This window comes from Callionymus lyra, chromosome 6 (assembly GCF_982586985.1).
Source record: "Callionymus lyra chromosome 6, fCalLyr1.hap1.1, whole genome shotgun sequence".
NCBI classification, from domain to species: domain Eukaryota; kingdom Metazoa; phylum Chordata; class Actinopteri; order Syngnathiformes; family Callionymidae; genus Callionymus; species Callionymus lyra.
Window position 1 is genome coordinate 27,257,300 of NC_141823.1, and position 53,111 is coordinate 27,310,410.

Sequence of the window (53,111 nt, forward strand, 5' to 3'; positions counted from 1 at the left end):
AACAACACTTTAATGAGAGTTTTCTTCAGAAAAAAATGCAGCGTTGACACCGATTTTAATAGATATGTTTTTATACTTGATCTATTTTGTTGCATTTCTGGTTTTCTGATTTTCAAATCGTTGCAATTTTTTTCATTTAACTGAAGCAATATTTGAATAAGGGGAGCATCAAGGACTCTTCAGTGACCAAGTAAACATCCGATGCTACAGAGCTGACAGTCATTAGTCAGATCAGAGCTAAGTAAGACTGATACGGTAACTCCGGGCTACAAGGAGGCATGAGCTGCTGTAGCACAGTTACAGTTAAAGGGCTGCTAAACTGTTTATTTAATTTCATCACAACTAATGGATGTAAAAAAGTTAATAGGCCAGTTATCACACTGACCTGCTTTTATGGGAACCACAAGGGCTAAATACATTTAGAATATTACCATAGTGTCATGTTTTAATGGTTTAAAAGATTACAATTTTTCAGAATCAGAGCATGTCGACCTTAGAGGCGGCCTTAGACAATCACTGTTAATGTTATCATGTGTCGTGCTACAGGGGTGGGTCCCTGGCTGACCGGGAAAACTATCGAGGGTGCCTTTGGACCCTGGAATAGGGATGTTCAGATGGACCACTGTTGAACACATGTCGCTCATGGCTTCTCACTTTGCGGGGGAGTCTGCTCTCTCTGGAAGAGCAAACTCACCCCTTTCCTGAAGCGATGGTCCCTGACACTGTAGATGATCACGTTACAGCAGCTGTTTCCGGTTAGAATCCAGAAGGCAACAAAGGAGAAGTTGCACCAGGTGTATCCCACCACGTTTCCCAGCACAAACACAGCAATGGGGGAGAAGGATGCCGTGAAGGCGAAAGTCAAGATCCCGATCGTCTTAGCGGCCTTGATGTCGGAAAATGATGGTCTGTGAGCGCAACCTCCTGCTCCTGCGTCGCTCAGACTCCCCTCTGAGAGGAGTTTTCGTTTTTGAGAATACCGCCTGATGCTTGTGAAGGACAAAATGTTAACAGCTAATGTGCCTCCCAGAAGTACAAAATCGAACGTTGGGAATAATAACAAAATGTAGGCGTCTGGCGGCAGCTGGCCTTCAAATAGTAGCGGTGTGTAGTTACACATCCGGCTGCATTCGTTGTACTCCAGAGTAAAGTTGGTGCTGAAGATTAGAGGTGAAAGTGCCAGGAGGAAGCTAGAGGTCCAGGACAGCAGGATGAGAACTAACGTTCGCCTTCTGGTCACCAGGGTGTCCTTGTGGAGGGGCCGCAGGATTGCGATACTTCGCTCCATGGTCATGAGGAAAATAGTGCTAATAGATACAAAGGTGCATCCAGCAAACACCGGTCCGATCAGCATGCACGGCTGCCACGGAGTCCCTCGTGGAGCTTCGCTGGAAGTGGGCGACAGCATGAAGGTAGGTATACCCTGATACCAGTTTGGAGGTGTGCGGTTCACCATCAACGAAATCTCGGTGAAGATAGAGAAGGGTACAACCAGGACACCGACCATCATGTCTGCTGCGGCCAGAGACACTGTAAAGATAATAACATTTATGTTACTTTTTTTCAATTGGATCCAGGTAGTAGGGGGTTGATGAGGCCTCATGAAACAGCACCTGGTGTTTCATGCTGTGTCATGATACAGTGTCTTCATTTTGAAAGGCCTTCTCTGTATTTTAATAATTCACTCTGATCTACTTACTCAATTAAACATGGCATCATTTTTAAAAATGATAGTGTTATCTAGTGGCCTTTCAAAATGAAAACTCATCATGATACAGCATCGAATGATTGATGCTGTATCATCAGTCCACTATATCCAAGATAAAGACAGACCTATAGTGTCTAAATGTAAAGGTATGTAAAGAGTTTACGTGAGCCTGAAAAGAGTCATGCAGAAAGATTTGGTAAAAGCAGAGAAATATGTGACATATGCGCAGGACAATTAGCTCTTTGACATTTCTGTCATTGATTTTCATATGTTATATAAAAAAATGAACTTCCACTCTGACATCTTGAGCATGAAGACAGAAACGAGCATAGATGGCTGTACATACAGCTGAAGAACTGAGCGTGACGTGCTTTGTGATCAAAATCGTTTGACAACCTTTCATGCATGGGTGCGAGCGTGTTATTAAAGAAAAGACTCTTCTTAGTTTTGACTTTAAAAAAGCATTTGCTTTTTCAAGCTGTTATTGCAGGTATATGATGTTTTCGCTTCAGCTGTTTCTGCATCTTATATGAGCCACTAAATCTGTGATTCTCCAAAGATGTATTTCAATTCATGTTTATTTGTTGTTTCATAAGTAAGTCAGTAAGTCATTTTTTATGTTCTAACTGTAACCATCTGGTGGGAAATAGAAGGTTTTTTTTAAAGTCATTTACACTAAGGTGATTTTATGGAAATTCTGGACTTCACATCAAAACGTACACGACATGCAAAGATAAATGCCTACTTGTTATACTTAAAAGATTACATAGCAAACACATCTGTGTTCTCAGTAGGTGTAAGCTTTCAAAAACAACAGGCAAAATCAAGTAGGACAACATCTAATTCAGTTTTTTCAATATTATTATGATATTCTAAAAGGAAAATACAGTCAGGGTTGAACAGCCAGGGATGAATTTCAGGGCTGAAGGAAGAGTGAGTAGCAGCTACAATGAAAGTAGAGTTTGCGTTCAGTTGAAGATTCTCAGGTTCTCAAGTTTATCCGAAGGACGGATCATGTGACAGATTTAGATAGTAAAGAATGACATTAAGTGTTTATGTGTGAAGTGGAGGAGGCTGACTTGTGTCAACCCCATGTGGAAAACGCTAAAAGAAGAAGAAAGTTTAACCATATCAGCTATTTAGATCTCAGGGGTGATGGGCCACATCCTGCAGGATTGTTGTAAAAACGTCTGCTACATAAATTCCTAATCTCCATTGCGCTCAAGTTCAAAGCACTCCTAAAACTTTTACTACAAGTCCCTTAATGCTCAGTTAAAGCTCTGATTACAGTTAAAGGACAGTTTTATCTCTCACCTTTGAGGTATCCCTGCGGTGTCCTGGATTGTCTGGTCTGAACAAACACCGTTAGAGTGACCACATTTCCCACCACAATGGCAAAAGCCAGGATGGCCATGAAGGCCACCGCCAACATTCGGTTGAGCAACCCGCAGCAGCAGTCGGTACAGAGCGGCGCCAGTGACCACACATGTTCTCTCTGCGCCACCGACGACAGGTTGAAGGGAAAGTCCGAGTTCACCAGCGGAAGTGCTGAGCTCTGGGAGACGTTGGTGTTGGATGGAAGCGCAGTCATGACCCGGATCTGTTTCTCTGTGATCGTTGCTGAAGCTGCTCAAGACACCATGTCAGGGGATGTGACGCCTTCCTGCCGGATAAACACATTAGAAGGTAAGAAACTTGTCTTTTTTATGTCCCTATGTTGTGCTGTTAACAAACTTATATTCACAATCATACACATTTAGTGTGAATAGAAAAATAATCTCTCTGAGACAAATAGTTTGACTCACATGTGTAAGTTTTGTCCATGAGCGGATTATACTCAGCTCTTCAAAGATCAACTTTGTTGGTTGAGGAACCATCGTGCGGCAGAAAGTGCAGGTCTAGCATCAGAATGTCTCTCAGAGCTGACATCTACATGTACGGACAGCTAGTTCAATCATTTATGCCGTCCACCGAAGCAGACAAGAACACACACATCTGAGATAAATGGACACAATTCGACCAACCAGTACCCACAACAGCTACAGTAGTGATAGAATACAAATACATTGCCAGCCTAATGTGAATATATTTACACTACAACGATGTTGCTCCGTGTTTAATGACGTCTCCAGAGAATTCTATTTGGCCTCTCTATGCATTTATGAGGCAACGTAGAATTAATTTTCTTCTAATCCATTCCAAGTGTACATTGCAACCTTGAATACAGGAAGTCATGAACAGGTATTGGCGTAAAATAAGGTTATTTTTTTTATGCGATGGAGAAAAGAGCTGGCTCATCAGTCAGAGACTCAGGGCAGAACCGCAGCTCTTCTTTCTTGAAAGGAGTCAAGTCAGACAGCTCTGCCAACTGTACAAATGTCTCTTGGCTGCCTTTTTCACAAGGTTCTTGCCTCAAGTTCAACTTAAAAGAAGCCCCAGAGCAGACCCAGGTTGGCAAGGTATGGTAGACTCTCCATTCCCCTTATTGTTAAATAATAGATTTATCCTAATCCTGATGAACGTGTTGGTCCATGTAAAAACAAAAGTGTTATTGCCTGTCTTTGTTGTTTTGAGGGTTACTCACGTTGATATGTTGCACATTAACGTCCTCCTTTTAAAAACTATTCTGTTCTGTTTTCGTGTTAACAGCATCTTCGTCATCGGACCAGCTCCCTCTGAGACATCTGCTCCAAAATCTGTTAAGAAATCCTCATCGCACCGATGACCTCTCCTGTAGTCTTAAGACAAAACTTAACTTGTAAATGTTGATAGCCCACGACGGCTGTTAAATAAATCACATAATAAGTACTAATAGACATTTATTTCAGGCAATATACTGCAGGATTCTCATTAGGACTCTTCCTGGCTTGAATAAAGATGACAAGCGGAATCTACCTTATGGCAAGACCCCGGGCACAGAAAGACGAGCAGCTGACAGCAGCGGAGACACTCACGCAACCACACCCACACACACTTGCACACGCACACACACACACTTGTACACGCACACTTACGGTCACACACACACATGGACACACAGACAAGACCAGATAAGGTTCCTCTATAATACATTTTATTTTATTATAACTATATATATATATATTTATACAGCATATATATATATATATATATATATATATATATATATATATATATACACTCACACACATAATAACACATTTATCCTCATCACCTTAACAAGCGGTGGAACACCCTGACCCAACCTTGACCAGTCTTCACCTGCCATTTTAGTTATTTTGGTGGCACATTAGCACCGTCCCGTGGTATGCAAGAGTGAGACATGTCGAAAAACAAATAAAAAGCCATTAACTTTTGTGGCTTACAAGCACATGTTCCTTTTTTTTATTGTGCGCAGCAGGAAAGTTATTGTTATTAAGTGATAGTTATTGTTAAGACCGACTCAAATCCATTTTTGAAACCACCCCTACCACAAATCGAATAAATAAATAAATATAAGTACAGTTGAGTCACTAAAACTAATAATAAAAGACTGTGAGTCAACAGTGAAGGACACTGCGGATGATAACTTACTCCTTATTATTATTCATAATGTCTCTTAGCTGTAAGTCATTCTTGATGTGATATAAACGACCTTATTTAAAAGAGCTGACACCTCATGTACATCTGGGATCTCAGTGCTCCCTGTTATATTTCCTGTAGATGAAGCAAATGGCCTGTGACAGGGTTTTTGTCCCTGAGTGACGGCTCCGGCATATTGTAGGAAGACCGGGGGTGTTGGTCAGGGTTCAATGTCCTAGTCACCCAATCCACTAAAGGGTCATAGGCAGTCATAACGGACTGGCCAGCTCACCCCCCTGAGGCCTGAGAGCACCACACATAGAAATATGACTTCCTTTTTTTCCCACTTCTTTTATGTGTAATGCAACATAATATCATGCTGATTTACTCCCTTCACTTCCAGAGTAGCAAAGTCGTAGTTCATTTCTGGTGTGCTTTTGCATAAACTCACACACACAGTTACACACATTAACAGATCTCCACTCACCCCTTCAAATTCTTTGCATTTAAATCATGTATTAATGGGGTATTAATAAAGCTGTCTGCTACCATTGAAAAGTCCTTCACATTTGATATAAGCATTATGACGTGACTAGTTTTGAAGTAGAGTAGACCATTTATCGCTATTAAGATAACCACAAGGTTTCAATGCTCCACTGCATGTTATCCAGCTGCTGTTACTCTTATGGGTTAATATGTCTGTAGTGCTTGACTTTTAAAACCTGCACAGCCAAATACAAACAGAACAGAAAAATATACTTACAGTCATTGAGAGGACACTTGTGTAGAAGTGAAGGAGAGAAGATTTAGTGTTGTTCCAGTAAATCCAGATATTCCAGTGGTGGTACAGAAGCAGCATGGCATCGGAGCATAAATGAAGCACAATGCCTCTTGATTCAACCTCTCCTCCTCCTCCTCCTCCTCCTCCTCCTCCTCCTCCTCCTCCTCCTCCTCCTCCTCCTCCTCCTCCTCCTCCTCCTCTCTCTCTCTCTCTCTCTCCCAATCCTTTTTTCTGTGCAAAACTGCTCTCCCACTGAAAGGCTTTGCCCCTCAAGCTTCAAGGTAAAGCATTTTACACCCACGTTTCTGCTCCTTTTCAGATGCGTCCCTTAGAGCACACTCCCCACTCACCCCAATGTTCTCCTTTTCATATAATGTTGTCTCACATAAAGGCATCCTTTCATTTATAATAGATGTAAACAAACCCGAGTGTCATTTATGTTGGAGCCATTCTGCTTGCCACGGTAATTCAACTTGTGTAAGAAACGGAATATCATTAAATATTTTAAGTCATTTGCAATGGCTGTTTTCTTTTTACGTGACATAATGGCGTTGGTTGATTAAATTTTGCACAATGGAATAGTAGGAGGATGGCAGCAGATGGAATAAACTCATGAGAAGTGTGTATCGGGATGAAAGGAAGCTCCTCTGAAAGCAAAATAATAGACATTGGCAATACAAGTTTCTGATTATGGTATGGACATGATGGACTTTGCACTAGTCAAAGCGCTAATGTCTCTAATCCATACAACAAGGCAGTTCTCGCTATTAAAAAGTTTATTTTTCACTATAGCTCATCTGTCACAGATCAACCCTGACCGTGTTCTTCACCCATTCCATCCTGCCCGCACTCTCCTCTTTACCTGAATGACTCATCATAGATCCAATCATATACCCACGTTTTTTTTTACTTTTAATGTTCATTAAATGTTCATGTCCGCTGTTGTCAGGCTATTAATAAAAAATATATGAATAATGAAAGAACATTTATAAAAAATATATAATGTTTAGATTGTGTTTATAACCCTCGCCCACTTCTGTAATGTGTGCACTTATTTATTTTTCTTGTACTAATGTATTATATTTCTCATTCTATGTTTTTGTTTATTGTGTTTATTGTGTTTATTTTTTGTTTATGTATTTATTTAATTATTATTATTGTTTATTTTATTTGTATTATTGTTTTTGTAAATACTTTAATCATGTGTACTGAATGTCTAAATGTAATGTGTCTAATCCTTCACCCTTTTTGTGAACACAACATTTCCCAAACTTGGGAAGAATAAACATAGATCATGTCAAACCTCTTAATGTTGAAAAGAAGCTGCTCTAGTACGAGTGAGTATATGTTAAAAGCCAAAGCTGTAATTACATCCGATAAATAATGTTACTACATTTTTTTCTTTTTATGTTCTTATTACAATTTGAATCGCACCACATATCAGAATCAAATGAGAATCAGAAACCTCTACTGCCTGTGTTGTAAACACAACACAGATGTTTTTTGGTGTTTTTTTTTACACTTATTTTTGACTTAAAAATCAAATTCCTTTTACATAAACTACACTCTCAAGGTCCACTTATCTTTAAAATGACTTATTTTCATGGATGATTAGATGATTTTCCCCAAGGCAAGTGTTCTTTGAACACCATAATTTCAAATATATAAAACAATACTGGATATGTGTATGTTTGATGAATTTTAATGAAGAATTTAGCTGCCTTCAGTCTTCAAAGCAGGAAACATAACACCCATGAAATTGAATTTGAGCCTCAGATTCTATGTTCAAAAAGCTCTGTCATGCCGTCAAGGAAAACCTTTTGAGATGTGCCCCTATGTGTCGACTTTCATGCTAACTTCCTCTCAGCTTCAATGAAGGTTTGACTTTAAAATTAAGTTATGCATCTTTTTTGTAGAGTAACCTCAAATCTCTGGTGAGTTATTTATCGATATATTCATGTTTGTCATGCATCTCCACTGAACCCTGAGATGATATGGTGTCTTATCCGTCACGACCTTATCTCACATTCGCTTTGAAGAATCAAATGCTGCTTCTGAAGTCACACAAGAATCGTGTGGAAGGATCATCCTTCAGTGACTTAAAGGTCGGGATGAATTTCAATGTATACTCTTTTTTTCCAAGTTGAGTCTTATGATATCAGTTTCAGCTGCTACATCCAGGGACAGGACATTGAGATTGTCACGACTTACAAGTTCCTGGGTGTTCACCTCAACAACCGCCTGGACTGGGTGGATAACACTGCTGCTCTTTATAAAAAGGGGCGGAGTAGAATCTACCTGCTCCGGAGGTTGAGGTCGTTTGGTGTCCGGGGGCCACTCCTGAAGTCATTCTATGACTCAGTAGTGGCCTCTGCCATCTTCAACGGTGTGGTCTGCTGGGGGAGCAGCATGACAGCAAAGGATAGGGCTAAACTGGACAGCCTTATTAAGAAGGCCGGTTACGTCCTAGGGCGCCCCCTGGATCCTGTGGAGGAAGTGACTGGAGGGAGGATGCGGAGCAAGCTGGGCTCCATGAGGAGGAACTTGTCTCACCCTCTCCAGCACACACTGAGGGCATTGAGGAGCTCCATCAGTGATAGGATGCTCCATCCCCGGTGTGTGAGGGAGAGGTACCGCAGGTCTTTCCTCCCTGCTGCCATCAGACTCCACAACAAGAACACACCAAGATAACTATTTAACTGCACCTCTTGTTATTTATGTAAATATGATTGTGTATATATTATATAGCGCAGATTTATCTTTTATTCTATTTAGATTTTCTTTCTCGTTTTTATTTCTGGGTGTTTTTATTTCTCTTGCTGCTGTTAAACCGAATTTCCCCTCGCGGGACTAATAAAGGTTTTCTGATTCTGATTCTGATTCTGATGCATTTTGGGACCTACAGGATTTTGAGATGGTTGTTGTTGCCTCAAAGTTTGTTACACCCAGTTTTATATAACGTTGAGTAATATCGAGACACTTCTTTTATCAGTGAGCATCAAGTTTGAAAAAAACTTCGAAAGAAAGAACCTTGAAACATGTATTCGCTGATTTCCGTCTTATACGGCTCCTGTCTACGTTAACTATAATTTAACTTGGTATCCTTAACTGTCTTCTTTTCTGCCTTCCATATTTTGTATTCCAATCATTTTCTCAAGAAACATGATGGACATGATGTACCACTGGGTACTAAAAGCAATGCTTTATCGACAAAATGTGGGTTTCTCGGAATCAACGCTGCAATAATGTAAAAATGTCTTGCATTAAATTGTGTGTATTTGTTAACAAAATGAGAAATTTGCTTCTGTTCGCTCAGTTTCTGGTTTTCTCTTCATGTTATGTTTAAAATGTCTCCCGGTACTTTAAATGACCACACTGTCTCTGACCCACTATACTAAAAAGGCAAATGTGTTGATTTAAGTGTGTCTTAAATATCAGTATGTGTCTGTTTGTACAAAACTGTCTTTTCATTGAAATATTTACATTAGAAAATGTGCTTAAGCCCCGCCCACTGAAAACACTTTGTTTTTCTGGAGATTAAATCTTGTTTACCAAAACCACACCCACTATGCTGTGATTGGTAAAGTGTCAAGGTTTGTTACCACCAGTTTGTTTCATCAGTCCCGGAAGTCTCCACCTCCAAAGAACACGATCACTTCTCTCATGTCTCCTGCTCCTCAAATCACGCCTGTCGTCTGTGAAGCTGACAGCAATGCATTGTTGAGAATTTTCATCTATGAAATTAAATTGATCAAAGATAAAATCTCTCTCCCTTTGTGTGGAACCTCTGCTGTTACTGAGCCTGTCTATGGTCTTCCTTCAGTGCTGTACCACTGGGTGATATTTCGGCACTGGTGAACAAGATGAAACCCTCCTTGTGCTCGTCCGACGTCCTTACATGTAGGCTCCTTATTAAAGTATTTGATGTATTCGTCCCCTGGGTTACCAATATGGTTAACTTCTCTCTTTCCACAGGGGTTTTTCCCAATGCATTTAAACATGCAATTGTAGAACCTTTGCTCAAAAAGCAAGGCTTAGACCCGACTGACCTCAGTAATTTCAGAACTATTTCTAAGGTCCCTTTCTTGTCAAAGATCTTGGAGAAGGTGGTGTTTGAGCAGCTGTCTTTGTTCCTGGATCAGAGCGACATCCATGAGAAGTTTCAGTCTGGCTTCCGTAAACATCACTCTACGGAGACAGCCTTACTGAAAGTGTCCAGTGACATCATGATGTCAGCTGACTCGGGTCAATACACTGTTCTGGTTCTCTTGGATCTGTCCTCAGCCTTAGACATAGTTGATCACCAGATCCTGCTGAGAAGACTGAGGGATGAAGTGGGACTGTCTGGGTCTGTGTTACAGTGGTTCCCGTCATACATTTCTAGGCACAGTTTCAGTGTATCTGCCAATCAAATGAGGTCTGAATCAGCAGATCTGTTGTGTGGAGTCCCTCAAGGTTCTGTTCTGGGTCGTTTATGGTTTTTGCTGTACTTGATTCCCCTCGGTAAAACAATTCAGAGATTCTCTGATGTTTCTTACAACATATTTGCTGATGACATCCAGCTCTACTGCTCTTTTGATCCAACTGAGCCCCAGAGGCTGAACAGCTTAGTCAATTGTTTGCTGGAAATCAAACAATGGCTGAGTGAAAACACTCTACAGCTAAATGTGGACAAAACTGAAACTCTGGTTATTGCTCCTGATGATAAGGTTCCATGGTTGAGTCAGTTCTTGGGTGACTTAGGTCAGTCTGTCAAACTGAGCCTGAGAAACCTGGGTGTTGTATTGGACAAAGACTCTAGTTCAACACTGTAGAAAACTGACCAGAAACTGTTTACTTCAACTGAGAAAAATCTCTAAACTTGGGAAAATGTTGTCACAACATGATCTGGAGCTCTGAGGTCTGTGGATCAGAATCTACTGATGGTTCCTGAACACGGTTCAGGACCAGAGGAGATAAATCCTTCCAGGCTGTTGCTCCTAAGCTTTGAACGATCTTCCTCTCCCTCTGTGTTTGATGGATCTACTGACTCCTTCAAGAAACATTTTATTTGTGCAGGCTTTTCCTTGATTCTCTGAGACTCAGTGTTGTCTTGACCTTTTAAGCATCTATTTTTTTGGTATTGTATTGATTGTTTAAGCGCTTTGTGACCCTGGTCTAGAAAAGCACTATACAAATATTACTTACTTACTTAATAAACAAAGCTGGGCATGATTAAAGCTGGCTGGAGGGGGAGTGAAGACAATTATTACACCATAATGGACATCACTCTTGTGAGTTCTCATTTGCCAAGTTTTCATACAGGTAAGAACTTTATAGAACCTCAAAACATCATCATAATGAGGGACTTTCTGAATCCTGGAAATGCGTAGATGCAAACCAATATAAACACTGTCACAAAAAAAAAATGTTGATGCATTGTGTGAAAATAATCTTTTCCCACTTCACTAAAATTAATAATCCTATTTTTTTTTTTTTACATAAACATGATTCTATGTTCTAGTCTATATCTGTGCGCTCAGAAGTGACACAGCTTCACCGACAGATGACGCATGTGCACGACCTTTTCAATTGGTCACTTGGGGTGGTTCCAACTACAGCAGCCGATAGTCCAATGTTTGACGAAATAGAAAAAACATTCACCGAGGAATTCTTCAGGGGGAAACACTTCAGATTGTGTTCGGAGTAAACAACAACAAAACGTGAGTCAAGCCGACAAATCATTAACAGCCAGGAAACATTCCTGCTATAAAAGGTACAGGCTTGACCTTTGATCTGTATACTTTATAGACTGTGTGAAGTATCATTCCCTGACTGTGAAGGGAAATCTGCCTCTACAACGTGTTCTCTTTTGGCATCAACATGGGGGGTGGGGAGGAGGGACTCTGATGTGGCTTATGAAATATGGATGTCTCTGTCGAAACTCATTGCTCTCCACCACTCTCCGAGAGAACACTTCTAGTTGCAGCACACCCGCCGAGCGAGCCGCTTATCAGCATGTCTCTTGATTCTGTGTGAGTGCTCTTTGGCCAAGTATCTTCTCACATGTGTCATCACAGCGTTCACATTTGCATAATACTTTCCCAATGACTATCAGACTCACATATGGGTTTGCTGAATTATTTATGAACTCACTTCAACAGGTTTGAGTGTGTATCGCTATAACTTGCTCATTAACGGTAAAACAGTCTTCACCTTTGTCCTTGTTTTCTTTTGCTGTGAATTCATGAAGTAAATACTTGAAAAAAAGGTTTGAGTGTACAGTTAAGAGGTGTGAAGCCGCTTCTAACATGTGCACAGTGCTGGTGTTAACTGGGGCGTGATTCTAGGTTTCCACGAGCAGTTGAGCCTGGGCCTCAACTTCAGCATGTTTTGTCACAATAAAAACAGGAAGGAAGTATGAAAGCGTAATTTCTTTGTGGTGCACTGTAACATATTGCATGAGAAAGTAACTTATTAAGACACAAAACTATAACCAACAATGGTATTTAATGGAATCAATCTGCTAATTTGGTTTCAATTGAATCTTAAATGAATATTGTGTATATGTATAGGTATATGTGTAATTAAAAACATTCAGTATTTGCCATGTCCGCTTTTGTTTGGTATTATAATTGTTTTAAATATTATTATTATCACCACATCGTCACAGTTCTACACACAAAGAGAGAACTTTTATGTTGCTAAATCTTAAACCCTTATTTCACTGTTGGCACAAACTGTAAAGGGGTACATTTTACATTTATTTTATTTTAATTTGAATAATATGGGCGTGGCTAAACGCAGCTGTAGCCACACCCAAATAGGTGCGGTTTAATCTGCGAACCATAATTCAGACCGACTAAACTCTTTTTCGGAGTCATGCTACCGGTACTCAGGAAGAATATGTTTCAAAGATTGTTGGAGCTGTGAATTGGTTTCAGTTTTTATTTGATTATACCATTTTTTTTTTGTTTAGCCCACGGGACATTATAATGCCGTAACCAAATGATACAGTATGAAGTTTAATTTGAAAGTCATAAAAAGAAAAAAACAAGCTTTAAATTACATCAAAGGACATTCAGCAAAAGGGAGCTAAGGAAGAGAGATGCATTTAAAGAGATTCGAAGAGATCACTATTGAAAATAAAGGACTTTAGCAATAAGAAGTTCTAATATCTAAAATTTAAAGAATGTTTTCAAACTCATTATGTCATAATAAAAAAATAAAGCAGTCATTCAGGAAGAAAGCTGACTATAAAGTTGCATGTAAAGCTTTGGTCGAAACAAGAGGAACCTAAATTAGATTCTCCTCCCAAATAAATTCCAAACTGTAACCCTCCATCTGGCTCTTCATGACAGTGTCAAAATGTTCATTCTGCTCCTCTGTGAAAAGGTTCTTCCAGTCGCCCACTTTTCCTGCAACAACAAACATTTCCACCTTAACATGGTTTATATGAATTCAGTGTTACTGAATAGTACATTTACAATTAATATTGTTTGCTGGACTCTCTCAGCACCAATATGTTTTGGAACGAGAATGAATGAACTTGACAAAAAACAATTAATTCCACATGTTTGGAACAATCTGATCTTGATCTTTTTAGTATATATTTTTTGAGTATTCTTTTGTTTGTTTAAGCGCTTTGTGACCCTGGTCTGGAAAAGCGCTCTATAAATTTAAACGACTTACTTACAATGCACAAGTAATTCAAAGGTCAAACATTTCATTACTTTTGTTTATAAACTGACAATAAAAACTACAGGCTGACCTCTTCTCATGAAGCAGCCTTTCGTATGGTCCATTATGTCATCATCAATAAGAGTGTAGTTGGTCATCTTGTTGTCCTTCATGCTGCTGAAGCGGACGTGCCTCACGCAGTTGTTCACCTCCTCGTCCAGCAGGGGTCGCTCGAGGAACGAGCTTATCTTTTTAATTGACCCGGGAAGATCCTGACAAAAAAGATTCGTATAGATATGAAGGGTCAACATGAGGTAAAGTATAGAGCATTATTCTACAGCAACTTTAAACTCAGGTTTGGTCACACAACATAATTCAGCTCTTTACTGCGGACAGGTCTTCATAGGTGATGTGAAGCAGGTTCTTCATTGTTGCCACTTGACTGGTCCATCCTTTAACGTGTTCGAACCATGATCCAAAGTGCACTGAGGAAGTATATAGCATGAGTATATCAGTTCCAATGGTTACTGAATGGTGGAATTTAGCATTTCAAATGTATTTTATTGAACTGTTGATCTTTTTGATTTTTTTTTTTTCAATAAAAGTATATCTATACATTTTTAGTAAATGTAATATTTTCCATATCTTTTTTACACATAGAGTTTGCCATTCTACTTACAATAATTACAAAAAATCTGTTCTAAATTTGATATTTTTTTTGCCTTTTAAATTAAATACAAGAATTTTAGTAATTCTACTTTGCCAAACTTCACGTCATGTGATCGTCTGCGCCTTGCATGATTGGCTGCAAGTTCGATCAAGCAGGTTGGTGGTCTTTTGGTGTATGTTACCAACCTTTAATTTAATTTAAAAGGCTTTTATTTTATTTATTTTTTTATCCTTAATTTAGAAAATTATTTTAAAATTATTGGAACTACAAAAAACAAACTCGATGTGAACAAAAAGAAAATGAAAAAAACATTTAGAAAATATATGAATTTAATTGTTTAAAAATAAAAACCACAAGGTTTTAAGCTTGGAAAAGAACATAAAAAAACAATTCATGGTTTACACGTTTGAAGTGTTGACTTCGATATTGTGATGGCACTGATATAATAATAATAATAAACATCAGAGCTAACAGAAATGACAGGGAAGACTGGAAAAGGAAAGGCAATTTTGAACAGGTGAGTTTTGAGGAGTGATTTGAAAGTTTGATACACTTCAATAAATAAAGCATCTCTTTTAAAATCATGTAATTTTGGTGACTCACATGTGCCGTCCAGAAACTTTGTCAAGAACTCTTGAAATGAGTGCATCTCAGGGAGGAACCTGGCAACCTGATGAAAGTGGTAAAAGGAAGTTGCCACGTCTTTGGGGTTTCTGCTCACGTAGATGACCTAGAGTGAGACAAGCCAAGATGAAAAACAGTCGCTTTATCGAGGCAGGAAATGTAGCAGACTTTAGCTTTGGAGCCCTGCAGGGTGGGGCCCAGGAGACGATGCGGCAAGTGAGACGTAACAACTCGAGGTTTCAAAATGGAGGATTCCAAAACTGCGGCACAGTAATGTTGCTCCAGCCACGGAGCGCGGGCCCAGTTTGGGACCGTCTGTGAATCGTGTGGGTCTCCTCTGTTTGAAATAAGAGTCACAATCTGCTGCATCCAGGTGGTGCCTATAAAGAGAGAGTTCAAAGTAAATTAATAATGAAAACAAATTTAATTTATATTGTTCAATATTCTAAATACATTTTCAACCTTCCTGTCTCTATGATTCCTTCACAGAGACACTGGAATATATAGGAGGATCTGACAAGCTAGGAAGCAGTCGCTTTAAACTTTATGATTACTGAAAATACCTTTTTATTTAGTTATTTTTCTCACTGAAACCAATCAGGTATAAAATACATTTCTATTAAACTATAACTGAAGATTCATGCGCTAATGAGCAGCAACAACCAAGATGTCTTGCAATTCCGTTCAAGCATATTTCAATAAAATCATGTTTTGCACATCCTCACCTGACTTCGGATAGGTGACGATCACAATATCTGAGTCCTCAAAAGGGAACTTCAGAGCGAGCTCCAGAGAGGTTTGGGTGTGCAGGTGTCCAGGAAAAGAGATCCCTTGAAAGGTCTCTGTGACGTCCAATCTAGCCATGTCTGAGTTAGTGAAGAAGTTTGTCTTGTGAAGCTCCGTCTCTGTACAAGAGGAGAAGCTGAATTGCAAAAGAGGAAACACCTATGAAGCTAAATGGGTCAGCAAACCGCAATATGTATATAGGAAATACCATTACTGCGATGACGCGCTGTGTCAGTAAACAGGAAAGACAAGTAATAAGAGATGTTAAGTGTTATCTGGGCTACATGCTTTCCTGTCATTTCTTTATGCATCTAAGCTGCAGTCTCTACTAAAGTGTTTGCCCTGTTTATTAAAACCAATTTATAGTAACCAAAAAAACTAAATATAATGAATACTTCTACTACTTATTGTGCAGGACAGGAGAATTAAGTGTGGATTGTTGAATATCCGATCCCTGTCCTAAGCTGCACTTATTAATGAACTCATATCAGATAAAACCATTGACTTGTCCTGCTTAACTTAAACTTGTCTGTCTATAGATGATTATGTATCTTTAAATGAATCAACACCACCTAGCCATATTAACCTAAATGCTGCTTGACACTGGTCGAGGAGGTGGGGTCGCAAATCATCCACTCATGTCTGTCAACCTCTACTAGACCACAATTTGATTTAAACTCTTTTGAAAGTATCGTTCTTAGCATATTTAATACAACCTTGAGATCAGGTAAGTGAGTAGGTAAGTCATTTATATTTATAGAGCGTTTTTCTAGACCAGGGTCACAAAGCGCTTAAACAATCAAACGAAAACTCAATAAAATATATACTAAAATGATCAAGATAACACAGAGAACAACACAGGAGTCTCAGAAAATCAGGGGAAAAGCCTGCACAAATAAAAATGTCTTAAGATGTTTCTTGAAGGAGTCAGTAGATCCATCAAGCGCAAAGAGAGAGGAAGATCGTTCTTAAGCTTAGGAGCAACAGTCTGGAAGGATTTCTCTCCTCTGGTCCTGAACCGTGTGCGAGGAACCATCAGTAGATTCTGATCCACAGACCTCAGAACCCGAGCTGGGGTGTAAGGCTGGATCAGATAATTGATGTAAGGAGGAGCCTGACCATGAATAGATCTGAAACTAAGAACCAGAATTTAAATTAATAAAATAATTTATCCTGAAAAAAACTTGCAGCCAGTGAAGAGTTTTAAGGATCGGAGAAATGTGAGTTCTTCTACTAGAGCGAGTCAGAATTCCTGCGTCAGAGTTCTGTATCAACTTCAGGCGAGACAGCTCCTTCTTGTTAAGATATTTAAACAGACTATTACAATAGTCCAGGCGTGAAGACACAAACACATGGTTTACAAGCTCCAGATCATGTTGTGACAACATTTTCCTAAATTTAGAGATTTTTCTCAGTTGAAGGAAACAGTTTCTGGTCAGTTTTCTGCAGTGTTGAACTAGAGACATGTCTTTGTTAAATACAACACCCAGGTTTCTCAGGCTCAGTTTGACAGACTGACCTAAGTCACCCAAGAACTGACTCAACCCTTGAACCTTATCATCAGGAGCAATTACCAGAGTTTCAGGTTTAATAACCAGAAGGTCAGTCACTTCTTTTTGCTGTACTCTATCCGTCTGTCATCCTGAATTCTTGTCTCAGTTCCCTGAGTTTTTGACCAGCCTTCTGCTTAAATCTGATATAGCGATAATCAGGATCAAACTCAGAAAAAACTTTTTGCAAGGTTTGTAAACACAGATCTCGGTTTTGACTGACCATCAATGAATAACTTTTGATTTTATCTTGATCGAGCACTACAGGGCAGGAGCACTCTTAACCCTTTTGTTACCTCAGGGTCAAGGTGACTCATAGACCCCAAAACAAATGTGTTTGTGGTATCCCCTTGAATTGCCTCTCTGTCAAGATGAACGACCTTCGCCACTGCATATGTATTTCTAGAAGCCAGTTGTCTGTCTGAATATGTCATAGTCAAATTTAAGGAATCAATTCTTTCAGTTCTCAGTACAATTCCTAGTTTCAGTGTATCAGACTCACAATTCACACGCTTAACATAATTGCACCATTAACTCAAAAGACTGTCAACAGAAGTTCTCCTCCCTGTTATACTCAGGGAAACATAAGTTAAAACAGGATTCTCGACAAATTAAATTATCGTTAAATTATTTTATGCCTGGTAAGATACAGGGCAGCATTCAGACAGCCAGAGCCAGCCATTACTCATCAATTATAGAAGAAAAAAAAAATAACCGCAGACTCTTATTCAGCACTGTAGCCAGGCTCAGCAGCAGTGATTTCATGAACTTCTTTAACTAATAAAAATATTGTTTTAATATGTATTATGACTTTGTTTTTACAGAACCTCATACATAAATACATGTCCTCAGTGTATTGTTCACTTCTAGTAAGAATTTTCTGGAAATGATTTTTGTGACATCTCCATTTTGGGGTCCAGCCAAAGTTCACATCTGCTCTGTGAAAAAATATTCAGTCAGACACTCCCTGGACATGATAGATGTGATTTACAATGTGTGTTAGAAATATTCCATTTTTCTTCCATTGGTCATCCACAGAGGGAAGAACAGTTTATTATCGACGGACATAGACACTTTCTGTAGGTTCATAGTAGTGTTGTTTCAAAGCATATCTTTTCTTGTTTAAATATATTTATTGAGAACGTCGGGATGTTATAAAAGCTTTAGTGAAGCAGTCAAAGGTGCAGCAATAAAGATGAACAACAGGCTGTCGAAGCTACTATGTTGTTTATGGGTGACGACAGAGGAGGGGCTGGGACTAGAGATGAATATGACTCTTAGAATTGTGACTGAGGACTGTTCTTAGTTACCAAAGACTGAAGATTCAAAATGTTGAGCTGCTGGCTTCTTCTCCTGTCGTGTTTGTCGGTCACAGTGGCCGAGGACCAGTTCTTGACCCGGGCAAGGAATCTGATGTCGAGGACGCCCCTCATTGACGGGTCAGTGTTACTGCGGGCTGATGACTTTTTTTCTGATCTACTTAAAATATCTGTATTTCCAGTCACAACGACCTTCCATGGCAGCTTCGAAAACAATTCAACAACCAGCTCAACAAAGTGGACCTTAACACACTTTCAACAACACACACCAACATACCAAAGATCAAGGAGGGACGTCTGGGAGCTCAGGTTTGTTCCAATTTATTTTATGAATGTTACTGCCTCAGTAATAATGGAAAAAATAGTTTAGGAAATCCATTATTTACTATTTATTTCTAAAGAAATGTGTAGCATTCAGGTTTCTTTTAGCTGGTGTGGTGCAACTGAGCACATTTGTTGGTCTTCCTTCGCTCCTTATGATAAAAAATGAACCCCAAATAGACTTTTAACTAAAATATAACCATTTCCTGACACTGTTTCTTACTTGATAAACACGCTCGACTCCAGATGACACACTCCAATCTCATATTCTCACTTCCCCTCAGTCATCTCACTGTAGGTTTTGGCTAATTTTGCGTAATGATATTGTTTTTTCCTTTTTAATCATGTTTTAATTGCACAGATTGACCAGGAGTCACTGTACTAGTCTGGTAGTGTTACTACAAAGCTGCTACTGTCAAGACACTTTAATGAGCGCACAGCTGCGTTCAGATGCTGTTGGAATTCTTCTAGATAAGATAAAACTTTAAACAGTTGACAATAATATTTAAACACACAAAATCATTGTGTCTCTATCATCTGGAGACACAAGGAGAAGGATGTGACTTTCTACTGAAAAACACACATTAGTAAAACAAGTAAACACTTAAGCAATCTAAATTAACTATATTTAAACTAGATTAAGAAACAATCTTCAGAAGGACGTGGTTGTTTTAAGAAGCTAATGGCTACACACATGCATTCTCTGCTGTTGTTTCACTAAATATTGTTTCTTTATGTCCACCTTCAGTTCTGGTCGGCCTACGTTCCGTGTGAAACTCAGTACAAAGATGCTGTCAGACAAACACTGGAGCAGATCGATGTGGTCCACAGAATGTGTCAGAAATACCCCGAAGCCTTCATGTTTGCCTCCAGCAGTGAGGGTGAGTGAATGACTTTATGTTTGAATACAGATTATCTTGATGAGATGAGAGAAAGCTTCACTGTGTTCACAAACATCTTCACATGAATTACACACATCCAGATTCATGGATAAATAAATATATATTAATATGTATTTATATTTAACACACTCTTTAAATCCTAAATATTAGGTCAAAATGTTTTACTAGAAAAAACTGCAATCATCAAAAAAAAAGTTATCTTATTTATTCCATTATTATTACCTAATAGACTCAATAATATTGTGTTTCCATTTAGTCAAAAATTGGTAATTTATTTTGTTTTCTATTTATTTTGTATTCTTTTTAGAATATTTTAAATTCTGATTCTCAATTTGTATTTTTCTCACAATATTAAAAGCACTATAGTCACTTCTACTTTATTAGAAAATATTTTTTTATTAAACAATAATTATTTTAGCATAGTAAATATCTTGTAATATACGTTTCAGTGTTGTTTTAATTTGTCTTTTACGTTGCGTCTCTTCTCAATTCTCAACATTGTAACTTGTTGAAGACAACTTTTCTGCATAATTTTCACTGAAGTGGGGGGTGAGGGGGATTTAGCTTCTGTTTCTTTTGTGCAGACATCCAAACGGCCTTCTCTCAAAACAAGACCGCCTCACTGATCGGGGTGGAGGGGGGTCACTCCATCGACAGCAGTCTGGGGACCCTGAGAGTCATGTACCAGCTCGGGGTTCGCTACCTGACACTGACACACTCCTGCAACACACCGTGGTAAATCATGAGACTCTAATGTTGTCAAATAAACTCACAGCATAGATCGAAGACTTTATTGTAGCTGGGGAAGCTTTCTTTGTGTTTTTCTCAGTAGAAGTCACACACAATCTCAAATGACACTCGATATTTTGAACATTGTGGTGAATAAATGAAGAAAACTCATACATACTAAGAGAGTATTGATGTTGTTCAAAGTGGAACAGTGAAGCATACAAGACTGTCACTATAGTAAGAGAGTAAGAGAGTAAGTGAGTGAGTGAGTGAGTGAGTGAGTGAGTGAGTGAGTGAGTGAGTGAGTGAGTGAGTGAGTGAGTGAGTGAGTGAGTTAGTGAGTGAGTGTTATTTGTATAACAAAAATATACTTTGAGATATTTCTCAGTTAGCACTGAAACATTACCTTAAATCTTAACATCATCAGTATAAATCATTTTCTTTGACAGGGCTGATAACTGGCGTGTCGATACTGGATCAGAGCCGTCGCAACACGACGGACTATCACCTTTTGGCAAGGTCAGTCAACAAGAGGAAAGTCTCTCACTGTTGATACATTTTATTATTGAGACATGAGGAAAGAATTGTCTCTTTTTTTTTAGCTGAATCATTGAGCATTTGCAGGAATGATGCATCATAAAAACGAGGGACTGACTTCATAAAACCTTCATCAAACATTCACACCAAGACGGAAGTGCTGATGGTGCAAAAACAGACATTGAGAGAACATAGTAAACCAAACAAATGAGACACTGGAAATATTCTGTTGGATTGTGTTGCACTTTTCTTATTTCTGCATGAACACAAGGAGCAAATGTACATTCTAGTATTTAAATATCAACACTGTCTTCATTATTAACGGCTTTTAAAAATTCCTGAACTAAAAAAATTGACTGAGAAATAGCAAACTATACATAAGCTTGAATAGTTTCATCATGTGTCTGAATGAGTACAAAAGCTCAAGGGCACGTGGAAAGTTCAAGGTCAGGAGTCTAATTCAGGCTTTAATTTCTGCTTCAAACACATTTGTGCGACTTTTCAATCTTCTCTGATCTACTCATGGCAGCAACTGATCGCCGAAATGAACCGTCTGGGGATGCTGATCGACATCGCCCATGTGACCGTCAAAGTCATGAACCAGGTTCTGGACCTGTCAGCAGCTCCGGTCATCTTCAGCCACTCCTCCGCCTACGGTGTTTGCCCGCACAAGAGGAACGTTCCCGATGACGTCCTCCGGAGAGTGGTGGGTGTTTGTGCTTTGAATGAAGCTGTAAAGGTTAAAGAGAGAGCTCCTGGTCAAACATAACTCAGATGAAGACTCTGATAAAAAGGTGTTTTATGACACCACAGGGTACAAAGTTCTATCATGTCAGCTGGAAATTACCCAAAATAAAACTATAAAATATAATTAAAGGGAAACTACTGATTGCTAACAACCATATTGGACCAATTTAAAAGACAACAGAGGTCAAAGTCAACATTGTATATGTTTTAAACATTTACAATGAAGGTAGTTTAAACTAGAGTTAAAGTAAATCTATTCTGTATTTACTGCTACCACATAAACCATTTACATAACATATACTGTATGTTTGCAAAATGAACGTGCAAAAGTGTTGCAGTTACATCAGATTATATAGTAAAATATTTTATAATAATTTCACCATTACAAAACACAAAATAAAAAAAGGAAAGTTTTTAGTCTATTGTGATAGCAAAACAAGTATTTCTGTATTCTATTTAGTGAGTTTTATTGTCTCTCTAGAAAGAAAAGGCGGGGATAGTGATGATCAACTTCTACAACGATTATGTGACCTGCAGCAAAAGCGCCAAACTCTCAGATGTGGCTGGTAAGCTTCAATCAAAAGTCAAACGTTTGATCTTTCTTTATACTTTCTTGAGTGTTTTCCTCCTAAAGATCACTTTGACTACATTAAGAAAGTGGGCGGGGCTGAAATCATCGGCTTTGGAGGAGACTATGACGGCGTAACCAGGTGCTTTTTCTCTCTAAATACGAAAAAATGGGCCAACATGCTAATTTATGTTGGCTTTTTTATCTGAAGGTTTCTTTTAAAATGCAGTCGCTACAGCTGTTGCTAATGTGTTGATGAGTTGACCAAATCCAAATGAAGGCCATGACGAGTTTCTTGGGTTCCTCAGACTACCTGAGGGTCTGGAAGATGTCTCCAAAGTTCCAAACCTAGTGGCGGAGCTGCTCAGAAGGAACTGGACTGATGCAGAGGTGGAAGCTGCTCTGGGGAAGAATCTGCTGCGTGTGTTGAAGAAGGCGGAGGATGTAAGTCAACATGTGTGTTTCGGTGACATCACGACAAACAAACACACTCGTGTCCCTGTCAGGTCCGTGATGGTGCCAAAACCAAGAGTCCAGATGATGTTCCGATCCCATACGAGGAGGTGGTGAACCCCTGCAGGACCAGCTATGGTTACCCCAATGATGCTGCTGTTCCTGTAGTCAGCAGACTGAGCCTCCTGCTCACTCTCGCTGCATGTCTTCATCTGTTTTGAAGCTCCCTATCAGTTTTAAACAAATATAACCATCTGTAAAGTCGTTAAACATCAATTAATAATGGTCCAATGCATTTGTAAGGTTATTAAAAATACTCTTAAACAGCTCATTTGTGTTTAAATGAAGGATCATGTCACACATAAGAGATTCACTTGTGAGAAGTTACGCATGGTGTGATGACTCCATATCACGACATCTACTGGATCAATGAACATGTGGGTGGAAGGTAGAAATGACTGTTGATCTTAAAGCTCTCACAATATCACATGTGTACCGTGCTCAAGACTGTTTGACCATCATTTTTAAACACGTGAAACATGCAGCAGAAAACAATAGATGATAAAGAACCTCACAGTGATCACAAGCTTGTGATGGGATGAAGAAAATAGAAGACACAGTAACTGAATTGTTACATTGTCTTGAGGAAACGAAGAGTTAATCCAAGGACGTGCTATTCCGAGAAGACAGTCGGTAAAACCAGGTGAAGGATTTTCTCCTGGGAATATTTAATAATGAAAGAATAACAAAATGTCTAAAAAAAACAAGATTTTAAAATGAATTAACAACAAACATGAGTTTAAGTCGTCTGCTTGTAAACATATCAGAAGAATCATCAGAGCAAATGCATGTGATCCTTAAAATGTTAGAAGTTGCACCACGTCTACATTAGATTTGATAGACTTTCCTAATCATGACCTGAAAAGAATGTCCCCGGACTGGAGGGACGGAAGGAGGTAACACACCTGCCGGTCCTTTTATCAGCTCGAGATCACAAACATTCCTGCTGCATACCGTGTTGATAAGACACTTTGTGTCCATGGTGGAATTTGGTGTTGATGAAATGTGCCAGCATGTGAGTTAAGGGATTCTAAAAAAAAAAAAAAAAAAGAAAAAAAAAGCATAATTTTAAGAAGAATTAAGCAAAGTTTTTTTTTATTCATCAGACTGATACTTCAGGTCTGTAATATATCAGGTTGGAATACATAGATGGAACTCTTGACTTCTCGTATTTTAGAGTTTTACAATATATAATAAACAAGAGATGTTTTGCATTCTATTAAATATCATATAACATTTGTGTACGATCGAGGTATTTTTTCAAATATCGATGTGTTAAAATATCGAATCGAATATTTCAATCAGAAGTAAAACCATGTTGACCTTCAAAATAATTTCTGTATGTACTATAAAGAATTTTTGATGACACAATACTTATTTCTACAGTCGAATATGCCATGATAAAACAATATATAAAGTTTTTTATGCTGACCCACGTCCAAAATGAATGAGTCATTCCGGTGATGCTGCACAGGTTCCAGTATCCTTCACTCATTCTGCTCGGTTACACCTGCCGTCTTCCTCATTAAATCTTCTTGTGTCCGGGTGAGAAGGAGAGAAAAAAAATTAAGGATTTTTATGAGCTTTGTTCTGATTGTTCACTGGAGTTCATAAGGTGACTGGTCTTTGTAGACCAGATGAAGATAATCCTTTGAGTTGTCCTAATACCTATCATGGGGCAAATATTCAGAAGTAAATTGTGTATTTAAATGTATGTATACCTGATGGTAGAACTGTAACGATGGCTGTGAGAGTCAAGATTGATCTTCACAACATTTATATTATCTGGGAGCATCATCTCCCTTCAGGAAGTTCTCACAGAGCACCGAGCACAGAGTCACGTTCAAATACATTGTCCTGCTTTGGCCTTGGAGCAGTTGTATAACTGGGTAGCAGATGAGACTAGCGGACAGTCCGACTTTGCACCCGTGGCTCCTCTCCTGTTCAGTGTCCTGTGTTTACTCTAGTCAAGAATTCAACTTTAAGAAGATCTGAGGATGGAGCCTTGGCTGTGGATGATGTGTGTGCTTACAACTCAGGTAGAACCTCTTTTTTTTCAATTCTGTCTTGTGTGGAAAGGAACTGGAAATATTGCTGTTGATTTTCTGTTCACTGATCCTAGTAAATGTGTAAATGTTGACTATATCTGACAAACAAACACGCGCACAGTTGTTATGAACTGTGAACTAAAAAATCTCAAGGATGACCATATGTTAACGCAGAAGTTTTAAACTCCAACATGTGAATTTCAATCAAAGTAAATAGATATGTTGTTGCTGCAAAGGAAACATTCTCTTTGTGTATTTTCTTTGTGCAGATGTGTGACATTACAGGTGAACGCTTAATTTCAAAACCAACAAATCCACCGGAGTTTGTGACAGTGGTCACACGGCATTACATCGAACCATGGAAAAACTACCCCTACTTTATAGTCCGAGTGTTCGAAGAAACAGAGAATCGATTGATCACCCAGGTAAAACTTTCACTCACAGCAGGTGGAACAAAATGTTTATTTGTCTCATCTTTGTTGTAAAGAAAATTGTTTACAAATGCATCCTCTAAATCATCACAACCCTGTGTCTGCCTGTGTTTTTTCAAGGTGAAATCTGAGAAATTTGTCCAAGGTCAGGGGTTCTACAGATTGGGGGGACCAGGAGTTGACCAGGAGCCAAAGGGTCTGTTCGCGATTAACGAGATAAACGGAGAGATCTGGACCCAAGTGCCCGTGGACAGAGAGAAACACCAGTTGTTCACTGTGAGTCTGATAAATGGATATCTGATATATTCTGGGTAGTAATATCACTAGATAACTAGATCAACTTCTGTAATGTATTATACTAGACATTCCTGTCACGTCAATGTAAGTATCTTGTGAGAGAGAGTGATGAGATGCAACACAACCAAACATCCTCCATATTTTTAAGCAATTGTCAACACTGCATAATATAATAGTCTTTCAATGACAGCGGTGTGGTGGATGTGGGGGCTGCAGGGAGGGTTGTCATAGGTATTTTTCATTTGTTTGGTTTTCAGCAACAATAGAGGATTAATAAGGTTTGATGGTAATGTTTTATTAATGTATTTTTCACTTAATAGTCTTTTCTAAGGTTAAAAAAGCTTATGTAATGTGTTTGCAGCTGAAGGTGTGGGCAGTGTCATCAGATGAAGAAATCCTGGAGTACCCAGTCCCACTTAAGTTCCGTGTGATGGACTGGAATGAACACAAACCAATCTTCACCCAGAAAGTGTTCTATGGTTCAGTTCCAGAGCTCTCAGACGAAGGTAGCTGTTAATTAAAATAAATAAATAACTTAAAATCGGTTCTTAGTTCATTCTTACACCATTAGCACTGTAAAAATGTTCTTACACAACCTTGATATAAATACTACATGCAGTTGCATCTTCTTTTTAAATTAATTCAACATTTTAGACAACAAATGTGATACATTTTTTTGAAAGAAAAGTGGATGAATCCTTCAAGTGTTGAACAGATGTTTAACTATGAAATGACTATGAATCGACAGAAACCCCTGTGATGAGGGTATCGGCCACGGATCAAGACGTCCCAATGGTTTCCCCGAAGGATTACTTGATGTACGGCATAACTGGTGTAGAGACCATCCCTCCAAGCGTCCCGATTGAAAGAGGGTTTTACATCATTTCACAAGATGGAACTATTATCACCTGGGCACCGGTACCACTTCGAGAGGTAGGCACAGATCTCTAGACCGGACATTCTTGAGTCTTGACATTACTTAAAGGTTCTCTAGACCGTTAACATGTTGATCTTTTGTTCTCTGTCTTAGGTGGTGAAAGCGTACAGAATAGGTCTCCTGGTTGCTGATAATCATGGCACAGAATACACAGATGAAGCTGTGGCCATAATTAATGTAACTGACATCAACAATCACGTCCCAGAGTTCAGCCCAACATCTGTGAGAATTAATTTATTTGAGAAATTATCTTAAAAATATATATTGTTTCTTTTCATTTTCATTTGTTTCAGTACCACATGTCTGCGGATGAGAACACACTTGGAGAAATTGGCAGAGTGAACGTGACCGACCGAGATGAACCTGGAACAGGAAACTGGGAGGCTAAGTACTCTGTCTCTGATGATCCTCACGGGTATTTCAGCATCAGAACAGATGCTGAGACAAACCAGGGAATCCTGAGTGTCGTTAAAGTACGAAGAACTAACTTGATTATCTTTCCAAGATCCATTGAACTTTAATAACTCAACTAAACTCAACTGTACAAGATGACTATATATATATTTATACACACAACATTGGATTACGATAACAGCAATAGTAAATATAAGAATGCAATACATGACACAATAAACAAAGAATCGTTTCATAATAATAATAGAACATCTGAGAGTTCTTTTGCATTAAAAACATCTCTGTTTTTCAGCCTTTGGACCTTGAGACTGTGAAGGAACACAACTTGACTCTCCATGTGGAGAACATCAACCCTTTTATCAAGAAGGCTCCTGAAGTTCCAGTGAGCACTGCCAGTGTCACTATCACTGTGGTCAGAGAGAATAGAGCTCCATACTTCACTGAGGATCCCATTCAGATCACAGTTCCACAAAATGTACTTCCTGGCACCCAACTGAAGAGCGACATCGCTGTTGACCCTGAGAATTTGGCAATGTGGTACATACCTTAATGTTTAGAGTTTAAAGAGTGAGTCGGTGTCCTGAGAGACTGAATTCTAAAACCTTAATTGTGTCTTCATAACGGCAGCTTTGAGATTACTGAGGACCCTGAGGACTTGTTGGACATCAACAAAGATACAGGAGAGATCTTAAGCAAGAGAAGCTTCAACGTGAGCTCGCTACGTGTTCAAGGAAAGGTCTACACTGCTGCAGTTAAAGTGACAGGTGACAAGATGTTAAAAAACTTATCCTGATAAAATAAAAAATCTGAGATATTCTGCTCCAATAATCTCTTTGTGAATTGGTTGCAGCAGAGTAACAGATGGAAATTGTCAAAAGTGGTCTATTATGTTTCCATTTGTTTGGGTGTATGAAAGAGTCAACATGGTCCTTAACATATCTCACACTTTTGAGTCCATTTCTGTAGATCCTGGTGGACTTTCCAGCACAGCCGCTGTGCACATCTCAATGGTAGAGATCAACCACTTTGCCCCTCAGCTCTCTCCTCTCATCGGCTCTGTCTGCAAGAATAGAGGGAACTTGACTCTTGGTCTGGTTCTGACTGCTGTGGATGAAGACCTTCCACCCAATGTTGAACCCTTCTCATTTGAAATACCAGAGTTGTCCATGACTGGCTGGAATGTCACACAAGTCAATGGTGAGATGGTAAAGTGCAAACACAGGTTATAATGAATCTTAGCTGATCTCATATGTCTTCCTACAGGGACCCATGCGGTGCTGCTGCCTGGAATTGACCTGCAGTCAGGAGTGTACCAGGTCTCAGTGATGGTGTCTGACTCTGGATTTCCAACTCTTCACTCCTCTGCTCATGTCAAAGTGACTCTGTGTGAGTGTAACTCTTCTGGCGACTGCCAGGACTCTGGAATGGAAACAGTCATGATCGTTGTCCTCGTCATCATCATCAAGATCACTTTGTTCCTGATTCTATGTAAGTTCTAAGACTATCATCAGTTTATGAACATAATTTACTGATGAAGTTCTTTCAATAGGAAATAATGATGCATCCATTGATAGTATAAAGAGCAAAGTTATTTTACACAAACATGTCTCCGTCAGTGGCACATTGCTGCTGACAAAGTTTAACTTGTTATTGTCATTTTTAGGGACTCTGTGGCGCCGTCGAGCAGTGACTAATGGAGAAATAAACATTCAAATAAGAGAAATTGGCGCAAGAATCCCGGGTACTTTTCACTACATGTTAAATATTGTTGATGCCAATGTAACAACTTTGTCCCTTGATGTCTTCAGAAAACAATGGGGTAGATCTCCTATCTCGTTTCCAACTATTCCCGTGGTGAGTTTCTCTTACCATCAAATTTCTCAGTGTTTTTCATAGCTATGATCGCTCAGCACATGATTGCCTATTTGTATAAAAAGAGTTAATACATGTTTATATCTCTCCGCAGAGCTTTAAAGCAGCAGTGAACAACCCAAACGTGCTGCCTTGGGTTGGAGTCATGCCTTGAGGGACCTCATCTTTGCACCCAGTTCTGATGGGGACCTGGACTATGATGGTCAATAACAATGTCTATTGTAATTGTAACACTTATACTAATATTTATATTTGATATATATATATTTTTTTTTCCCTAAGATGATATGTTTAAATAGATTCATGTATGCTTTGACAGTAGACAGACTCAGGGACTCATTCATTCCTAGGGCTATTACAATACTGAGTTTGGGGGCAGGAGTGGAGCGAAAGTATTATGATGTTCTATTTTATGTTAATCTTTGTATCCTTTGTCTTTGTTATTCGTCTTTGATCTATGTTCTTTATCTTTAGACTTAGATTGTGTCTTCTTGTACTTTCTTTTTATAGAAACTTTGTTCTTGTTCTTATTTCTATTTTTATTAATTATGGTCTGTGTTGCTGTGTGCTAATTGGAAAAACATTTTCCGAAGGAGACCTCCTGAGGGATCAATAAAGTTCTATTTATCTATCTATCTATCTATCTAGAGGTTTTATTCAGTCACATTTTACTAAACATTTATTCACTCTGTGTATCGCAATGAAATCAGTTTGTGTACAATTTTAATGTAAGATGTTTGATTTGTTTTTTGAATAGCATTGTCATACTGTACCGTACTCTACATTTATGAACATGCATTTATGAAAATGTTATTCTACACTTTTATTTTTGCTCTCACAATTGATTACGATTTAAAATCTTCACTTATTTTTTTGTAACTGTCATCGAAACTTGCGATCAATAAACTTAAATATTCTAAACAGTGTCCAAACAGATCATTTCTTCAACGTGAATGTTCTTTGCATGCTTTCCATTGGTATTAGACTGTTAAATAATATGATCCTTCAAAGTAAATACGTTTTTTTTTTTTTTTCAAATGAACAGTGCAGACAATATAATGTTCCCAGCTGCTCTTAATCATCCAACTGTGCCTGTCATACATGAAAGTGAAAAATGAGTGTCAGAGTAAAACATTTTAACCAGGTGTTTTGTTAGCCCATTTAGTTCCTTTCTTTGTTAGCTGAACCGGGTTTGGTACAAAAACAGTTTTGGTCTGGTAACCTTCCTCTTAATTCAAACGTAAACCTTTTGATCTTTGTTCAATGACCTGTAGCTCTAAGGTCTACGCCAACAACTAAGTTGATTTAAATGAAAACTAAGATGTCAGCATTGCAGCAAACTAGCACTAGATAGCATCTGCTATAGAAAAAATACAGAGCAGACATGCGTTTTTAATCTTCATTTTCCTGAATTAAACTTAAACTATACACATATTCTGCTTAAAAATCGTTTTTCTTCTTTCTCTGCTGACTTTCTGCCCTCAACAACCAGTGGATCTACCGAGAGAGCAGCTTGTTGATCTTCACAGAGAGGCTTACTCAGCTGACTCCGGACTGCTAAAGACCTGTACTGCTGAACTAGCTGAGCCGCTCCAGCATGTCTTTAACCTCAGTCTACGGCTGGGGAAAGTAGCAACCCCGTGGAAGACTTCCTGTATCGTTCCAGTCCGAAAAAGATCCGGCCGAGTGAGCTGAACGATTACAGACTGGTGGCACTGACTTCGCAGCTGATGAAGACACTGGAGAGGCTGGTCCTCCAACATCTCAGGCCACAAGTCCAGTACGCGCAAGACCCCCTGCAGTTTGCCTACCGGCCAGCAGTTGGTGTAGAAGATGCCATTCTTCACCTCCTGCATCGGACCTACTCCCACCTGGATAAAGGAAGCGGTTCAGTGAGGATCCTGTTACTGGACTTTTCTAGTGCCTTCAACACTATCCAGCCCACTCTGCTGCAGGACAAATTGACAGAGATGCATGTGGACCCTGGTCTGGTCTCCTGGATTTCGGACTATCTCACTGATCGACCACAGTATGTCAGGCTGAAGGACATCACGTCTGACACTGTGGTGTGCAGTACAGGAGCACCTCAGGGGACAGTACTGGCCCCTCTCCTCTTCACCATCTACACTTCAGACTTCTGAAGACTCAGAGCTGAGTTTCATCCAGAAGTATGATGACGACACTGCCATTGTTGGAAGCATCACGTACAACAGCGAGGACGAGTATAGGAGTCTAATACGTGACTTTGTGGACTGGAGTGAGAGGAACCACTTGCAGCTGAACACCTCAAAGAGCAAGGAGCTGGTCTTGGACTTCAGGAGGTCCAGGACAAAGCCACGTCCAGTGTCCTTTAGAGGTGACGAGGTGGAGATAGTTGATAACTATAAGTACCTCGGTGTGTGGCTGGACAGTAAGCTGGACTGGTCCTGCAACACAGACCATGTATATAACACAGTTCAGAGTAGACTGTACTTTCTGAGGAGACTCTGATCATTTAACATCTGCCGGAAGCTCCTCTGCATGTTCTACCAGTCTGTGGTGGCCAGTGAAGATGGAGTGAACGAATGCTCCTTCCCAGATGCAAAACTAATAGACTCAAGGACTCATTCATTCCTCTGGCTATTAGATTGTACAATTCTGAGTTTGGGGGCAGGAGTGGAGAGAAAGTATCTTGACATTCTGTTCTTTGTTAATCTTTGTTTCCTTTGTCTTTGTTATTGTGTCATCTTGTTCTTTCTTTTTATTTCTCTTTGTTCTTGTTTTTGTATCTTGTTCAAAGACCAGTTAAAACTACCCCCCCCCCCCCCCCACCCCAAACCAATAGTTATTCTTTATTTCAAAGTGAAATGACAAGTGCAAAGAAAATCTGACTTTGATCTGAACTTTAAATTTGACTTCCTTAGGCTTTATTCTCAAGTACATAACACTTGAAATTGAGAGAACTATTCACAGGAAGTGTCCGGTTTTTCGCCAAGACAATACACTAGAGGTGAGTGTGAATTATTTTTTAAGTCACCTACTTATATAAAACTGTAATAGGAATGAGTATGGGGCTATATAGTTGTAGAGTTGCGTTACTGGCTTGCAAGTAGGAAGTTTTGGCTCTATAATACTACAGCTGGGTAATTTTACTACTGAAACATATTCCTGGGTAGTCTGCCTGCTTGTACTATTAAACCTCAATATTTCAGTACAGAAAATAGTAAATACTTTTTCAATCATATGAGTTCAGTCACCAAAAATAAAAATACAAAAAATACCCTTGTACTGTTATACTGTAACTAATTGTTTAGCTTACTTAAGCCTAAAACATTTTTTTAAGCTTCATGATACACCTTTTAAAGTTTTTTGCGATTAATATATCTGCCAAATGACTTGTAATTTAATGTCATTTAGTTAATGTAGTTATGAATGGGCCCTAAAAGGAACTGGCTAGGAGAGAACATTAAGGTCATTGTGCAATTAATGATAATAATAATTATTATTACAATAATAACAGCAATAATGAAAAGAATTACCCTTGTGTGACTAATAAAGGAAAATCTAATCTAATCTAATCTAATAAGAGTTATAATTATTATTGTTGTTATTGGTATTAATGTTATTATTCTTAATATAGTGTTACAGAGATCATAATAACATAATAATAACCATAACCACAATAATAATAATGTTCTTTTATAAATATTTAATAGAATGTCTTTTGTCTCTCATCTTTGATGTGTCTACACTAGAATGCCTTTATACTGTATGTACTTAAGATCTGTGGGATTTTGTAGGACCGTAAGTAAATTCATTTTAAATCCTTCTATATGTGTTAGGCATTTTGAATAATTAACCATAATTAATCCTTCATATGAATGATGAAGAATCTTATTTGGGAACTATTGTGCCTTTGTTCATTGTAATGAGAGTTCTTATTCTGGATATTAAAGTGGATATTATTTAGTAAACTATTACTTTTAGCTGTTATTTAAAAGATCATGTAAATGATGTATTATATTTAACATTTTAACTAATTTTAACAATACAATCTCTTTTCCAGTGTTTCCTGAAGAAGAAGGAGGCTGCATTTTAGATCTACTAGTTTATGGAGTGATAGATCTTAAAAAATGTATTCTCTTGCATTCACCTTCTGGGTGCTGACTTCTCCACTATTTGGCGTAAGTGTTTACTAAGACTGCATTCTATGAAATAAATCAAATAAATAAATCAATTTCCATGTGGTTGTAGTGAATATGTAAACTGTGGTATTTATTTAATGGTGCTGTTGTATGTCTATATGTATCTTTACCAATTTTAATTGCCTGCCTATACATGTTTTTGCTTTTTGTTTTAGTTGGTTCAGGTGAGGGGTGAAGATGTTGGAAAGGATCCAAAAATGGCTTCTCAAACTATTTATCCATGGAAAGAGTCTCTCAACACTCCAATCACTGTTTGGGAAAATATCATAGTATTTCCAGTGACAGTCACCACGGTAAACTGGCTCATTCACGACATGCTCATTCACGAAAAATAGATAAATATTAATATAAATCAATGTATGGTAGCAGATGTAAATTGAATTTATATTTGAAGTTTAACTGAATGCTATTGTAGATTCAGAGCTGTTTCAAACGATCTGTGTCTGGTGATTCTGTGTAAAAGGCAAATTGTGCACCTGGTATGTACATATACCATAAATGTTTTCTCTTGTCTTTTCAGGTTAAGTCAGAAAGGTTTTCCAAAGGTGAGGGGCTTTACAAGCTGCAGGGACCAGAGATGTTTGTAATAGAAGAACGTACTGGACGAATTTGGCTCAAGGAGGCACTTGATAGAGAGACACACAAGAAGTTTGAGGTAAGCTGTACTCCAAGTCTCTGACTGAAGATTGAGATGGAATAATGTGTGATTTATCTATAAAATAAAATATTAATATTATTAACCCAGAAGGTGAATGCAAGCATTTTACACAGTCTGTAAAACTCGCCATACATCCCTTCTTTGTGTTTGCAGTTGATGGTTTTTGCCGTGTCATTACGTGGAGAGTACCTTGAGAAGCCAGTGCCCATTATAATTCATGTGGAAGACTTGAATGACAACAAACCATTCTTCCCTCAGCAAGGGTTCACTGGTTCTGTCCTGGAATTCTCACCCCCAGGTAAGTTGGGAAAAATAAATATAAAGTCTATAAAAATCACAGTTATTGATGAGATAGATGATTGCTACAGAATCAAAGAAAGAAGCTTCTCAGTGTAATCTCTGTTCACTTAACAAATTGCATCATTTATCAAATGTCTGACCTCTGACCTGACAAATGAAGAAACTGGACTTGATACATTTTATTCACAGGCACCGTTGTGATGCAAATATCAGCCAATGATATAGACAACCCCCTCAACACTAACTTAGTGTACTCCATCATTGGCCAGGAGAGCATCCCTGGTAATGACCTGAATAAGACCATGTTTGAAATAAACGAGGCTTCAGGAATTATCACTGTGAAAGACGGTGTCCTGGACAGAGAGGTAAAAACTGACCCTAAGATTCATCTCTCCTGCTTCTGAACTTCTCTGCCAAATATTTTGAAGATGCAATAAGACAAACTATTCTTTGTGTGACTGTGGGGAAATACCTAAACAGAATAATTCTATCCAAAATCATTATTTCCTGTCTCAGGTGGTGAAAGCGTTCCAGCTGAGGATCAAAGTTACTGATAATGTTGGTGCATTCTTCACAAATGAAGCTCTGGTAATCATTAATGTGACTGACATCAACAACTACATCCCAGAGTTCAGCCCAACATCTGTAAGTATTCCAGAACGAACAATCACAAAGACAAACTTTTACTTTGCAGTCTAAGTCTGTTTTCTTCCTTAAGTACCACATGACTGCCCTGGAGAACAGCCTTGGTGACATCGGCCGAGTGAACGTGACCGACAGAGATGAACCTGGAACAGGAAACTGGGAGGCTAAGTACTCTATCTCTGATGATCCTCACGGGTATTTCAGCATAAGAACAGATTCTGAGACCAACCAGGGGATCCTGAGTGTCGTGAAGGTACAAAAACTTAACACAATAAAAATGGCAGCTTATCTGTTTATAGTTTATATTTCATAAAGGCTGAAATATCTTTGATGACGTGAACAACCTACTGATCATTGAACTTTTATTCAAGGGCCAAAAAAGAGCATCAGTGTGTTTGGCCAGTACACTTATTTGAAAGCAACAATTCTTATCTTCTAGAAAGGACGTTGACGACTGTGTATCCTTAAGATGAGGTCAAATGGCTCCTCAACAAAATGTGACTTCAAGTTAACGTTAAGTTATTAAGAACTTTTTCAATTCAGAGCTTAGTGCTAGTTAAACTTTTTAAAATTCAACAGTATTCAAAAAACAAAAGAAAAACGTTTTCATCAGGCTTTGATATCAAGCTTGTGTATGTTGATAACAATTCTAAAATGAAAAATGTATCCTTTCATTGTTGTCATCTAAACATGATTAGTATGTGTGAATGGCTGTCAAAGCGCTTTGTGACCCTGGTCTAGAAAGGCGCTATATAAATAGAGATTATTATTATTATTATTATTATTAGGATAGACCAGCACAACCAACACATAAATAATCTGATGTTACTTCATTCCAGCCTTTGGACTATGAGTCTGCAACAGAGCACAAGTTGACTCTCCAAGTAGTGAACATCAACCCGATGAACAGCATTTCTACAAACTTCTTAGCAAGCGTCACTGTCACTGTGGTCGACAAGGACGACCAACCATACTTCACAGAGGACCCGATCAAACTTGTAGTTCCCCAAAATGTACTTCCTGGCACATCACTGAAGAGAAACATCGCCATTCACCCAGAGAATTTGGGCATGAGGTATGAACCCAAATCATGTCTTTAAAGATGGAATCAATGTACAAGTCTGCTTTATCTACCTTAGGTTTGAGATCACTGACGACCCTGAGAACTGGCTGGACATCCATATAGATACAGGAGAGATTGTGGCAAAAAGAAGCTTCAATGGGAGCTCTGTACATGTTAAAAACCAGGTGTACACTGTTACAATCAAACTGACAGGTGAGTTGAAAAAGTTTCCTCTTAGCATCATTCTACGATTTCAGATCATCTGGTAACTTCTATGAAGGTCTTGTTTATAACACATTGTGAGCACATTCGTCAGACATTATAATGCATTTATAAAACCTAACATAAAGACGTTACACAGTTAATAATCATGTTAATCAACTAATAACTATAATAACTAATGAAGTATTATAAATGATAGCATTTTAGCCTTTCTAAAACTGAACATGAATTCTCTTTCTTAGTAGGTATTTAATTATCGATACTATATGAAGTTATACTAGATATATTGGTCCAGGACTCGAGTTTATTCTTTAGTTATGAATGGTGGCTTTATAATGGATTAATTCCAGCACTTTACTGTATAAACCTTGTATAAATCGTTATTATAAATGCATTGTTATTTCTTAGAAAGGGTTCCTTAATGCATTACAGAAAATACCTTCATAAAAACTGTTGCCAATCATTAAGGGCATTTTTTACGTCTACATTTTTAGGTCTGACTTGTAAAGAAATGCTGAGAAATGGTACGCGTAATGATAATTGGTTTAAATTCTTAAAATGTGAATTATATCAGTAATTCACACCCAAATTTAAACCAATAATGTGCAAACAAGGCTATGGATTTTATAAGTTGCACATACATGGATCATAGTTAAACAACTCTTTCAGTAGTTGACAAACCCCACAACTTCATAGATTGTGGCCTAAGAAGTTGCCAGTTCAATCCCTGATGTCATTGTGTCCCTGAGCAGAACACTTGATTGTCACTTATGGTGGTGAATATCATGCTGTCACAGCTTAATCACATCAGTGGGTGATGAATGGGTAAACATTGTTGTAAGTTGGTTTGAAGAAAAGCTTCTATGTGGGTTGGAATGATTTTGTAATGAGATTTTATTATTAAAAAAAAATAAAAATATGAATGTATTTATTTTTGTAGATACCAGTGGAACTTCCTGCACAGCCACAGTTCAAATCATCCTGGTGGCAAATAAATCTGCCCCACAACTATCTCCTCTCTCTGGCTCTATCTGTAAGAACCAACAAGCCTCCAGTTCTGGTCTGGTTCTGACTACTGTGAAAGAAGACCTCCCACCTCAAACTGGACCATTCTCATTTGAAATACCCAAGGAGAGCACAGAGTGGAATGTCACTCGAGTCAATGGTGAGGAAATTAAAAAAAAAATGTAACTCAAACCACAAAAAAAGTTTTTTGAATGTTCTGTTTGTTTTGTCAATGTCAGACACTCATGCGGTCCTGCAGCCTGGAGTGGACCTGCCGCCGGGAGCGTACCAGGTCACAGTGATGGTGTCTGACTCTAGAACTCCAATTCTTCACTCCTTCGATCAAGTCAATGTGACTGTGTGTGTGTGTGACCCTTCTGGTCACTGCCAGACAGCACTGGTTTTGGATTCTAGCATTAGAGTCATTTTCCTCGCTGCCGTCATCATCATCTCTGTCCTACTTGTGTTTACTCTGTGTAAGTTCAGTCAAGCGTCACTTTAGGAAGTTATGATTGTTTTACGTTTATTCTACCATCATCATAATCATTGCACAATAACGTAAAAGTAGATCCATTGCATACATCATTCTAAGGTTTAAGGTACAATGACGTTTTGTTACTTTTACTAATTCTACTACTTTGTAGGGCAAAATACCTCAGAGTTAACCATACTTTTTATGGTTAACCTGACAAGGAAATAACCTTTTTTCACCTTACTAATCTGAACCTTTGAAACGTCATGATATCTTTGTGTCGTTCACTTCAGTAGGGATCCATTTCTGATGCAAGAATTGTGATAACAACTTTATTTTTCTTTATTAAGTAGTTCTTGTGTCATCAACGTTACATGACTTTGTTCAATAACACAAAATATCTTAACGTTGAAGTGGGGTCGTTAGTGGCTTGGAAGTCATGCAGAGGAAAGCGTTACAACGTTCAAAAGGGTCAAGAAGACGCTGAGGTATGTTTGTAGTGAAACTACAGTACGAGGTAGATTTCAGTGTTAATGGTGTCTCCTTATGCCCCAGAATGGAATAAATCTCCACGCCCTGAGTATCCCAGACACCAATGGCTTGGTTTCTCCCACCAATGCTGTGCTGGCCCATACCAACGCAGTATGTGCCGCTGACAACGCCACCAACGATCGAGCAAACATTGCGGACCTAATCATTAGGGTGAGTGTCTCCTTGATGTGCCTTAAGTCATGCTCAAGTAAGACACTATAGTTTGGTTCAAGTTATTACATTTCTGAACTTCCCAGATGTTTCATTAAATCACTTTCAGGATTTTTTGGTACTGAAAATAGAAAACTTGCATGTATGTTACTGTAGATTTGGATTGAATACCTATTCTACACTTTGATATAATGAACCACAAGTGTAGCCAATTATTCTTTCTACCTGTCATGATTTGTTTTCCTCTCTTCAGTACCTGGAAGTGGCAGCAAAAGACCCAAATGTGCCAGCACGTGATGAGCTTCAGATCTTCAACTATCAAGGAGAGAGCTCAGTGTCTGGAAGCCTAAGCTCCATTTGTTCCTTCAGCTCTGATGACCAAGACCTGAACCTGAACGACTGGGGACCACGGTTTGAGATGTTGACTGAAATCTACGATCCTTCGGAGGAGGATGAAACCATTACTCCTTTTTATATTTGAATTCATAATTTGGTGAAAATGTGCTTTGATCTCTTGAAATGCTTTGTAAATTAATGTCCTGCAAAATGAATAAAAGAAGGTTGATTTATGTGTAAGTTGTTTTCTTAATTTCAGTTTTGTACAATTAAGTAATTTTTTTTTGTTGAGCATTTACTTTTAAGTCTTCAATGATTATCTCTTACAGTTACTCTGCCGACTTATGTGCAGTAATTTTGAGCAGCAGCATTGGCTGTATCTTCCATGTGTGGCACCAATTATTATCATATATACTGTACATGTAATACACATTTAAGTTGTTACTTTTGGACCAGATGCAGCTTGGAAAATGTAATGGGAATGTGTGGAAGCAGGTGATGGGGTTGATTGGAAATGGAAAAAAAGTCCTATTACCTGTTGACAATGAAAGGGAGTTTATGTCCAATGTGTTTTGGCAAAATGTTTCTACTGATACTTTTCATTAATGATTTTAGAGACCTGTGTGCATTAGTCATGATTTTAGATTTTCTTTGACATTACTTGTTTAAAATGTACTGATATGTCTATACTAATCAATAAACTTCCAATATTTGCCCTGTATAGGACTGGATATTAAATATCTTTAACCTTTAATAAAAAGTGTTATAACCAGTGACAGTGCTATCTTGACATCTTGACATTTTTTGGGTATTAAATAGCAACTAATGTGTTGAAATAAGTGTAAGTAATTTATATTTATAGAGCGCTTTTCTAGGCCAGGGTCATAAAGCGCTTAAACAATAAAAATAAAAAAAATACTCGAAAAATATATAATAAAAAGATCAAGATAACAACGAGACAAATACAGGTGTCCCAGAAAATCAGGGAAAAGTCTGTACTATTTATTACTTATTACTTATTTAAAACTATTTCACTGTAATGCAGTATGACGGGCGTGTTAGCTGATGGACGCAAATATTCGAATAAATAAAATATATTATTTTTAACTGAATTTGATAAACAGTTGTATAATCTGACCACAAGATGGTGCTATTAATCACATCTCAGTTGGTTGTTTAATGTGATCAATTTGGTTGAATTTTTTTTTTTTTTTGTATCTTATTCTGACTGAATGATGCCATTGAATGGTAATATATATTTTGTCTCGTGCATTAAGCAAGTATTATTATTCTCAACGTAGGGTATGGGCGGAGGTCAATGCACGTGCCAGGGATAATGGAGTCGAAAGACTAACGAACGAAGCCCCGCCTCCAACTCAATACCGCTCAGCCAATCAGCATGGTTCCAGGAAGACGGCTTGTTTTTGAAAATATTGGCGGTGGTTCCGTTTCACTTTACCACCCTGCACAAAAAGCGAGTGAATACCCGGAATATTAATTTTTGGATTACGTTTATACCAATTCGTGTGGCTGGAGCTACGGTGCAGTGTGTACGGATCACAAAGCGGTAAGTATTCAAGTAAACGTCTATAGAAGCCAAGGTTCCTGATAGACATTAGCATTAGCTCTAGTCGTTAGCATTGACTCATTAGCCTGCTATAGTTGAGTTAGATTAAAAATAGCGAATACATGTCTTGTTAACATTTTCAAAATTCTACTTACCACACTTAACTGTACAACAAACAAAACTCAACCCCCGACAGTACTTTGTTTAAACTCTCGGATGAAAGGTTTTCTATAAATAGGTTGTATTCGTTGCCTGGACACGTCAAGAACAAACAATAGTTGTTTTTGCTCGATTATGAGATGACAGTGTAAACAACTATTTCTACTGTCCTGACAATACAATGCATGTCATGAGCATTTGAAACATTATTTCTAGGCCTGTTATATTCATGCAAAAGTCATTTAAGTAAAATACTTCCAATTTGTTACTGTTATTGTGTTTAAAAAAAGTGTTTTTCTTATTATTAAACAAGCTCTTGTTACCTGCCTTAAAGACTTTTAATTATTATTGTTCTTTTTTTGTTGACAAAATGTGTTTATCTGGTAACTATTCAAGGGCTTAAAACAAATCTTTTTTTCACAGAACGGAAGATAATTCACCATGGCAGCTAATGTGTGCAGCCACGTGAAGGTGGTTGTACGAGTGAGGCCGATCAATGAGAACGAGAAGCGAGAAAACTGCCGGAACGTGGTCCAGGTCGTTGATAACCACATGCTTATATTTGACCCCAAGGAAGAGGATCAGTCGGGCTTTGGCTCACAAAGAGTTCGCAATAGAAATATAACCAAGAGAGCCAACAAAGACCTTAAGTTTGTTTTTGACAATGTTTTTGGTGAAAACTCTACACAAGATGACATTTTTGAGAATACCACTAAAGGTGTCCTGGATGGTGTGATGAATGGATTCAACTGCACAGGTATAAAAAACTGTATTTAAGGGAACTGTTTGATTAAGGGATTTCAGGTATATGGTATGTTATTAATTTTGGAAGATGGGCTTAGTCTCAATGTTTTATTTTTAATATAACATAAAACCAGCAGTCCATGGAGCAGTGTTGTAACACTCCTTAGTACTCCCGTTTTTACTGTTCAAACCAAGTAGGGTCAACTTTACCTGTGTCTATATGACAGAATGGAATAGGAATTTGATTTATTTGCATTTCAAAATTAAGCTGCTTTCTCACAAAACAGACACTAGTATTACATGTGTAATGTAAATTAATAAGGATTTGTTACTAAACTGAATTTTTTTCAAATGTAAGTGTTCGCCTATGGAGCAACTGGAGCTGGCAAAACACATACAATGTTGGGCTCCCAAGGTGAACCTGGGGTGATGTACCGCACCATGAAGGAACTGTTTCGTTGCATGGATGCGGCCAAGGAAGAGAAGGAGTTTGCAGTTGCATTTTCTTACCTGGAGGTAAATATGATAACGGTCTTGTCTTCACCGTTTTCACACTCGATAAAGTAATACTAATTTACTTTATTAATGCATATCTTCAAGTTCAAGTTATTTTATTGTCAAATATACATGTATGAAAGACATGCAGCATAAATGAAATTGTAGTCCTCTCAGACACCAATGATCCTCTCGGCTGCTCTCACGATGTGCTGGGGGTATTGCTGCAAGACATGTACGTACCACACGGTGATGCATGATCTATCCAAGAGGAGAGGGGCCAGTACTGTCCATTGAGGTGGTCATGTTCTCCAGACCACAGTGTCAGGCGTGATGTCTTTCAGCCTGACGTACTGTGGTCGATCGGTGAGGTAGTCGGAGATCCAGGAGATCAGGCCGGGGTCCACGTGCATCTGTGTCATGTCATCTGTGTGTATATATGGTGCATGGAATTGTAAAGAGCTGCACTGGCGGCAATTTTCGCTTTTTAAATCCGATTTTGTTTGTTGTTGGACAGGTCTACAATGAACAGATCAGAGACTTGTTGGCAAATGCAGGCCCCCTGGCAGTAAGAGAAGATGGTTCCAAAGGAGTAGTTGTACAAGGTCTAACTCGACACAAGGTAAGTGGTCATAGTAGTTACAATTCTGGACGCATTTTGCATTGAGGCAACGACACCACAATATTACAACGCACCTTAAGTATGCATTTGTGTTATTCATGAGAACATGATCAAGCAGTTAGTGATGCACTTGCTACCAATTATTGGTATGGAGATTTAAGTCTGACAATCAGGTACTCCCTGCTCTTATATTATACCTCTCCCCACTCTTCTGTGTTCCCTGGAGGTGTCTGGTTAATTATCAAGAGCAGTGTGCTTAAGAGCCCAAGAATTCACATAATACAATTCCTTATCTGGTTTATATTTCCACATGCAGTGTTTAAAACACTCTTATGTGTGTGCTTTTATACTTTAAAATACCTATTTAGGTAGGTATTCATTGGTCACAAAAATTAGAATAGGTAAGATAACAATATGTACAAAATATACAAGAGAAATAATACTAATAAACACAGCGCAAAAAACGTCAATCAGTGCAATGCAAGAAGTGTAAATGGCATGGTGGGGATTAACTGTTAGATATACTGTACATTTTTTTCTACAAATTGTCCTACTGTTAAAATAATGTGATTTAATGTCAATTTTTTTCTTCTGCCTAAAGTTGATCAGATCATGTGATTTCACCCCCCCATTAAGATAATGGCTTATGTCAAGTGAGCGATTTAAGCAGATTTAATGACCTTTTATTCGTTTTCCAAGATGTAGCCTACCTTTGAACGATGCATCATTTGATCATTTCACTTGAAGAGAATGTAACAAATGATGGCTTGTTGTTAAATGATGATGATGTTTAACATTATTTTTACTCTCTAGCATTAAAGCTTATATGCATTTCATTTGTTTTTCTAGCCAAAATCAGCTGAACACATACTTGAGGCTTTGGATTTTGGGAATCGCAACCGGACACAGCACCCAACTGATGCAAATGCCACCTCATCACGATCTCATGCTGTATTCCAGGTGCGTTATGTGGATTTCATTGAACTCATTTGCTATAGACTGCATGCTTGTGTAGACTTTAAATAGTCTGAACATTTGAGAGTAGGATGGAAAATGTTAATAGTCTAATTATATAGTATATTTAGATACACAGGATCCTAGCTTGCATGGAAAAGTAGGTTGTTATTAAATAAAAAAAAGTTTAAATGCGATAATAGTAGGACTAACCTTATTTTTGACAATACATATTCCTTTGAAGAAAATTTATCCTGGCAATACATACTCTACATACACACATTTCTTTTTTAAATTAAGCCAATCTATTGAAAAACAACACTGAACAAAATTGTATGGAAATATGGCAACTGTTGAAGGAAGTTAAAAAAAAAAAGGACAGACTTTCAGGGATGTTCTTGAGAATGCTCATATTTACAAAAGTAAAAAGAAATTGGATAAAATGCAATTACCCTGTATAAAATATTTCTCCAAAATAATTTATGTCTTTCCTTTCCAGATTTATTTACAGCAACAGGATAAAACAGCGAGTCTAAATCCAAACGTCTGTGTTGCTAAAATGAGCCTGATCGATCTAGCTGGCTCTGAGAGAGCAAGTACCACAAATGCTAAAGGGGCAAGATTGCGTGAAGGGGCTAACATTAATCGCTCACTCCTCGCCCTTGGAAATGTTATCAATGCCCTTGCTGACCCAAAGGTAAGATCATTTTATAATATATGACCTGTTTTGGTGATAAATAAATACAAAACCTTTTTTTTACAATTATATGTTCTTCAGTTTAACTACCCTTCATTTCAAACGTTTTCATTTAAATTGAAGAATTTGGATTAAAGAGAAGAATAGATAATTAATAAACCGAATGGGGTCTTTGCATTATATACCATTAAATATACCATTGGTAAAAATGATTGCTAATATGTTGGTGATGACGCGAAAAGTAAATTGACTAAATTTCTGTTTTTTTCCAGAGTAAGAAAACACACATTCCTTACAGAGACAGTAAACTCACAAGGATACTAAAAGACTCTTTGGGAGGAAACTGCCTAACGCTCATGATTGCTAACGTCAGTCCTTCCTCGCTTTCTTATGATGACACGCATAACACACTGAAATATGCAAACAGGGCCAAGGAGATAAAGTCCTCGGTATGTAGAATATCTTGTATTGCTTAACCAGATGCTCTGACTGTACAGTAAACCTGTGATTCCCTTTCCATCAGCTTAAGAGTAATGTTGTGAGTCTGGACAGTCACATCGGCCAGTACGCAGTCATATGTGAAAAGCAGCGGCTAGAGGTAAAAAAAAAATCCAATATCCCGTAAATTTAAAAATCTATAGTGTTCACTTTGCTTGATTAATATTTGTTAAAAAAGTCAAGATTTGATCATCTTTATGTGCCAAATCACAATAGATGTATCTCATTGTAGATCTCAAGAACGTTTCAGAGATTTTTACTTGTGGTCTAGCACTTTTCCTTAACCTTTAATGTATTTTCTTTAAAAAAAAACAAATGTTTAAAAACTCTCAAATTTGACTTGTAGATGCCATGTAATTTTCACCAAAAACCTCTTTTAACATTCATTTTGTCATTTCAGATTTTACAGTTAAAGCAGAAACTTAAACAATATGAAGATAAGGGAATCGAGCCAGGTTCTACCGACACCGTCCCGTCTCAAAAACAAGCTGAGATAAAAAAGTAAGTAATGCCAGATTTTAATTAAATTGTTTATTATTCGATGTGTTTTATAGTGATATGATTTCTCATTATTTGAAACGTCATCGCATGTGTAAATGGTCTGAATTACTTGGGAATTGTTGGTTTGTGTGCGTGTGTTAATACATATTGCAAAAGTCAAAGTTTCAAACCACCAGCCAAAAAGGTGACGAATGGTGATTACCAACATTGTCATTCTTAACATCTAGGGTGCTCGAGGCTCTTAAGCAAATCTTCTCATCCCGGGCTGAAATCAGGAGAAAACAGCTGGATCTGGAACGACAACTGAAGGAGACCGAGATGCGTCAGCGCTTCTGTGAGGAGGACAACATGCACGTCCAATGTTTATGTGCCAAGGAAAATACTGAAAAGGTATTTATTTAGCTTTACATTTTTTAATTGACGTTTATATATCCAAATTAGAATAATGTTTATTGCCTGTTAAAACTGTTTCTTTTGTGAAGTGGAAAAAGCTAGCCTAGCACTGAGGCATCCATCTGTTGCACAATGTTCTTATTGATCCCTTTAATCTGCTCAGCTAATAACAAGATGCAATTTGCCATGCATGGCCAAAACAAAAGACAATAAGCGTCATCCATTCTTTAATTTAATATTTATCAGACAAATAAGAAATCAGTCAAAACAATGGAATTATAAGCACACCGATCAAATGAGCGACTCCAGAATAATTTTTAAGTCTCATCTTGAGCAAAAGCTCCAGGACACAAGTCATTTTTTCAGGTGAACTGGTTCCAGTTGGTTTTTGCTCAAGTGTGACATCACTATGAAAGATAACAAACAAACAAACATGCATTTGTATCAGTATTATGGACATAAATTTGACTTGATATGCAGAGAATACAACTTCAAAAAAATGATTCCTCATCCTTTGTTTTGACAGGCTACTGGCAAACATGAACGAAAGGTTGCAAGCTTACGTGCCAAACACCAGCACATTTGCAAGCGTTTGGAAGAAGAAGAAATGCGCTTCTCGGAGAATGACGGCTTGTTGCATCGTATTGAGAACGAGATGAAACTGTTAAAGACGAACCAGCATGCCTCAGAGGTAAGTGCACCTTGACTGTAGCTAACATTGGCTATTGTTTGTACCGTAATAAACAAGGCAAAATCTAAGCAAGCTGGTCACAGCGTATAGTATAGTTGAGGTTAACGTGCAGACGGAATGGCCTAGTGTATAAATGTATATTTGTCATGGATTCGATAACCATGTTTCAAGAAAAGTTTTCTTAAATGATGTAGAACAACATGCAGGAAGCATTTTGTAGACATCTAGGAGTTATGATTGACGGCTAGACTCATGATGTTTTAAGAGAGTGAAAGTAATGGGTTATTTTCTAGATGCATATTTCTTAATATTAATATCTTTTTTCCTATTGGACATTTTTTGGATTTTATTGATTTGAAAGTTGTCTAATGTAAATATATTGACTGCAGAGAATATTCTAGTTTCTGTGTTTTGTAGTAAAAAAAATCAACACAGATCTTTTTTTTTCTTTTTCATTTTAATATATCAATATTCAACATAGTATTATAGTTATCAAAGTTATTTTATGGTTTATATTTAAATTAAGTCTGGTAAATTGGTAAATTAAATTGGTCTGGAAAAGCGCTATATAAATACAAATTACTTACTAACTTACTTAAATTATGTGTAAATTAAATCAATTAGATTATATATAAATACATATATATATATATATATATATATATATATAAATTAATTTTAACCTGGCAACTAGATGACAGCAGTCATTATGTCCTTCACAGCTAAAGAAACGAAAGATCTGAGTGATGAGTGACAGCGAGAGGGATACAGTCGACTTCAGCAGCTTTTAAAACTGATGTTTGGAAATATTTTGTCTTTCAGTTCTATTATTGAAACCAAAAAAAGAGTGAGCTTATAATGGGATTTGACTCAAAATCAGTTTCCACTTAACGTGAAAATTATGTTATATATTAAGTATATTAAAATAAACTGTATTATCATGTAAATGTATATCGTATTGAATCGTATCATGAGATGAGTGTTTCTCCTCAGCCCTAGTGTGTTGTGCGTTAAAGTACAATTACCTGCCGAAGAACCCCTTTTCAGCTTAATTTACTTTCTGCTTAATTGTCAAGTTGTGGGTGTGTGCATGAATGAATGGTTGTGTAAATTCAATCTAATTATTCTTTAACTCTAAATAGATTTACCAATGTCGCCCACACATACAGAGCACCTAAACACAATAGAGGTAACAACAACAATTTGATAAAATGAAATGAAAAAAATAGAACGATAATAGATCAAAGACAAATTGCCTCTTTTAATGTTGAAGGAGGATTTCAAATGGGTTTGATAAAAATATCAGCGAACACACATTGACTCAAAGTAATGATGACTCTTAAAACAAAAATGGTTACACTGCAATTATTATAAATTGATTATTAACAACGATTATTAACATTACTGTATTACTATTGTGACAATCCTATGCGAACAAGATTTAAAACTGAAAGCCATATTTACTTTTGCAAATTGCCCTTTGTCAACCGTTTTGATAGTGTCTCATACAGATGGACTTCGTTAAATTTGCTGTTTGACCTTAAGCTGTTTGCTGCGGCCCAGACATGGCTAGTCTCTTGCGGTCTCTGAAATGTCTGATACGTGTGTGTTCAGGCAAATGACTCAACATAAAATACTTTTTCTTGACAGTGGGAAAGGGCCACATATGATGCCGTACAAGGCAATAATGACCAATGCGGATGCCTTGCCTTTTTAAATGCCATAGTTTATGCTTGATGATCATTTTCTGAATCTGAGCTGACTAAATAATAACAACATTTGCTGCATATGTATAATAATATAGATGGTTAATATATATTGTTTTATTGGCTTTGATGTCATAAAATATGACAGACGGTCTCATCCCTTGTCCAGGTGTTGGAAAAGGAGTTGCATTGTCAGAGACTTGAGCTTCAAGTCGGTGATCTTCAGCATCAGATAAAACAAATGGTTGAGCTCACGACGCTGCAGGATCGGGAGGACAGGCGTATGCAAAAGTACGTTGGATGGATTTATTGTGGTTAAAACAACACAGAGTGTTTAATGTATTGATTTTAATTTGCTTTGCCCATCAGAATGGTGAACATCTTGTTACCTGCTTATGCTCAGCTATTCAACTCAACGCAGGAAGAGGGTTCAGTGGACGAACTGGAGCACCATAAGCTTAAAAAGATTGTGTTGCGCATGAGAGGAGTAGTCTGGGAAGACAAAAAGGAGGAGCGAGAAACCGATATGACTAATGACAAAACAAACAATTATGATGAAGAAGTAGGATCTGGGAATGGCATGGATTTGGCACCACTCTTGTCTTTTTCACATCTGATGTACCACCAGAGCAGCCCATGCAGTAAGTATTGACTCCTTTTCTTTATCACATTGTCTTTTTCTCTATAATCAATTTTGTCCTTCTTGCAATAGGTGCCAGCGGGAAAAAGAGAAAGTCCTGGGTAAACAATGCTCCATCACCTATAGGTAAGACTGCATGCATGTGAGGCTACTTTTGGATCTAAAAATAATTTTAGCTCTTCATCCTCAATGGCAAAAACGATCTCAAGATATTAAAATGTCTTCCAAAATAAAAATACGTTTCAGTCTCTTTGAATTCACATTATTCATAAAAGATTACAATTTATTACAATGTTTCTTCATATATAATTATATCTAATCTAATTAACTATACTTAATTATGTATCATCCACTAGTGCATGTCAACTCCCAATTCTTAGTAACCAATGCTGACTCCACAGAAAAGTAGTTGAGAAATGTATTACCCAAACCTGTTGCACCTAAGGCTGGGGATTGATTGAACATTTATGACACTTTTGCCGATTCAAACTATAACTCAGACAGGAGACTTGAATGCAACTTTGGACGTCTCCTAATGCAGTTCAACACTGAGCAAAACATTTTTTTGCGTATCTGATATCGCGCATGGTGGCATTTTCAGCCGGTTGGAATCCCAACACAGATTCACATGAACATAGCGTAGATAGATATATATCACTTGATGGTTGTAATAATTGTCTGGGCTTGTCTTATCTTAGGTAGAGGAAATCAGACGGAGCCTCCACGGATGCCTACGAGGAGGAATCTTGCTGCGTCGTTGCCGCCACAAAGTCAATCGACAGTTTCCCAGGCCTCCGAGGAGGAGATGTTTCCACTCCCTCGCACACCAGAATGTGCTCCAAAAACTGCTCAAGCACCGAACTTTCCCACTGCAATGGACCCCAACATGACCTTTGAAGTCCAGGACTATGATGGCGAGGATGCAGCGAACACAACCATTACAATTCCCAAACCTGTTGATGAGTCTACATGTGACTTAAATCAACCACCACAGTCACATAGAGCCACTGGAACCGTAGCTGGGCCTAAACGGTAAATATACTTTTTCCTGAACTGCAAGTCACAGCTGTCATAGTTGGTGCCTCATTTGTTGTCTTTCCTCTTTCCATTCTCTGATAACGGTATCTACAACTTTCTCTGTTCAAATTTCTTTCTGTGTCTTCTCTTGACATCTAAAACCGAGGACTTACAGCAAGCACAGAGTTGTTTTGGCCTAATAACCGTTTTCTTTGTCTTTGAACCAAAAATGTTTAGTACAATCTAGTTAGAGATTTAGAATGTTTTTTGCTCCTGTCGCTGAATCCCTTTTCCAGTCCATCAACTTGATTATATTTGTGTATGCATTGTGTTGAATTAACCTTCCCAACAAACCTTTGCAGACAAACCACCTTACAAGACTTGAGACGGGCCCATCCAACATACATGGAAATGACGCGTGCGGCTCAAGGGAAACGTAAATTCAACGTGTAAGTTTAAATGTAGTTCTTTTTTTAATAAATATATACTACGATGAAGAAATGTAAATGCTTAAAACTGGGTTGTTTCTATCTCACAGAAGCAAGGATGAGTTTGTGACTGCTGCGCCAAAGCGAATTAAGAAGGAACATTTTCCTTCCAATCCAGCCCGCATACAACGCTTGCCCGGTAAAGACCTATGACCTTTACCTGAGTGTCTCAAACATTCATGACAATGTAAATGTTTACTCATATTCCAGTGCCTGCAGGGATGGAGAACGGGCCACTCAGAGTATCGAGAAGCATTTCAGAAGGAAATCTACACCTCCTTGTGCCCAAGAAAAAGTCCCTCTTTTCCAAAACATCACAGAAGATCCGGGGTGTCGTCAAGAGGATGTGAATCACTGTATAACACTTTTTGTTTACTATTGTTTTTAACATTGTTGTAAATATTCACATGACAGAATTGTTCTGTATTTTATTTTATTCCGTGTCCTGTTTTATGCCCAAGATTTTATTAGCAAATTTTTACTTCAATTAAATACCTACTTCACCATAAAGATTGATTTCCTGGCAGCTAGTAGGTCAAGATTAAAAGCCAACTTGTTTTTAATTTCCTTGAGTGTCTACCAAGAGAAAATTGCCTTTAAATCGTAATATAAAGTGTGTGTAGGATATTTGTTTGTCAGTAAATTAATCCGTCGTATCATTTTCATATCAGTCTGAATGTGGTTCTCAATAAAGGATGGCTAACAAGATGTTGAAAAATATCTTGTAAAAGTGTTTACTAAGTAAATCAGTTTTTTTTTTTTTTTTAGTTTAAACTGGAGACTTTTGTTGAAATTCTAATAGGCTGATTGATCAGTCTGCTTATTGTCCGATCAAGAGAGTCAATCAAAAAGCTTTTCAGCCTCAGGCAGATCATCCAATCATCATGAAGAAGCCGAACATCTTGTTTGCTGCAGAAGAAACACACTCTGCTTCCCATTGAAGTCAATGGATGCTCGGCTTGGAAAGGAAGTTGTGTCATTTCCCTGTGATAAGAAAATGATTCAGAACAAAAATGTAAACTATTTTTCCACATGTTTAGTCAATAAACACACAACCATGCATATTTGACCACTTGTTTTTTGACATAAGTGGGGAAGCTGAGCTTCCTATCTAAGTAAGTATTTTTTATTTATATAGCGCTTGATGTATCAAAAGCTAAAAAAAGGCATTGAATTACTAATAATTGCAAGTCTGGAAATGATTTTGAATCGTTGTTGATGTTTTTTCAACTAGCGCAGCACTCTTTGATATTGAGGAAAGGACCTGAAGCTGTGATTTGGTTCAAGCTTCTTTGATATATATTTTTTCTTATTGTGGAATACCTCCATTAATCAAAACGCAAAATACAATACAAAGCATTTTCTGTGATATATAATAATAATAATAATCTCTCTATATATTTATATATATTTCTCAATCTATGTAGTTGGGATAGAAACAAGTTTTTATGATGCTCCAGAGGGAAAAAAAATAGACAATAATTTTTCAGGAATAATGTTCCTGAATAATTTTCAATTTCATCCAATTTTAGTGTGTCAAGTCAACATATCTGTTTTTAAAATGACAAATGTGCTGGAATGTTTTCTCATTAAATGGCAAGACTTTCTATTCATGTCTCGGGCCACACAGCTTCCATTTGTTCCCTATTTTGTTCCAATATATATGTATATTAAATATGCTTTCTTGTGCGTTTCCTTTTTTACCATTGATTGATGTGGTTTGGCTTTGACGTGAGTGCGATTTGCTGTCTTCAAAGAGTTCTTGACTTTGAACAAATTTACATAAAGCACAGCCAAAACACTATTAGCAACATTAGCATGTCTTGATTTAGATCTTAAAACTCAAACCTTTCATCTGTATGGGTTCAACTGTCTAACCCAAAATCCATAGATGATTTTAAAACCTAAGTCTATTTTATTTTTGTTTTTCTATTTGTCTCTCCTGCCGTCTGTCGCAGTGGCTCAACTGGAAGTTACCAACCTTGCAAGTGTTGATGTTGAACTTGGAGACACAGCGAACATCTCTTGCCATTACAAATTTAAAGACCAACCCGAAGACGTCCGAATTCAGTGGTTTGTCGCAGATCAGGTTTCTGGCAAAAGATTGCAGATCTACCAAAGTGCGAAACACCTAGAGAGTGCAGACAACAACACAGAATACTCTGAGCGCATCGCTGTGATCTCTGGAAGTCATTCTTCTCGACTGGTAATCTGTGACGTGAAGCTGTCGGACAATCGAGAATTTATCTGTCGGATCAGTCTTCGCGGTGGTCACGTTGAAAAGAAGACCTACCTCAGAGTGTTTGCTCCACCAAGGGATCTCTTCATCAAAGGCATTGAAGTGCAGGAGCTTGAGAAGAATTGTTGCACCATCCAGGTTTCTAGCTGTGAAGTTCATGGTAGCTTCCCTCGGCCAAACCTCACTTGGTACATTGATGACCAGCCGGTCCTAAATGGATGGAAAAACAGAACAGCCTTGACTATCGTTCATCAGCAGGAGCTCTTCTACAATCTTCACAGCACTCTCAAATACTATTCGTGTGCAGAAAACCTACATTCGATTGTCACCTGCGAGGTCAGCTATTTCCTACCGGAATGCATCCAGAAAACCAGGTCCGTCAATATCCCCCATCCTTTGGAGCTCTTGCTCCAAAAGAGTCCTTGTACAGACGAAAAAGCTTCCTCTTCGGATGACCCTTCCGACAAACTGACTGGCGTTCTGGGTCCTCTTGTTCCTTCACTTTTTTGTACAGTTTTTGTACTAATGGGGCTAAAAAAATTTATCAGAGACAAATGTTGTTCTATCTGCAGAAAGACTAGAGATGACGACATTGAGATGAGTGGGACGGGATTGGATGCAAACACTGGAGACCAAACAAACGCTGTCGATGGGGACGTGACCCAACCTGGATTGAATAATGAGACCAGTGCTTAACATTAACCAAGACATACAGGATCTGACCTCTACCCGAGAGACAGAGACACCAAATTGGAGAAGAGTAAGAACTTCAAAACAGCTTGGGAAGACAATAAGGATGATGAAGAGGAGGAAAGTGAAGACCAGTGAACGCTATTTACAAGTATTCAAAGAACATGACTGACTTTCCATTAAGTAAATTGAACGTGTGATTTGAATATATATATATTTTTCAGCTCAGTAGTGTCAAGAGATTGAATAAAGTCATTCATTTATTATATGTATTTCCATTGATCCCGTCTTAAATATCAAATAATCTTTTTCTATTAAAGTCATCCTTTTTAAATTAGAAGATTTATATATGAATAATAAAATAATCTAGTTCTAGTTTCACATTTTGCTGACTTGAATATTTCTGCGTTTTCCTTAGAAAACAAAAATGAAACATTGAACCCACCCACCTGCCTGAATGACTACAGACC

At 38.0% G+C, this 53,111-nt stretch overlaps 6 protein-coding genes and 1 long non-coding RNA gene across 9 annotated transcripts; 5 read left to right on the top strand and 2 right to left on the bottom strand.

Annotated features, from left to right (window-relative positions):
• Positions 1–639: 639 nt before the first annotated feature.
• LOC148077795 (trace amine-associated receptor 9) lies at positions 640–3,299 on the bottom strand. The gene is made up of 2 exons (XM_087794556.1): positions 3,023–3,299; positions 640–1,530 (listed from the first exon to the last, which is right to left on the bottom strand). Exons 1-2 carry the CDS (start codon positions 3,297–3,299, stop codon positions 641–643), a joined length of 1,167 nt encoding a protein of 388 aa, XP_087650682.1. The 3' UTR covers position 640.
• Positions 3,300–11,713: 8,414 nt separating this feature from the next.
• On the top strand, positions 11,714–23,221 carry dpep1 (dipeptidase 1). 2 transcript variants are annotated; one of them, XM_087794559.1, is made up of 11 exons: positions 11,714–11,731; positions 18,694–18,757; positions 18,820–18,946; positions 19,707–19,839; positions 20,445–20,595; positions 21,039–21,108; positions 21,656–21,832; positions 22,355–22,439; positions 22,508–22,583; positions 22,750–22,885; positions 22,948–23,221. In XM_087794559.1, the coding sequence occupies exons 2-11, from the start codon at positions 18,732–18,734 to the stop codon at positions 23,113–23,115; spliced, it is 1,149 nt and encodes a 382-aa protein (XP_087650685.1). In that variant the 5' UTR covers positions 11,714–11,731; positions 18,694–18,731; the 3' UTR covers positions 23,116–23,221. The 2 variants fall into 2 exon arrangements, with proteins under 2 accessions (XP_087650685.1, XP_087650684.1); XM_087794558.1 differs by lacking the exon at positions 11,714–11,731 and having other exon boundaries at positions 18,606–18,757.
• On the bottom strand, positions 12,943–15,952 carry sult5a1 (sulfotransferase family 5A, member 1). The gene is made up of 6 exons (XM_087794560.1): positions 15,708–15,952; positions 15,151–15,362; positions 14,962–15,088; positions 14,076–14,173; positions 13,780–13,960; positions 12,943–13,426 (listed from the first exon to the last, which is right to left on the bottom strand). Exons 1-6 carry the CDS (start codon positions 15,844–15,846, stop codon positions 13,305–13,307), a joined length of 879 nt encoding a protein of 292 aa, XP_087650686.1. The 5' UTR covers positions 15,847–15,952; the 3' UTR covers positions 12,943–13,304.
• Positions 23,222–24,872: 1,651 nt separating the features above from the next.
• Positions 24,873–29,864, top strand: LOC148077798 (cadherin-15-like). The gene is made up of 14 exons (XM_087794557.1): positions 24,873–24,993; positions 25,272–25,427; positions 25,554–25,709; positions 26,092–26,236; positions 26,479–26,663; positions 26,761–26,889; positions 26,961–27,140; positions 27,374–27,618; positions 27,709–27,845; positions 28,048–28,278; positions 28,345–28,569; positions 28,745–28,822; positions 28,890–28,935; positions 29,048–29,864. Coding segments are annotated over exons 1-14 (1,956 nt in total). The 5' UTR covers positions 24,873–24,951; the 3' UTR covers positions 29,049–29,864.
• Positions 29,865–31,904: 2,040 nt separating this feature from the next.
• LOC148077799 (cadherin-15-like) lies at positions 31,905–38,780 on the top strand. Its single transcript, XM_087794561.1, has 15 exons — positions 31,905–31,942; positions 32,999–33,116; positions 33,293–33,430; positions 33,658–33,792; positions 33,949–34,093; positions 34,285–34,460; positions 34,612–34,740; positions 34,814–34,993; positions 35,580–35,815; positions 35,880–36,016; positions 36,966–37,190; positions 37,270–37,506; positions 37,917–37,990; positions 38,058–38,204; positions 38,458–38,780. Exons 2-15 carry the CDS (start codon positions 33,066–33,068, stop codon positions 38,683–38,685), a joined length of 2,238 nt encoding a protein of 745 aa, XP_087650687.1. The 5' UTR covers positions 31,905–31,942; positions 32,999–33,065; the 3' UTR covers positions 38,686–38,780.
• An 836-nt stretch (positions 38,781–39,616) lies between these two features.
• On the top strand, positions 39,617–50,737 carry kif18a (kinesin family member 18A). 2 transcript variants are annotated; one of them, XM_087794562.1, is made up of 18 exons: positions 39,617–40,107; positions 40,690–41,023; positions 41,369–41,526; positions 42,023–42,127; positions 42,977–43,087; positions 43,581–43,778; positions 44,051–44,227; positions 44,302–44,376; positions 44,677–44,777; positions 45,005–45,167; positions 45,697–45,861; positions 47,737–47,858; positions 47,937–48,208; positions 48,280–48,333; positions 48,906–49,239; positions 49,587–49,673; positions 49,763–49,851; positions 49,923–50,737. In XM_087794562.1, the coding sequence occupies exons 2-18, from the start codon at positions 40,708–40,710 to the stop codon at positions 50,060–50,062; spliced, it is 2,667 nt and encodes an 888-aa protein (XP_087650688.1). In that variant the 5' UTR covers positions 39,617–40,107; positions 40,690–40,707; the 3' UTR covers positions 50,063–50,737. The 2 variants fall into 2 exon arrangements, with proteins under 2 accessions (XP_087650688.1, XP_087650689.1); XM_087794563.1 differs by having other exon boundaries at positions 49,932–50,737.
• Positions 50,738–51,566: 829 nt separating this feature from the next.
• LOC148077801 (uncharacterized) lies at positions 51,567–52,905 on the top strand. Its single transcript, XR_015711444.1, has 2 exons — positions 51,567–52,325; positions 52,524–52,905. It is a non-coding gene; the product is annotated as an uncharacterized LOC148077801 (long non-coding RNA).
• The last annotated feature ends 206 nt before the right edge of the window (positions 52,906–53,111 follow it).

Coding starts and splice junctions, on each gene's coding strand:
- LOC148077795 (XM_087794556.1), bottom strand. CDS start 3,299: ATGACTGCGCTTCCATCCAACACCAACGTCTCCCAGAGCTCAGCACTT. Junction 1,531..3,022: donor ACCGCAGGGATACCTCAAAG/GTGAGAGATAAA, acceptor TTATCTTTACAG/TGTCTCTGGCCGCAGCAGAC.
- sult5a1 (XM_087794560.1), bottom strand. CDS start 15,846: ATGGCTAGATTGGACGTCACAGAGACCTTTCAAGGGATCTCTTTTCCT. Junction 15,363..15,707: donor CGTCACCTATCCGAAGTCAG/GTGAGGATGTGC, acceptor CTCTCTTTATAG/GCACCACCTGGATGCAGCAG. Junction 15,089..15,150: donor TGCAGGGCTCCAAAGCTAAA/GTCTGCTACATT, acceptor GTCTCACTCTAG/GTCATCTACGTGAGCAGAAA.
- dpep1 (XM_087794558.1), top strand. CDS start 18,648: ATGTTGAGCTGCTGGCTTCTTCTCCTGTCGTGTTTGTCGGTCACAGTG. Junction 19,840..20,444: donor GTTTGCCTCCAGCAGTGAGG/GTGAGTGAATGA, acceptor TCTTTTGTGCAG/ACATCCAAACGGCCTTCTCT. Junction 22,886..22,947: donor TGTTGAAGAAGGCGGAGGAT/GTAAGTCAACAT, acceptor TGTCCCTGTCAG/GTCCGTGATGGTGCCAAAAC.
- LOC148077798 (XM_087794557.1), top strand. CDS start 24,952: ATGGAGCCTTGGCTGTGGATGATGTGTGTGCTTACAACTCAG. Junction 26,237..26,478: donor TCCAGAGCTCTCAGACGAAG/GTAGCTGTTAAT, acceptor ATGAATCGACAG/AAACCCCTGTGATGAGGGTA. Junction 26,890..26,960: donor CAGAGTTCAGCCCAACATCT/GTGAGAATTAAT, acceptor CATTTGTTTCAG/TACCACATGTCTGCGGATGA.
- LOC148077799 (XM_087794561.1), top strand. CDS start 33,066: ATGTATTCTCTTGCATTCACCTTCTGGGTGCTGACTTCTCCACTATTT. Junction 35,816..35,879: donor CCAGAGAATTTGGGCATGAG/GTATGAACCCAA, acceptor TATCTACCTTAG/GTTTGAGATCACTGACGACC. Junction 37,507..37,916: donor CCTACTTGTGTTTACTCTGT/GTAAGTTCAGTC, acceptor TTAACGTTGAAG/TGGGGTCGTTAGTGGCTTGG.
- kif18a (XM_087794562.1), top strand. CDS start 40,708: ATGGCAGCTAATGTGTGCAGCCACGTGAAGGTGGTTGTACGAGTGAGG. Junction 44,778..45,004: donor AAACAAGCTGAGATAAAAAA/GTAAGTAATGCC, acceptor CTTAACATCTAG/GGTGCTCGAGGCTCTTAAGC. Junction 48,209..48,279: donor CCACCAGAGCAGCCCATGCA/GTAAGTATTGAC, acceptor TTCTTGCAATAG/GTGCCAGCGGGAAAAAGAGA.